Here is a 72089-nt window from a genome sequence, read left to right as displayed (position 1 = left end):
TTCAGGCAGTTTCAGCACTTAGGAAAAGCACAGCATGTGTTGATTAGGCTGTAATAATGCATGATGTGTGAATGGATGAATGAAGTGCAAAAATCTCACCAAACTGCACTGCTTATTATACAACTGAATTGATGAACAATGGTTTGTTCAATCCTGGTAAAATTTTCAATGTTTTCCAGAATTTTAAAAATACAAGTTGAAGGTTAAAAAAATATTAAAGGCCTAGCATTCCTGCAAGAACTGCAGATCACCCGCCACTTCCACGCCAGAGTTTTCGACTAAGATCATCTCATGTTGTAATTGTTCCGGCCAAACCTTGAAAATAACACTATGCTCAGGTTTATGCTCAGAGTATGTGCTGTGAACTACTCTCAGCTACCTCCACACCGAATTTCAGCGCAATATCTGTAACGTTGACTGATTTATAGCATTTTTGTGTTGGTTAATGTTGATCAGTTGTGGCAGATATCTTGAATTAGATTGACTCTAAAAGTTAATTGGTTGCATCTATATAGCCAGTGATTACTTTTTGAATGATTCATGTGGTTTAGGAGATATTTTGCTAACAGAAAAACAGGGCTGACACCAACAGTTAATGGGAAAGGTTTAAAGGAAAGATCTTGTTGATAAGTAGCACTTGGGATATGTGTTGTGGATGACACTCAGCTACAACCACACCATTTAAAAAAAAAAAAAAACATGTCTGCAAATTTAACCAAATTAAAGCTTTTTTTAATGTTTTCCAAGGCCAGTTGGCTGATGTGGCCATTTTAAATATGGTTGGCTCCAAAAGTTAATCAGTTGTAGAGGTATACTCAGTGATCACTTGCTAAGAATTGGATTAAAATCCATCCAGTGGTTCGTGAAACATGTTGCTAACAGACAGGCACACAGACATGGGCAAAAACATTATTATCCACCTTGTCTAAAAAAGCCTCAGAACTACCACAGCAGTTTAATGTCCTCAACTCTTTTTCTCCACGAGCACAGACAAGTGTGTGTGTTGGATGTGTGTGTGTGTGTGGAGGGGGTGGGGGGTGGTTTTGGGTTTAATTTACAAACTGTGGCTGTTTGTGTTCCAGCTCTTTGAGCGTGTGTAAGGTATCTCTGCCATCGACTTTGCTTCAGTGAGCTCCGTTTTGTTGGCCTCCTGAACAAAACGGCCCACACTTCACCCCATGCAGATCACTTCACCCCTTCACCCCAACCTTATCACAGCACAATGTTTACAAAGGTGCAGCTCAGCAGAGACGCTGGATATCTCAGGCTCCTTCCAGGATCTTCCAACTGGGATTTACAATCATGCCTGCTGCATTTCATTTTTGCAAAATCACAGAATCCTTTCCTTCCCGTCTCCACCCTAATTGAGCAATGAAAAATAAGACGAACAAGTTCACTTTTCATATTTTGATTCGTATAACTTTTTCTTTTCCACACTAGGGCAATTTAAAAAATATTTGACTTTAGGCCTACTTTTACTTGCAGAGTTTCTTGTTAAGTTCAGGCAAAGTTGGCACTGTTGTGTGCGTGTTTTAATTCTCTAGTGAAAGGTAAATGGAAACCTTTATGGATTCTGCAGCTTAAATCTAAGTTAAAAAACAAGATAAAACACATGCATGCTCGTTTATAAAGCTGTACATGTTGGTTCAGCAGTCTCACTACTTTCCTGTTTGTTTTTCTGTCATTTTTCTGCTATCTACTACTGCACACTTTGTGCTGTTTTAGCCATTCATACATCAAAACATTCATCCCATTCAGGAGACGAGGGCAATGACTTGGCTTCTGTAACTTTTATACTTTTCAAAATATTTAACTTTATTCACAAACATTCTTCATACAAACACATTGAGATCTCTTCAGTTCCTCAAAAAATATTCTCTTTGGAATCTGCTTCATATGGTTCTATTTTTGTCTTCATGTTCCTTTTTAGTTTTCAGCTAATATTGTGTTTCTAGCTGCTCTGCTACTTTTCACTTTTAGCTAGCCTTTTGCTACATTTAGCTTTTAGCTAGTTGTACTTTTAGCTGGTGCTCTGCTTCTTTTAGCTTTCACAGCTCAGTTTCAGCTTCTTCAGCAAATTTCAGCAAGTCATTCAGAACTGAGCAGTCACACTGTATTTTCACAGAAAATACAACGTCTTATGTTTTACTTAAACTTTATTCTTATTTTCTGGCATTTTAAAAATCGACATCATGTGGATTAAAAGCTTCTTTATCTTGTAGCCACGCTGATAAACCTCAGCCTTCTGCAAACCTCGCTCCTCGTGTGCTCTGACCTTATTTCTCACAGGTGTTTGTTTGGGCCTTTGCGCCACGCAAAGTTGTGCAAAAACATGATGTAGAACCAGCCGGACAGTTGGAATGGTGAGATGCAGGAGGAGGCACTCAGATGGAAAGTTCCTTGAAAGGATTTGGGAATAATCCCCTGAAGTTACCACAGGGTTTCTACCTCGACTCCCCTCTGTGCCCTTGCTAGCGTTCAAATCTTTGCTGAAATCGAAGCATTAAAAAGTGTGTTTCTCTTAGTTTGATCTCTTTTTCACTTTCATTTGAAATGCGTTTTAACACTTTAGGTTATTTCACTTCCTCAGCTGAAGCTCTCCTCTTCCTCGTCCTGGCTTGGAGAAGGTTCTCTTAACTTATTTGCAGGCGACACCAGTGACACAGCAAAGCAAAGATCATTGATTTCAGATCTCATTCCTTTGCTGTGTCGCTGATGCCAGGGGACTTTCAAGAACCTCTTGTCGTCTCTCTCCCCACTATTGCAGCTGCCACTTTGATTTCATCATGTAAGACCTTTGCCGAGTTCTCAGCCCTTTGAAATGAGAAAAAGGCCTTTAATCCAGTTACTCAGGCTGCAGCACGACTTCTCAGGTCCTGAGAGAAAACCAGCAACACTAATCCCACTGTCACCGAGAGAACGCCCTGCTACCTGACTGTTTGTGGCAGCCATTTGATTTATTCGCTGTTTAAAATGTTGCTGTTGAGCATCTCATAAAGGGGGTCACAAAGTGTTGCACACTGTTTTTTTTTAGTGGGGCTGGAGCGCTTATGTAGCCTGGGTTGTGTTGGTCAAATCAGCTGCAGAGGAATATTAAGTATTGGCACCTAAGCATAGAAGGTGTATAAAACAACGGTCCTGAGAAGCTGCTGAATGTCCACCTGATCAGCATGTCTTGTCAGTCCAAAGGTTTACTCAACTCCTGGCAAACTGATACATTCAGCAGCTTCAGCACCATCGGCATATGATGGGCTGTTACTCACAAAGGTAACACAAACATTCTTTGGTTGAGACAACAGAGACAAACTTGTCATGCAAATGTGTAGAAGTTTAATATTAGCTCATGTAACATTCTTTCACACTTTTAAGAAACAATTGTTTTATATGCCTGATAAATGATATAAATCAGCCCTCGCCATTAGCCTATCCTGGACAAATACTTCTGCCTTTTCTCTAAGCTCTTTGACTGATGTCACAGCTGATAAGGTACTAACTATTTGATAAGACAATCTCTTACCAAACTATCTCTTTGAAGCAATGATAATGTGTTTAATTCCAAAGAACAGCAATACTAACAAAATACGTTTGTTTTCTGGAATGTTTATTACAAAAAAAACACTAATTACATATTGGTAAGTGGTCTCAGAGTATTGTATTTATTTCTGTTATGCTTTTATATTTGGTTATTTAAAAGATAAATAAGCTTTGAATGTAAATGACTAACTTTGAAGTGTCAGTGATTGGAATTTTGTGAAATAAATCACAAAATTAAGGGTCTTAAATTATAGCATGCAATAATTAGTTGTTCTTTGTTTGCATGTGGCTCTTTACTCCCCTTCAGTTTGTAACAGCTAGTGGGTCCAGCTGCTCTGTTTGCCTTCAGGAGGGGGACATTGTCAGCATGTTAGCACACCACTGGAAGAGCTGGAGTGTTTGTCTTTCACTTCGACCACAACACAAACAACTTCACCCACAAATAAACAAAACACAGAACTGGGGCCACAAGTGCAGCAGGACGCTGTCCAGGAAGCACTGAGACGAGTAAACTGGGCTGCTTCTGTTTGTGTTTTTGAATGTGTAGAAGTGATGCGTGTGCATTCATTTGCAACAGGAAGTGTGTTTCTTTGTGTAGGAATGCAGGTTGGGTTCAGACCAAGCTAACTAATCAGAATTTTCCTGGCATGATTACCCACACCTCCTAAAGCCTCACTATATGTGCACCTTTGTAGGGCCTCAACTATTTAAGAAAGAGGAGGATGTTGGCAAAGGGAAGGGGGGATGGGCAGAGAAAATACAAAACTTGCTGACACGGGGCATAACTTAATTTCCACGGTAGGGGGACAGCTGTGCAGAGTAATCTGCCGTGGCAGCCTATTCAGACTTCAATGGCTGGGCTTGACCCGCCAAGGAAAACTCAAACTGGAGCCAGCCCCCTCTGAGTGAAGGAGGTGGTGACCGGGGCCACCATTTATGGGATTGTCTTAAAGAAACATACCCATCAAACTTGTTATTGATAACACCCTCCACAACACATGCACACACAGGCACACACACACCGAGTCAGTGGGACTCTGAGCTGCTGTGACAAGGCTAAAAAACCACATGAATTTTTAAGAAGCTCATGTTGCAGTTTTCCTGTGAACCAGTCAGTTTCCTGCTTGCTGCCACTGCAAACATAGTGTACATAAAAAAGAATGACATGAAAAAAGCTAACAGAAAATGTTGGGTCATTTTTTTAAAGTTAAGTGAAACTTTTATGCAATAGTTTAAGCGGCATTCCACATTGGAAGGGTCATCATGTTTTGTTTTTTTTTAATACAAAAGGCTCAAATACCCATTGAGAAAGCATGTACTTTTTATATAAATTTACGATTTAATATTTTCTTAAGCGTAATCTAGTAATATGTATCACAAATAGTCATGGAAACTAAATTAATTTCAATACGGAATTTTATATGCCACTGGCATGCTGGTTATTATTCTGTCAATCACTCTATTAAAATAAAAAAAAATTGAACAATAATTGAAATATTTAAACCACAATGAAGAACAAATTTAGGCAGCTCATCCGGTTATGACCTCTTACATACACACATTACAATGAAGCACAGTGGTTCCAAACTATTGCTGACTGAAATATCCTCCATCACTGCTAAAAAACCAAACATAACACAACCAGCCTCAACAAGAATGCTGATTTTGATTACTGTTTTTATCTAACGATTGAGAGGACATTATGCTGCCAGAATTACTTTTAAAATTTATATTAATTTCTGGAAATCCTCTAAAGTCCCCAAACTTGGCACCTCCTGACCCATCATGGGGCCACGATCCCCAACTTTGGAAAGCACGTGGAATGGTCTGAAGCTGTAGATGATTGTAGACAACAGTGAATTTGTTGTTCTTGCTTTATTTTAGGCAACAAAACCAGTCAATGGAGTAACAGACTATGATCTACCATTTTTAAAGCACTCAAAGGGATCCAAACATTTCTGCATTTATTGCAATGTTTAGTATGTGTGTGTGTGTGTGTTTAAATGTTAAGAGAAGAATTTCAAAGTGTTTGTATCCAGGAAGCATTTTGTAGAAAATCTAACTGCTTCCTAAGGTGTCAGAACTAAAAGTTGTTTTTCTTTTTAGCTTGGATAGCTTATCTACCCTATAAGTGAATAAAACAACCAAAAAGTGTAATTTGAAACTGTTTGTTACACTTTGACAGAAAAATTAATAATTAACTCCCTCACTTGAAAATTATTTATCTGCTAACACAAACACAATTAAACAACACAAAATATTTAAACAAGAAAAGTGTTTTCAGCCTGAAATGAATAATGACGCCGTAGCTTGGGAATTGTGAGGAGTTAATAGTTCAGCAGTGGAAGTCAATAGGGGACGGGGGTCTCACTCCATTAAACTGACCCCCAGGGCCACGTATTCATCCCTCACGCATTCATTTCCTCCTTTATGCTCCGTCTCTATTCACAGCAGTGAGCGGGGCAGCAGCACGACCCGGAGCAGAACAGGCCCGGTTCAGACTGTAGGTCATAAATATGTTGTTTAGTGCTGGAGCTCAAGTAGCTTTGTTAACCAGAGCACAAATAGGAACCTTCAAAGTAATTATTGAAAAGGCAGGCGTGAGACAAAAAGGTAATAGCTGCCTGTTTTCTCCCTTAACATCCAGTTATTTTACCTCAGACATAAATGTGGAGCTGTGTAGTTTTTTTCTTCTGTATTATTGGAAGTATTTATATCATACTGTTGCTGTAGGTTTTGTTTTGGCCACATTTATGAAACATTTTATATCAATATTACATGAACTATAGTTCCATATCAGTTTAAATTGTCACATTTTCTTGTGATCGTGATTCTTTATGTACTCAGCAGATTAGTAATTGATCCATATAGGCTCAGTGTGCCCTTCCAAACACTGACTTGGATCTTTTTTTGGTGTTGTGCTTCCTGCAGAGTCATTTGTAAACATCTTCAAGTGAAATCCCAAGAGCAAACACTTCCAAAAGCTTTTAGCAGGCTGCTCTTCACCCCTGCTCCTCAGAGCAGCGGCCGTCTCTGTTTGAAGTCCAACAAGTGGCAGTAAAAGAAGTGCTGAGTGTAACTTGGAACAGGAAGCAATTACTTGATTTAAAGGGGTAAATCCAATGTCAACAAAACAAGTTCTTTTTTCCCCCCTTTTGTTCTTCATAAAATAAAACTTTGGATTTCTCCACGCTGATAAAAAACACAAGCATCTTTTCAGCTGGTTAAAAAATCCCCCAACATGACATGCATTCACATTTCCCCCAATATAGCTTATATCAATTTAATTCCACATTGTGCGTTGATGTAAAAAGCACAAAATGAGTTTTGAATATGTAACAAACTGAGCCAAACACACAGTGAATAATCTTTATGGAGCTCCAATAGCTCTGCAGCAAAGAAGGTTTTTGTTTTAGTGACGGAAACTGAATTCCAAAACTAAAATATCCCACAAAACTTTAAACTTTTTTTTCAATGCTTGTTTCTTTTTACTGCAGCATTAAGTTTGTTTGCATAAGAAATAAACCAGATTAAGTGCCAAAATACTGTAATTTGTTGGTGTTAGGATTTATATTTGAAATAAAGATGAATATGTGCCCTACATCTCTACAATAATAGTACCGCTGATTGAGACTGTGATCGTAATAAAGAGCAAAATATCCAGATGTTTTATGTTATGCTTGCAACTCTTCACTTCTCACAGAAAAAATCCATAAAACTGGATTTCCAGCAAAGACAGAAAGCTGAGCGAGTCTTTTCCTGAACTGCTCATATGTCACTTTAAGGACACTGCAGGAACAACAGAGGAGGGTGGGGAGGACAACTGGGAGTTAGTAATGAGTCGAGCAGGAAAAAGAAGTTGTGTGTGTGTGTGTGTGTGTGTTTGGGGGGAGGGTCCAGCTGGAGAGGCATGATCAGGAGTGAAAGTGAACAGGCTGCAGTTTTGGCAGGAAAGTGGGAGTGTTTTTTGTCAGCAAAAACAAGACAGAGACAAACATGGAGACAGAAGTACAAATCCCGAGAAGAAGAACTTGCACAGTACTTTTCTGAATAACATGTTTAATAAATGCATTATCTGACAGTCTGATTTGGATAATAAGAAAGCAGCCAGAATGTTGACTTGTCTTTAAATCTAATTTATTGTGAATTATACAACAGATTTGAAATCTCTACAAGTTCAGTAGGTCCAAATTTATTTAGTGAAAGTTGTCTTTTTGCTAAGCATTAATGCTTTCATTTATCACAGTGCAAACTGGATCGTTTTCTTGTCAGTGTTGAAATTTGTACGGGATCTGAAGCATTTTTCATGACTGATTGAGATTTTGTTGTAGCAAAAACAATAAGTGACCCAACTAGTTAAGTTTGTGAACTCAGACAAATGCAGTTGGCTGTTTTTATGCAGTGCACACACGTCTGGGGAAAAGGAAAGCCAAGCTGTTTCAGATAAAATAACATGTCCCTGAACTGAACCAGAAAAGCATAAACTATTCTGTCTCCATCTTGTTTAAAATGAGCACATCATGTTGTATTTGTTACATTTGTCAGTCTAAACCTAAATGCCTTTTCCTCACGTCTGTTGTTCCTCTCGGAGTCCTGTGGGCCTCTGTGACAAAGACAAAGACAACTTTTGCACTTTAGTTTACTTTAGCTGGTGTAGTCTGAGATTGTGGTGGAGAAAAAACAGTTTAATGATTAATGAATGTGTCTGAGAAAGAAATTATATTATGTTCTGAATATAGATGTCCGTTCATCATCATTTTCATGTTTTTGCATAAATCAACTCTAATCGACTCCCGTCACATCTGTCTGTGGTTTTTATAGAGGACTATTAATGGAAAAGTCTAAAAAAAAAGCTTGTGAGCTTTGGCCACAGAGTTTGTTTTTATTTGTTTAAAAAATGCTTTTTTTTCAGTTCCTGAACAGTTCCTGTTTTGGACATACAAGTTTTTGCTGGACAGTAGACTACAGTATTTCACAATTAGGAGATAAGGTTTTGAGTATATTAGGACCCCTAGCAGCGCAGGCTTGTTGTAACTTCAGAACATGTGAAAAACAGGTCATGTATTGACTAACTGTGTTTTAGAGATGTTGAAAGTTGTGGAGATGCCAGTAATTTGTGTCAGCATGAGCTCTTAAAATAGGGGTTTGTGGAGGAAGAAAAAAAAAAAAAGCAGGAGACGCTCACAACGAAGGACTGGTTCCTTCAAAGTTTTAGAGAAGAAATTATACAGGATGACTGACCTCATCTGCAGATTGAAATCAGAACTTATCAACTGTTGAGCTGATGTTAACGAGGTAAAAAAAAAAAAAAAAAAAAAACTGATAGCTTTCTGAAGATGAGTTGAAAAAGAACAGCAGAGAACAAGGAGTGAAAACTGTCTGCACACGTTTTGGTAGTGCAAGGCAAATAACTGTGGCTTCATACACAGCAGAAATATTTAAACTTGCTTAAATTATTTTGACATTTTCCAATCAGACAGATGACATGCTCCACTTCTGAAATGCTTCAGGTGTGACATAGAGCTGTCACACTCAAACAGCAGCACAATTCATCATTTATAACTTTGTTTTTCTGTGTGGTGATAAAGGTTAAAACACAGCCTAATCAAGAAACCAACACAGCATGCACAGTAGAGGATTTATGAACAGAAGCCATGTGAATATTTACTAATCCAGTCAAACACAAGACCCTAAAACTGGATTTGTAGAGAGAAAGATGTAAATATTTAGATAAGAGTCCAACCTGTGACTGGACCTCCTACAGCAGGCACAAAGATTACATCAACCATGCTACAAAGCTATTTAGTTTAACATTTTGACATTAATATTTAGTTACAAGTTAAGATAATGTTTGTGGAGCAGTATAATATCTTGCACTGAACTTTAAGACAAGTTGAAGTCCTAATTGCAACAATCACTTCCAGATTTTATAACAAAATGCAGAAAATAAGGTTTGATCTTTAAACGAAGGTTGCACAGTGTGGTTTGGAGATACACAACTCCACTCCCTTCAGATTATTATCTGAGAGAAAAACAGCAAGTTGAGGAGGTCTTGTTTGTATCACACTCTCTGTGCTTTTCTTTACTCATTTGTTATGCACCTCCCCGCTGGCAGCAGGGCTGAATAAATTAATCATTCTGTGTGAGACCATACAAGTTTCTTTTACTCTTTTTTTTTATTCTGATTGTTGGAGAACACCAAAAAAAATGTTCCAGTTTTCAGTGCGCATCAGAATATGTTTCCCTGAAGCAACAAATTGTCGTGGCTCAGTGCCCGTTTTATTTTACATCCGTCTCTTAGAGGCGTATCAGCTTCCACTTGGTCCTTGGCCTTTGTTTGGAGTGAAGGAAACAACAGCTGTTGCTTTCACAGGATTTTCTAACCCCAGGTCCTTGGAAAGAAATTAAATCTCTCCCTTCCCCTTTTTGTTCATTTAAAACAAAAAAAACGTATGCCAAGAAGAGGGTTCTCAACTGACACCACCAGTAGACCTTTGCCTCTGACACCTATAGACTTTCTTCTCGGGCAGACACCCAGGACTTTCCTCTCCTCGTTCAAAGGAGGCGGGGGGTGGACCGGGATGAAAACAGACAGAAGCTGACAGGTTCAGCTCCTTCTTTCACCTGTCTCATTATTAGCGGTGATGAAGGACACGGTCAGAATTTCCCCCAATTATTCTGTCTGAGAGCCGCCTCTCTCCCTGCGTCCACCTGTTGACAGAGCAGCTAAACGAGACCCCGGCAGGAATGTTAATCATAGAACCTGACATGTTGCCGGAGCTTTGGCCTTCAGCCTCTTGGTGGGCCTCTCAGACAGGTGGCTTTGTCTCAGTGGAGCAGATCCAATATCATGACTCGGAAAATGTTTTAGATGTAGAACTTTATTGTAGTCAGACTGGCAGTATTTAAAGTGATAGTTTAGATCTTTTGGAGTGTATTTTTGTGGAAAGGTTATAAACAATATTCTAACTGTTGAAGATAGGTATTTGAACAACTTTAGTGTGGAGAAATGAAGCTTAATTTTTATTAAACCAATAAACTGATGTCTATTGTTATTTATACAGAACTTTATGGTTACCTGCAAACACAAATGGCATCATCAAACTGTTTGAGACTGAAGCTGTTTTAGGAAAGCAGCAATCCATTTTTGTGTAGGTGTATATATATAATTTTTTTTTATAAATTTCAGGTTCTTCGTATCTTTTAAAGGTGAAACAAAAACTGCAACAGAAGCCGTTCTTTTCTCTAGAAATCAGCCATGTAAAATATAAGATAGCAGCTCACACATGATCAACAACTTAAAATCCAATTAGTTGGTGTTATGTCTAATTAAAACGATTAGATTGTGCCTACTTAACTCTAATATGCGTCATTCGCCTCATTGTGTGTGTCATTTGATTGTGACTTGGTAAAACTGTGTGAAGATAAGATGCTCCTTTTCCTTTCTGATCCTTCAACTTGTCTCTCAGTTAGATTTTCATGGCAATCTTAGAGAAACACCTTTCCCCCTGTGCCAGTTAATGAAATATTACAGCATGACAGCCAGAGAGCTGCTGTGGGAGGAGGGCATTGTGTGATGAGGTTAGACGGGCAAATTCATCACGTATCTCAAACTGCCTCAGGACAGAAGAGATCATCCCAAACCAAAACACAAACTAATTGCAGAGCATTTTGATGCAGGTTCAGTAGCTAAGCTTTTTGAGCTGAGTATGTACGTGGTTTGTCCTCCTTTTAGGGGGAAACCACAGTGTTTAATCTTGAAATTAGATATAAGCCGAGCTGAGCATGTGTGGTGGTGGTTAACCAGCATCAGAAAAGATACCTGTGTGCACTCATCAGCTGAGCTCAGACAAAACATTAACAACTTAAAACAGGTGTTGGCACAGAAAAATCAACAAACGTCAACTTTTAAAAGACGTGTAAAAAGGAGGAATGCTTATCACCGTTTGCCTTTCATGCAGAGTTGTAGACTAAGATCATTTCATGGCGAGAAATAATGGATTTGTTGCCATTTTGGTCAAATTTTCAAAAACAAAAATCACTATGTGCAGTCTTACATAATAGTGCTAGGTGTATTTGTTATGAATCAACTACTGTAAAATTCACTGAGGTATAGCCATGTCTGGGTTTCCCTTCTGGACGTGTTTCCTCTGCAACCAGACCACAGATAAATGGTAGAAAATGGATGGATATATGGATATATATTTTTCTGAAGCCATTCTCTGTAGTAGTCTGAGTACAAAGACATCTGATTACCAATAGGATTATAGTATACACCAAATTGTTCCTTGTGTACATGAGAAACCTATCTGGTTTGCACCAGATAATGTTGTGTGCCCACAAGAATATTTCCTGTGCTCTCCAGATACTTGCCCATGTGCACGAGAAACTATTTCAAAATATTTCTTTCACCAGCATCTTCTTACTGGCTCTATACCTGAGGGGCGCAAAATCCAACATCTTAAACTTCTCCAAATTTAATTTACAAACCTATCATATTGCAAAATCATCGGGTATTTTTTTGCCAGAGAAGCTTGAAGTGATGAATATGATTGTCTCATGACACTTCATATTTATTCTCCTCTTTGTCTCAAACTAAAATGTTCTTAACAAAAGCTACTGTTTAGTTTTTGGAACTGGAACATCCCCCTGACACCCAGCTTGCCCTCTCTTTTAGGCGCCACAAGAGCTTCTCAGATCTGACACAAACAAAACCTCAAAAGGCGAAGAGCAAAGGGCACAGAGCCACATTTAACTTTCAAATGCTCTGCTTGTATAATCTCAGCCCATTAAATAAAAACCCTTTGTTGCCACATTTATCTTTTCATTCATGTTGTAATTGTTTTGCATGTTTGCTTTGCAGCCATTCAAACACTCGTGAGTATTAGGATGTGTATTTTAGACAAGCCTCAACTTTCAGCAGGTACAAGCAGAGTAATGTGGATTAAACTCTTGTAAAAGCCTTCACTCAGCAGTCACTGTTATCTAATGAGCAGATTTTGTGTGCTTTTTCTCACTGAACAAAGAAAAACGTGTTGGTGACACTCAGAGGCATTAACTGATCAAACAAAGTGACCATAAAGTGAAGCCCTCTGTTTAAAAACTCAAGCCTCACTAAGCTCAATAATGTTCATAGTAAACAGTGTTTCTTGACTATGAGCAGGAAAGAGGTGTTGAACCACAGCAGATCTCTAAAAAGTTCACTATTGGCTTAAAATTATACTTTAGTAATGATTAAAAGCTATCTGAAAAAAGAAAGTTTTATTATATGTAAACACTGAACAACCTTAAGACAGATACTTATTTTATTCCAAGAAGGTGCGTGTTGGAATGCTCTCTGTGGCTCTCTTTTACTGCACATAAAAATCCACTACTGCACACTCACACATTGTAGGTTTCAACAGTAGATTATTAAGGGGTATCACTTAAATCAGAGGGAAAAACCTATTTTAGTATAGTAAAAAACTTTTTTTTTTGCTGATGTTTAAGAATTTCAGTGGTCTTGGCCCTGCTCAGACTAGTTATTAGCTTGTTATTCTGGTCAGAATTAAACTCCATTATTTCTCCAAACTGAGGTTACTCAAGGAGCTATCTAGAACAGATGCAATAATAATTTTTCATAGCCTTTACATAGAATCTCCCTTCAAAAGATCTGAACTATCCCTTTAATTTTGGTGTGATGTCACTCCTAGATCTATGTGTTTGGAAAACAAAGCCGGCATGGTTCTGCAGGACTGCCGTAATATGTGAAAGCAAACACTTTTACTGGGTTTTTCTGCCTCTGGTTGTGCAGGGGTGACTTGCTGGTTTTCAACTAAATTAAGTGCCAAAAATACAGTATAATAATTCAGGAGGCACTACAAAACTTATAATTGCACAATAAAACCAAAAGCACAATAAAAAATAGCTGCTGGTAAGAAACCGAGATAGGTGGGACCCAGTCTTTCTTTGGTGGTGAACCCACAGCCATCATCAGTCTGGGGGTTGTCTTTCCTTCTGGTGTCTTTGGCTGAAAAAGTCTCAGAGCTTTGCCTGTTTCAATATTTGTTTACATAAATGGATTTCGCTGTGGTCTGATTTTCCCACAAAATTAACAGTGGTCACAGAAAAGATAAACCACTGATGAACCGCAGCTTCAAATCCACTTAGAATTCATGTTATGAAACAGAATCATTTAAATGCACCGAGCCAGAGTTAAACAGGAAGTGAAGGCAGCAGGCAGGGAAGAGGTGAAAGAGCACCAAGCAAAGAGCAGATTTAAGTGAAAACAGAGCGCAGGTCTGCAGCAGTGAGCTCATATGAAATGTGATGCAGCGCAGGAATATTCACTGTGCCTTGATGATCAATCCTTGTGCACAGTTCAACGCCAGAGGAAATAGCCGTGGAGCCTCAGTCTGTCTGGAGTATGACTCTATATTCCATCTTCATGTTGGCTGCAGGCCTTCAGCAGAAAGGGGAAACACTGAATCAATTGTGCACTGTACAGTCATAAAAGAGAGAGAGAGAGAGAAAAATACATGCTGGCATCCAGCACTGCTTAAGGATACACACAGATTCACGACACACACACACACACACCAGGCCGAAAAGATTTACACACAGAGTGAAGAGGGAGACGGTACATGTTCTGGCCAAGGCAAACCCACACTCGTGTTTATGGACACTTTTTCTCTCGCAGACCACAAGTTTTCCAGTGGTGGCTTTGGACCGGGCCAAGAAAATGTGTGTGTATGTGTGTGTTGGGGTGAGTGAAGGTTTTGTTTCCTTCCAACCTAATTTTCGCTCTAATCAGTATTTAAATTCTAATTGCACGCTTAGATTTTCAAGGACTGATGTTTAACTATAGAACAATTAAGGGGAGAATAATCTAATTGCAAATTTGCAAATGGTTAGTTAGTAATCAGGGCAGAACTTTTCTTGTGATGCTGTTTTGTGAGCTAGGATGTCACCTGCATGCTTAACATAAAACACAGAACAATCAAAAGCAGTGTTTTGAATAGCAAAATCAGTAAGATGTACTTCTTTAGTTGCTACAGCATTTCCATATGGCCTAGTGCAGAACAGGGGAGCGTTCCTGTTTTTTTAGTGTTTTTTCACTAGAAATTGAAAATAATTATTGTTAATAATGCATTAACATTGCAGGAATCTACAGCATTTTTTTTTAAATCTATCTTTATGTACTTTTGTGGGCATGAGCAACACAGGCAAACAGCAGTTTACACTCACGTCTTTTTAAAACATATCATTTTCTCAGAAAATTCTTTAGATGAGACAATGTGACTCACTTTCTTTTTCCCAAACACTCAAATGTTTAATCTAGAGTTGCTCAACCTGCAATTTTAACAGAAACCAGAACAGAAATCGTGACAAATAATACTACATCCTTTCCTGTGCAGCCCAAGTCACAACTCTATGAAATAAAAACTATTTAGAATTTAGAATTGTGAATCTGATCCTGATAATGGCCTAAGCATGTTGGGAATATCATGTTTTCATGCTTTGTAGTGTTTTTGCAGATGGCCAGCTGCTAGTGGTTTGGTCGGCCATGGGAAATCTCCCGCCCATTAGCTTGTCTCCTGCCCTTAGTCATCTCTCTTATCTTCTGCCTGAGCCTGCTGAGAAAGCAGTCCTCTGCCAAATGGAGAGAAATATTTCTTCATGAATGGAGCTATAGATAAAATCTTCCCCCATGATACCCCAGAGCACAGTCCTCCTCCCTTGGTGCTACCCTGAACTATCAGGCCTTCCAGCTACTAAACCATTTTAATTAAGATACAATTAGAGCAGCCTAGGGTCAACTGAGGCCCAAGGGAGCAGATGCCTTGTAAGACATGCATTTGTCTAGATATCTGACAATTTGGTCTTTGCATTTTTTGTCTCAGTTAGCTGCTCAGGAAGTAAAGTCTGATTACAACATGAGACAAATAGCAGGGAGTTTGAGGGCCATCCACACAGGAACAGTTTTTGTTAATATGCTATATATATAAATATATAAACAGCAGTTTAGGAGTATATATTTTGAAATTTTCTAGAGTAAAACAGTCTTTAAACACCACCCTTGCATTTTAATGTGGACAGCCAAAACGCAACATTATGAAAACAATGATGTCATTGCCCCACCTCTAATCTCACCTGCGATCTGAGAAAGTCCTCTTCTCTGGGTTGTGTTTACATTTTACACCTAGATCACAAGCTTCACACATCTTTCTCTGGTTTTGGTTTACTTCCATGGCAACGTTACAGCACCACATACAGGCCTGGCATAGTTACTACAGCATTTTGGGTTGTTTTCTGTGTTTCAGTGTGGAGACATGTCTCGAAAATGGCGCTGTGTTTACAATTGTATTTTCAGTAACGACAAATAAAATGATTGTTTTGGAAAAACTATGTTTCTGTGTATATATTCTGTATATGTAATGGTTCTTGCAAATGCTTTTTTATTTACACTCGTCAATTTTGCCTTACACAGATACTTCAGCCAGATACTTCAGTCCACTTTGGTCTTGGCCCCACTCGGACCAACTGCTTTCTCTTTAATCTGGTCAGAATTAAACTCTGTGTTTCCAAACTAAGGTTGTTTAAAGAGCTATCTACTACAGATAAAATGATAACTGTTTTTAATCTTTCTACAGAACTCTTTGTCCAAAGATCTGTAGAAGTTCTTAGGTCATCTCATTTTATTGTAAGCTCATTTTCTGCTTGTCTGCTCACAGCCTCCTCCTGCACATGCTGACACAGCAACAGACAGTCATGGCCAAGTGGATGACCACACCATCAAGAAACTGAAAGATTGGACAAAATATTTTATGTATTTTGTCCATTTATATAAAAAAATTGGTCTTTTGAGTAAAAATGAGTTTCAGTGAAAGAATTTTTGTGCTCATACAGCTGAGTTCAGAGCAGACACTAAACTCTGCAGTAATGCTTCAAAAAGTCATCAAATCTTCAAAACTAACATGCAAGTCTCTATTGACCTCATACACCACATCATTGTTAAAACACAGCATGATAAGAAAACAAAATGTGGTTAAACTAATACCCTAAGTAAAGCCTGTTGTCCATTTTAAACATCTTTAGCCTCAGGAACTGTTCACCAGCTGCTCTTCATAAACAATCCTCCAAGCAAAGGCAGAGGTTAATAAAAAATGTCTCAGACCAAACTCGGGTTTTGATTGAAGGCCTTCAAATGCTTGACTTCATTATTTTAATTTCCGCCTGCCCCAACTTGTATGAGTAAGTTTTCAATTTCCTACTGTGAACATTTGTGTGCATTCAGCAAACTGTGGGAGACATGGCATGCCGGTGAGGTTGTCAGAAATAAATGACTTTCACATGCCACATCGTACCTTTAGAGTTTGCTTTTCGTCTGAAAAACTGAAATGAACTAAACAGAATCATTTGGCTTGTGAGTAGTTATCTCACACTATGATACAGAAAGGAGTCTTTAATTATGGTTGGGTGATAAGTCAGTGTTTACTACCTGCAGTCAGGAATGGGTAGAGCTTTTTACTATTTGGAGAATCACAAAGAAAATGTGATACACATTTTACTAACTGAAAGTAAGAATGGTACCAAGAGAAAAGCAAATTTATAATTTTTTGGGCAAGCTGAAACGATGTAAACTTAACAAGATTGTAGAAGTTGAATAAATGCTGTAGTTCAGATTTTTGTACCATTATACTTTTAGATCAGAGGGTTATTTTAACCACAGTTTGGCAAAAGAGTTTAATTTTGACCAGACTAGTGAGCTAACGGCTAATCCAAGTGGGGTGAAGACTTCAGTGGATTGATGTCATTTTAGAACAACTCTAGTTCTACTCTTATACTCCGATCAGAATTAAAATTATATTCTCTCAGGAAGGCTGCACTGAAAGTGCTACATGTAGCTACTGCTGCCACTTTTATACTTGCCAACAACTAAAATTTAATGTAAATGTAAAACTAATGCTGACTTAAAGTTTTATCAAATAGAATTAGTATAAACCGTCAAGAAAGTTTTTAGAATGAAGTTATTTTAAGTCTGTAACATTGCATTTTTGTCTTGGCTCCACTTGAACAAGCCTTTAGCTCATGAATTCAGTCAGAACTAATCTCTAATTCTTCAAACTAACATTGTTCAAAGAGCTACAGCAGGTAAGATATAAACTGTAGACAGGAGAAGCTGAGGATGAAACTAGCAACATAACTACAGGCAACAGCTCTATAATGTCTTACAGCCCATAATCAATGTGTGTTCATTCTTGAATGTTGACACGAGCTGTTTTTCCCACATAACAACTACTTTCTAGGCTTTAAATATGTCCATAAGAGGCGTTGTGCAGTATGTTTTTTTATTTTTTTCGTCTGCTATGTAAATTCCTTTGTTACTATATCATTCCCTGCTGTCAGCTCTTATAATTCAGAGGAGGTAAAGGGCCTGATATCACATGTGAAAACCTGTTGATTTGTTTTTGCTGCACAGCGAAGGAGTTGCTAGGAGCTTTTTTAGTCAGCAATTAATTTCAGCTCCGGCCAAGGGTGGGTGTGACGGTCCAAATGTCTCGGAGGGTTTGACAACCAGCCAAGAGAGTGTAAGAGAGAGCGAGAAGAATGGGAGAGAAGGAATGTGAGCATGAGAGATTTCCTTCAGCTGACTTTATTTTTATGGCTGGCAAACCACAGAAAACAAACAAACAACAACAACAAAAAAATAATCATAAATCTTTCATGGACTATCCTTTAAAACCCTAAAAGTTCTATCGCAAGAAACAAATCTTTTACATAGCAAACATGCAGCCAAATCACTTTGTTTTATCAAACCACAAATAATTGCAGATTATGCAATAAGAGTGTTTATAATATTTGACTTAATGATGTTCAATTTGAAGTGTGATTGTCTTTAAAGACAAAGCAAACTGTAGTTTGGTCTTTGGCTGTATCCAGACCAGTCTTCCCACAGCTTTGGGCGTCGTTGTGCAGCGTGTTTTCATGCTCCATTCCAAGTTACACCGAAAATGTCAAATATAGTGGTAAAAAAATGAAGCGTCAGTTTTATTTTTATGTTAAAAAATGGAAAAGTCTGCTCAAGAGAGGAGAAAGGAAAGCTTTCCGTTTGATTATCATCTGGGTTCACTTGGAAAGTTGTTAGCACGGATGCTCTTCGGGCTCCAGTACAATGCAGACACACATAATCAACTCTCCCTGTAAGATTATTTTCAGTGTTCTGCAGAAACGTGTTGACATAGGCACATTCACAAAACAAACTCCAAATTCCAAAACAAACGGCTGCTGTGAACTGTCAGACTTCTCAGACAAACTTAATCTATTTTTTGCTAGTAAAAGTTGCAATATTTTCCTGCTGTTTGGTTTTCTAATTGTGTACACCATAAAAGTCAGGCTGTAACACAAACCTGCTGATATTTTTATAAAACTTCAATAATGATGAAGTGTATGCATTTCCCCCTTGCTTTAAACTTTAATAATTTAGTGCCTTAATATTTATTTTAAGTGGTCCCGATTCAATCGTAATATACAGGGAAAGGTTTAAAGTTTACTTTTGCTAATATGTTATATAAATAGGAATTTGACTTCACACTATGTAAGTAAGTATTTTAAATCAGAAGGTGCAATGTATTTAGTTCTGTTCTCTCTAAACAATATTTCTTTTTTTTTTCCTTTTTAAAACTCCAAATATTTATTGTTTTGGTCATTTTTTACTGTAACTTTAAAGGAGACCAACAACATCTGGACTCACTAAAGAACTGTTGGCAGTTTGCTTATAATTGGCCGTGACCCCTTATTTTGAGAGGTCATTGGTCAGAAAAGGTTGGGTAGTTTAGGAACAGGAAAATTAACTTCCTGTTATTCAATGATAATGACCACATTAGGTGCAAAGTGAACTAAAGGTCATTAGCAAAAAAATATCATAGACAAACAGATGCTTGAACTGTTTGCAGTTTGGATTTGAGGAACAAAAAAAAATCTTTAATGAGTAAAACTACACGAGCTAATTAAGAATCTAACAACCTCTGCAGGCAAAAGTCAGGTTTAAAGTTGATTTACTGCCCAGTGACTTGTTTTCAAAATTTGTTAAAGTAGAAGAAATGATCTAAAACACAGTTTTGATGTGTTTACATTTTTTTAAAAACATGAATATTCTAATTTTTTTTATCCAGCATTATGGTTCCTCTGAATGGTAAACCTGAAACCTAACCTCTGTCTAACATTCATCAAACCTCTCAGGAGTCCTTTCATCATTATTAGCTGGCAGCTTTTTGTTCTCACGTTCAAAAAAACATAAACGTCGACTGTAATCTTTGAAGCTTTATGCTGCCTGCAGCGATTGGAAAATGTCTCACTGAGGCAACAGCTCATTGCAGGTCTCGTACGGAGACAGAAAAAGCCCAAGGCTCAGAACTAACTAACTCCATATGGTACAGGTCTGGACATCCAACTGACTTCTAAGACTGTTGCAGACGGGTTCAACATAAACTTAGCATCTCATCTGAACAGGGGCCACGGACTAACCCCCTCCCATGCTCTAAAGAGAAGCATCTGTAACCCTGTTGCTCTCAACATCCACCTCACCCTTTACCAAAAGCTCAAACAACGATGTTGCTCACAATATGAAATGTCACAAAGCTTAAAAACCTTAATATCTTATCTGAAATAATTCAGAAAATGAAGACGATTTGAAGTGTTTTTAAATATTCCTAAAATATTTTTTTTTTTTTTAAACTGCAACGAAAAGTTCCTTTATTTACTTTTTGTCAAACTCTAAGAGACTTGAATCTCTGGGAGTGAGAGGAACTTTGGTTGAGAACTTCTCACTAAACAAGACAGTGAAAAGGACTCCTGGCACTGAGAGTGGATCGGTGAATGAGCGGGGTAAGAAAGGGTACCACAGGTAACAAGGACCCACTGCTGAGAGACAGATGGCTAAGCTGCACAATGAGAGGCCTGAAGTTCTCTTCGTGTGTGTGTGTGTGTGTTAAAGTGTGGGTGTTAGACCTTCTTTTATTCGCTTTCAATCAGTTTGTCCAATGAGCAATCAAAGAATGCACCATGAATGACTGTTTTACAAAACAGCTACTGACATTTCTCGAGGGGTTCCTCACTCGCTGCTCTCTAATGAGAGATGTAAATGTGGCTGTGTAAGTTCAAATTGTCAGGACAAATTGCTGAAATGAATCCTGAAACATGTTTTTAATTAAAAAGTAGCATTCGTTGATGCAATACATATAGCCTGCCACATCACACGCCAAAGTTTCAAACAAATATTTTGTGAAATTTGTTAGTTTACAGCTGATTTATACAGCTGATTTAAATCAATGGGTGATTAACAGGCTTCTGCAGTACATGAAGAGGTGATTTAACCACTGAAACAGGTGTGTTGGAGCAGGGAAACAAGTAAAACATGCAGGATAGTGGACCTCGAGGACCAGGATTGGAGACCACTGGTTTGGAGTATGTGGTGGGGTTGAATCTCAGCTACTACCACAGAAAGCTGTAATAATAACTCAATATCTGTAAAATTGACTGAGTTGAGTTGGTCATTCATAAGTTAATCAGTTGTAGATTTACATTCAGTGATCCTTGCTATTATTGTTGTTCTTCTTCTTTTTCTTCTTCTTTTTCCTTTCTCCTCCTCCTTTCATTCATCCTCATCCTTTTGGCTGTTCCTTGACTTTCATTATCAGTCCAGGGGTTCATGGGATATTTTGCTATCAATTAAAAGACAGCATGACCTAACATCAAGCTGTGAACAGATATGTACTATACATGACAATTCTGTACACTGTGAACACTGTGGTCCCTTTAAATGTCTCTTTGGGCTGTTTCGTCAGAAAGCCTTGTAGTGGTGTCACAATTCAACTTACTGAGGCATCTATCCATCCATCCATCCATCCATCCATCCATCCTCCTTTCTGGGTTGCGGGGAAGCTGGTGCCCATCTCCAGCAGTCCCTGTGAGACAGGCGGGGGACACCCTGGACAGGTCTCAAGTCCATCACAGATGACCAACACAAAGAAAATAGTGAGTTTCTTTACAACATTCAAAAATGACTTCTTTTTGACTAAGATAAACTTGACATTTTTACAGATGTTTGAAGTTACTTTAATATGTCGCACATTGAATGCATTAGACACTGACATGTTTTTCACATTACATAACTTCATCTTACTTATCTGTGGAAAAGCATACAGCACTCATTGTACTCCTAAACTGCAAAGTACATCACAAACAGCTGCATTTAACCCTCCTGAAATCCTCAAAAGAGAGAGAGAGATGAAGAGAGGTAGAGAAGCCCTTGTAACTTTGGGTCAATTTTATCCGAAGGCCACGGGAAGGTTAAACATTTGCAGACCGAAAGTGATGCAAGTAAAGAAAAATGGTCAGTTTTTATTTAAAATCATATATTTTTTTTCTATTTTTAACTTAAAATTTTGTGGTTCCTTACAGATGTCATTGTTTCTATATCAAAGTATCATCAGATAGTAAAACATACAATGCACTTCAGACTCCTTTTCCCTCAGGAGAGCACAAATACCAGTCAAGCATCCCAGCATGGCTGAATCACTGAGGAGCTCAGATTGCAGGGCTCATGCCTCTGTAATTGATAGTCAAACCACCATAGCCTCCTTTGGGGGGGAAAAAAACTACTGCTCTGAGTCAAGCTAAATCCAGTTTGGTTCACTGCCAGAGAAATATTCAATGCTTCAGCAATCTGAGTCTGTGCAAAATCATATGGAATACACGCTGACTTACTAACACACACACACACACACACACACACACATGGGTAACTTATCAGCAGCAGGCTGAGCTACTTTCTGGGAATGAAGTTATTGGCTGTGGTGGCTTTCCACACTAAATAGCAAGGCTAACCAGTGTTTGCTTTGTGGAAATCCCTTTAACATTTGCAGAGTGAGATGGGATGAATGGCTCACACACACAGCAGCTGCTTTTCTCTCTTGTGTCTCAGAGGATGTGTGTTTTCAGTAAAATATGTTTTAACTTAGCTGGTGAGGGATAATATATGTGTCACAGAGCAGAAATAAGAAAATTAGTCACGTCGGTGTGAAATAAAGGGTTAAGCAACACAGATTAAATGTGTTGTCATTTTAAGTAAGTTCAAGCTTCTAAACTGAACTTGTTATTTTTGAGTTTAGGAAAAAATACCCCTTAAAATTACAGTTTGTATATGTGAAGCCATGTGTAAACTCAAACGCCATAAAAACTGATTATTTGCTGACAACTAGCTAAAATGTTAAATGTTGAACATGCAGTGTCAGACAAAAACAGCTGCTTCAGAGGTTGTTTTTCTATTTACCTCATGACCCAGGGAGGATGGGGTTCTCCTCCATCCAACAGTCTCCAGGTCTAAAGTGAAAACTCGGCCTGAGTTGGGGCCCAGATCTCATGTCATCTGGATTCTATTCTTTCTGCTCTGTCCAATGAAATCTGAGCTGCTTTAGAAGAGAATTGAATTATGGTTTCATCAATAAATACTATATTCCCCTCTTTGAAGTTTCATACTTGATGCATAGTGGTAAATGTCACGTGTTAAAGTTATTACCCAGTTTCTCAGCGCTAATCTAGTGTGCCTGATGTTCCTGACGTTTAAGGTCTGTTGTGGCTTTATCTATTCTGACAGCAGCCAGACTGATCGTTTTTCTTGTACGTTGCCAAAATGTCAGTAAAATTTCCAATCTCTGTGACTTTTGTAACTCTCTAAAGGTAGCCTAAGAAAAAGAAGGAAGAGGGGGTGCACCGCAGGGGAAGGAGTCCCTTTGAATGTTTCGTGACAAAGGTGGATCATTTTACCAGCTGGTGAATGGTGTGTTCTTGAGTCATTTGGAAATGCCTATAAAACCTGTGTGTAATCTTCCTGCCTTGCACCCTTTAATTGTGCCTCTCATGGAACAAGTTGCTTTTGTTAATAGAACAGATTGCCTGAGGTCCTTCTGATTCAACAAGCAACAAAGTCAAGACATGAAATAAGGATGTAAAGTCACAAGATTTATTGTCGTGCACAATTTTAACTTGTAATTAATGTCTTGATGGTAAATATGGAGAAAGAAATGTAGCTCAACAGAATCTGATTACATCTACACAGGATTTGAATTCAGAATCACCAGCTGCAATCGCACCAGAAGTTTGTGTTAGGTTAGAAAGGTCTAGTTTGTTGAACAATAATTTGAACTTTTCCTACTGGTGGCAGGTTGAAGAAAAAGCTGTGAATGAGCAGATATTGCACATGTTCTGTCAGTCTCCCTTCAGAAACATTTTGTAGGGTTGCACCTGTTTGTACACTCAGGAAGTGATGTCAGACATTGTTAAGGATCCTTCTTACTTGTTTTTTTTCCCACACCATCCACCTGGCATGATGTAAGGGGAAAAAGTAGAGGCTTGAGTGGTCTGATTCGTACAGTTTTACAGAATGTGTCTGCCATGTTGATGTGTTTCACATTCATTTGACAAAAGAAGTGAAAACCTTTGGCGTTTCTTGTTTATGACTTCATGCTTGTTAAAGTTGAAACAACAAAAAAGACATTCAACATAATGATAGTATTTTCATGTTCTTGCAGGTCTGTTTTTATTGTATATTAAAATAAATTGGACAATAATAAATTGTTCTTCAACAGTATCTTTTTCAAAAGCTAAGGTCATACTTATAGTAGTGGAGTAAGGACATTGCACTTCTCATCCCATTAGTTTGTGTCTTAGAAACCACAATAATTGAACTATTTTTATCATTGTTTTCTATGTCTGTTAAGCTTTATTCAGATTCTGTCACCATTTAATGTTAGCTGTGAGCCTAAACTATTCAAAACTAAAAAAGAAATGGCAAACAATGTCAAAGAAAACAACTAGTTGCAATCAGTTTGGAATAATTTTTAGCTAAGTCAAGAATACTCTTTCTCTGCATACTTTGAAATGTGATTAATGTTGACGTTCTCACCACCTCCTGACACTAGCATTTCAGTGCTTTTGTTGGTATTCCCACTTGTCGTCTGAAGGACTTTTTGTTTGTTTGTTTGTTTTTATAAATGCAGAAAAAAATCCATTAAAAAATATTCAGAGTAGTGTAGAAAAGCCTGAAGATGTCCACAGAAGGTCCACACATACTTTTACATAGCGCAACATCACCTGAATCCCTGTGGAGAGATTTAGATGTTTAACTGATCTGAGAAGAACTTTGTAGTCTACTAATGCACTGTATTTATTCATATTTAAAGTAAAAGACAAAAGAAGTGACATAAGGTGTCATTTTCAGTCCTTTTTTTAAGAGCCATAAAGTGTTAGAGGAGGAGAGTGACCTAGCAATGAAGATCTCAAGTAGAGAGGTTAACCTCTGACAGGTCAGTGAGATGTGGGGTTATTCCTGCAGAACAGCTGCTCGGCATATTGAGTAACAGCCCTGCTGTCATTCTGAGTGAGTGAAAGATGACAATCTGTAAGAAGCCTCAAATAAACAGACAGAAATGTGAGGTGATGAATGTGCTGTCAGCTTGATGTAAAGTACAGTGAAATTAATCAAACATCTGTTATCACATCTTTAAAGAAAACCCAGCAGATTTCTTTATGTGTTGACTTTGTCATAAGATGTTTTTATTAGTATATCTATCTTATATCATACATAAATATACACATATATGTAACCTTTGCTTGAGAAAAACTTCTTGATGTGGACCTCGCTGAATTTTTATTGAAGAGCACTGCTGCCAAACAGCTTCCGGGCTGCTTTTAAACTGCAGAACATCTGATAATATTGGCCTGGTGTCATTTAAGTGATGCAACACAAGTGGTGCAGAGATATCGCTCTTGTTCATTACAAGCTCCTGCATCAGTTCATCAAAGCTTTATTTGTCAGAGAGAATCAGACCATGGACAGATAAAGTTTTCCACAAAGAACCCCAGCATCGGCCCCTTTTTCTTCTGCTGTGTCAGTGAGCGTCTCATCAGGAATGCTGCACTTTTTGCTCAACTTCACATTTTCCTTGCAGAAAACCTGGGTTATGTGGCTAAGTTATTGAAGATAAATCAAAACTGAAATTTGAAAACGGCCTTTTCAGATGCAGAAATGGAACTTACACGGTTAAATGAAAAAGGGAAAAGAATGATGGAACTGAGATTGCTGTCAGTCAGAAGCAGAAGATTTTTGCAGCTGAGTGATTAAGAGCCTGCAGGCTTCTTCCTGTCCAGAGCAGGTTGTGACCCCGCAGGAAGGAGCAGCTGCTGCAGAATGATATATCTGTTGAGAGAAACTGCTGAGCCATCAGAGCTGCTGAGGATCACAAGCGACCTTTGACAGGCTGAAGCCTGAAGACCTTTGACAGGCTCAGATCAACCAGCCTCCAGGGCCATCTCCTCTTAGATCTGCCTGTCTCCATCAACAAAGGTCACAATTCAAATCTGAGCATTCCCACAAAACTAAATGTTTTGTCCATCAACAGAGAGGAATTAGTTGGAAAAGTCAAATCCCACTTTGATGGTTTCACTAATAATCTCTGCATTTTGGTGAGTTGGCTGTCGTCCAAAATACAGTTCTTTTCACGCTGGATTACTTTGCTGTCTTAAGCTTCTTTCAGACTTCTTATAATCCGACAGCAACTGACCGTGCTGGTTTTATGAGTGAATGAAAGTTGAAATGACAATCGAAATAACTTTGATATGAAGCTTTGTTGATTACTTGTAATAAAAGCCAGGGCAGCACCACATGCCTTCTCATTACCAGAAAGGAACGCTCAGGTTCGAATGTCTTTTATTTTGTCTCTTCATTAGTTTTTTGAGGAATAACACCATTATAAAACTTTACTGTTATTACAATTACAGTGCTGAAGCTTCTTTTTTACCATGTAGCAGAGCCAGAAAAATGTAAAGAAAAATTTAAACAATCTGTTTTTTTTTTCTTCTTCTTTTTAAAGTACTACCTCTAATCTCTGCCTGGTTCAGACACCTGAACCTCAGGTAGTATTTACAATTTTTTTATGTCTGATCACTTACTGCCATCTCTACTTTTAATTCCTGTGAATTTCACAAAGTTTGGATTGATTCCTTGAGTTTCATATAAATAAATGTAATAAGTTAACATCAGTGTGAATCTTCAGAAGCAGATATATCTATGAAATGTGAGGGCAAATCCCACAATGTAATAATGAATTAATCCAATTCAGCCACTCATCATTTACTCCCCAAACTGCAGCAGTTTGTTGTAATGCTGGTTTTTGTTGACTTGTTGATTTGAGAGAACAATGTTGTCAACATTTCATCACAAACAGACATGGAAGAGAGCAAACTGATGAATCATTACACTGTAGTACTGTAGATGAAGATGTTTTCATAAATCAATTTTCATTCATATCCTTCATGCAAATAAAGCAATGTAAAAAACTGGATTTTTGCAGTAAATAGAACATTTAAATACCACTTAAAAGATAATTCAAGAAATAAAGCAGCATGTCAACACAAGCACAAGAGGTTTAAAGAGGATAAAATACAGGAACAAAGCTGGGAAATCAAATCTATAAATACCACAACATGACTTGACAAGCGAGACAAAAGGGGAGGACGTTTTTTTTTTTCTCCTATGAATATCGAAAACATGCATTTCAAATTGTGGCAATAAGGTTTCATGTTCTGCATATCTGTTGAATTTGTGAACTAAAAGTCATGCATCATTTGTCCAAAAACTTCCTAAGCAATAGGCTGCTGTCTCAGTGTGGATGTGTGACTCCTTTAAAATAAATTAAGCATGTTGTGTGAGTATCAAAACCCCTGTGGCTCCCTAATACTCCCTTCCAGTCCTTTTCCCCTTTTGGTAATCTACTCAAAATTCCCAACTCACCAGGGCTTGATTGTAAAGGAAGGGGGTTCTCTTGTGTTAAACATCTTACTGCAGTTAGAATTTATTTAAAGCTTACAAGCAATCCTTTCACTCTTGAATAAATCAGAAAGAATTCCTTTGACTCTGACGAGATTCTCCCCCCATTGTAATTATCTTGTGCTGAACAAGAGCCGCACTCTTTCCTCCTCCAACCCCCCTGCAACACCTCAAAGCTTCACACTTGTAATTAAATCATAAAGCAAGAACAAACTGCAAATTCCGACTTTTCAAACCGAATTGTGTAACGCTTCCAAAAGAGGAAATTGATGCTTGCCAGTTTGCTTCAATGATGTCAGTTTTTTGGGGCTTGTAAAACACAAACCAGGAATGTCACTGAGTGATGTGACAGACTTCAGGGGATTACAAGTTTCAACAGGTTAACAAAACCTGAATGATTCTTCCAGTGCTGTTTTAAAACTAGCTCGCACGTTGACACTTTTATTGTTACCAAAATTATATGACTTTTTCTATCAGTGCCGACAGTGTTGTCTTTCAGTCGTATGTGTTGTTTAACATTGTGGCTCTGCTCTTTTCTTCCAAAGTGTGGTTTTAATTTTATAATTAGCCCACACATCAACAATAGTTGGAACTAACATCTATGAAAACAAAACGTCATTTGTGCTGAAAGGAATTTTAAACCTGAGCTGCATGACAAATGCAGTTATCTGTATCCTCAGACTTGTGTTTGAAGTTCAGATCAGATTTATTTTGTTTGCTGAGGCAAATAAATGTGTGAATGCTGATTCAGCGCTTCTATAAAAACTACTTTCGTACTCTCTGTGGTAGTTTAATCATTCTTAAATTAAAAGGAGTGACTTGATTAGGATTAAGTATTTGTAACTTTTTAAAAAAAATTTTGTTGTTTTATTTTAGATACAAAAGTTTTAATAAAACACCTGGTACAATACTTGCTCAATTTTTGTCTTATGCTTGTTTTGCTATTTTTACATTTTAGCTACTGTCTTGGTCATTTTAGTTTTTATCAGTCCTGTTGCTCATTTTAGTTTTGTTCTGCTTGTTTTGTTTTGTTTTTAACAAAAGCTTCTTTTTTCAGTTTGAGCTTCTTCAAATATTTAATCTGCCACTCAGCAGTCAGCATTCCCACTACATGTTCACAGAAAATACAAACTTCTGTAGTTGTTTTTAATGTTTTTTTGTTTTTTTTAACACCTTAGTTCTTTGTGTTTTCCTAAATTACAAGAAGTTCCCCATTGTTGGTTTCTGTGAGGCAAAGTTTCTACTTGTCCTCGAAATATGTTTTTCCGATTTCCATCAGATTACTTTGCCCTTGTGACCAAGCGTTGAATTAAATGCCTAATTCAACATGGACTTTTTGCAGGCCCCTTTTTGTTGAAAAGTTCTTTCTAATTGTTCAGCGGGGGCCGCAGTGTTTGTGCAGGCCAGGGGCCACTCAGTCTGCTTCTATTATCCCACAATGACAGCGTGTCCTTGGGCAAGGCAGCAAAGCTGACAGGTCTCTCTGTCACACTTCTCTGCAGGCAGGACATGGCCAACCCATGGCACAGCCAGGGGTCCTAAAGACCCACGTTAGAACTGCTCATCTCCAAGGATGCCTACCTTGGTTGTTTAGCAACCGACTCTGGCTGAAAGTGTTTGGCTGCGGTGTGATGGAGCAGTGGCTGCAGGGGGGTTGCAGCGTAACTAACCAAACAACACGAAAGGCGCTTTTGTTGCTTAAATAAAGAGGAGGAGTTATCAGAAGATCCCATGAATCATTCAAATCCGAAACAAGCACCTGAACTGAAGGGGGAATCAGGGTTATGTGTCAAAAACAAAACAGACAACAGAGAACCAATTATAAATCCAGTCTTTTGTAACTTTTGTAAGTTGCTTTTGTCTTAATCCACCAAGTCCTTTTAAAAAGTCAAGAAATAAAAAAAAGCCTATTGTAATGTTTTTGTACTGTAAAATTTCTGCAGTCACCATATTGTCCTTGTACCTCTCAGTGGGGCCATCAGCTTCTCTCTGCAGAGAGAAACTTTGAAGCAGAAGTGGGAATTACTTTAAATTTTATATAAGCTGCACTGCCTAAAATGAAATAAATGCAGGAAAAGTTTGGCTGCCTAAATTATATGACTGTAAATTGTACAAAAAGCGGTGTTATCGAAAATCAATTACTCAAAATGTGGGAAAAGCTGCACTGCCTAAAATGAACTGCCATAAATACAGGAAAATGTGTGAGTAGAAAAATATACATATATATGCTCATATTAAAAATATATATTATTATTTCATTCCCTGGAAATGGAACAACCTATCAGGGTCCAGATCTGGACTGCAGCCATTTTGAGAGCCCAAATATAGTCCCACAAGCCTCTGTTAGAAGGCTATTCATACAGTAAAGGTTTTATCTGAATGTCAGGATCAATGAAATAGTGTCCAATTAAAAATAAAATCTGGTATTTTCTACCCATTTTGCAAAATTTGGGGTCAAAATCATTAGCAGGACAAAGATTTTGATAATTAGGTTCATTTGATAGCACAACAAGTGATGTGTCATGTATGTAGGAAAAAAAAGTTCCTGTTTATGTTATTGACAGCCATCTTGTTTTCTGTCATAATAGTAAACACTGTAATGTCTGTTGTGGCATGATTATTTTAGGGGGAATTGCCAGTTGACCTAAATTATAGCCCTATGTGAGTTTTTTAAATTTATCATAAGATAGAATTCAACATAAACATCTCAACATTCCTTTCCAGTTTCATTTTAGTTGAAAAATAAGAAAGCCTGACCTTTCCTTAAACTCTCCTTAAACAGAACTTGAGTATAATCAGCCCACATCATAACAGATTGATCTGCAGCAGCTTTGAGAGCTCAAAGGATTTTCTCCTGCTGATATACGCATCATATCACATCTCAGATCTTACATCATCAAAAGATGAGTCATGCCAGAGGTTGGAGAGAAACATTCTTTGTTGTTTAGTTTGTGTTTTACTGAATATTTAAATGGTAAATTTAATCAAAAAATGCAAAATCCTGCCCTGTCCTTAAAATAAAAAGAAGGTGAACTCAACAACGTGCCTCAATAATACAGAAAGCTTTAGGGATTCAATTTCAGTTTCCAGATTCTCTTAACTCTAATTTGTAATCTCTACAGGAAACAGTAATCAAAAAAGCCACAGACTTCTGGCAAAAGCTGACTGAACCAGCTTCCACTTTCTTTCATCTCCCCCCTAATCTTCTGTTTGCAGAGCTCTTCATCTTGTCAGCGGAGTTTGTTTAGGTTTTATGCCCGTTAGGACAGCTGTATTTCTTTTTCTCAAGGTATCGTGCGCATCTGAAAAGATCATTGATGATAGATTTGCAGGCAGAACATTTCCTTAGACGCAATCCCAGGCTTTGTCTGGAAAATCATTAAGGTTAGCAGCGTGCTTCATCCAAAAGAGCTGTAAGAAAACATTCTTGTCCTAAAGTCTGCAGATTCCCTTTTCAACAGAAGATTACCCAGAGGTGTTCAGGATCACATGAGATGAGTACAGCTGAAATGGATTCCTGATCCTTCAATTTACTAGTTATTGTGCACATAAAGGGACAACTTTTGTGAATAATGATATAAAATAATAATAATATGGGCTAATTTGTTCCCCTGCAAGAATTAAAATGGAAAAAATAACAGATATTTTATATTTGTACAGTAAAACCAACTTAAACAAGAACACGTCACCAAAGAAACTGGTTGCTAATGTGCAGTTTTAAAAACATCTTCCACCTTATCACATAATGAAAACTTCATGAGGAATCTCTAGGGTTTTGATTGGTTGTATTTTTTACATCTATGAATAATTTGATAATTATTATAGCACAGTGATATAATTTTATAATTTTGGTATTTTTCCTCAAATTTACCTTTGGAATCTCATACCTGCTCATGCCAAAAATTTTACAGATTTGGTATGCATATTCATACAAAAGAAAAGATCTTAAAAAAAAAGAAAAATGCATGCATTTTATTAAATAAGTAATACAAATTAGCTAGTAAATGTTAGCTAATTTAGTATTTATTAATATTTATTATTGGCTAATGTTTATTAATTAGCTAATATATTTTGGCTAATGTTGCATTCTTTCACACTGGCCATTAGCTTAGACTGGTCGAAGACTTGTGCCTCTTTCTTCATACGCTGTGCTCTATGACTGATGTCACGGCTGTTAAAGTACTAACTACTGATCGCTATTTGACAGAACATCTCCTCAAAAATGACCAAACTATCCATTTAACCATCCATCCATCAACCTATCCATTTTCTTAACCTGGTTTTCCACGCAGAGTCACGAGGGAGTTGGTATCTATCTCCAGAGGTTGTTGTGCAAGAAGCAGAGTACATCCTGGTCCATCTCAGGGCCTCATAAAGATGAGACAGACACCCAATGTACATAGTGCTGGTGAATTTTGTGACTTGTGAAAAAGCGACGGTACGTTCTTCAACACATACTGTAAGATTGTTGGCTCGATCACATATAACCAAACTGACATTAGAACGTCATCAGCAATCAGTATTTCATTTAAAACAGGTTGTTGGTGGAAAAAACCACCTGTTCCATTTAGTTAGAGGGGAACTCATTTGAGCCATGACAAAAAAACATGAGCAAACATATAAACATGTAAAAGATGATGCTCTGACAGGTGCGGGGAACAGGGAATGTTAAGGTGTTTTCTTTGCTCCTTTTACTAGTCTGCCCTGCTAAACAAAAAGAGGCTTGTTTTCCTTCGACCTCAACAGTGACTCACGCAGGAACGTGTTGCCAACAGACAGAGTTTGACAGTTTCATATTTATGCTGTCAATTCCAGAGACTAAGCTTGGTAATTAGGGGAGGTGATTTTGGACAGATGTGGACAGAGGGACAAAGGGCTCTTTTATTTGCCTCTCGCGAATGCAGTCACCTTCTGCCATGACAGCATTAAAAAATAGACCCTCGGCTGTTGGCAGCCTGTTAGCTTTAATGCTCAGTGAGTTAAGTCATATTTCTTCATGGCATGATATCAGTTTTGGGTGGGACATCACGTCAAACAGAATTAAAGTGAAATGTCTTGTTGACTACAAAAACTGAATGGCATTTCATTAATTTTAAAGGTTATGCAACAAAAGTAAATAGAAGCTCAATATTTACTTGTACGTGAAAGCAGCTTTCCACTTCAAGGGTTAATCATCCAGACAGTGTAGTCTGTGAGATTCTAGTAACTGGAGCATTAAACAAGATAAATGACTCCCTAAAGCAAATCACACTTACAGTTTTGTTTTGTATTAAGTTTTATTATTTAATATCTTGAGAACTGTGCACTAATAATTGATTTCTTTGTATTTCCATGTTACAGATATCAAAATATTCTCCATTTTTCTTGTAAACATGGATATGATGTACACGATTTTATGTCTGTGTGACAGGTGAAAAGAGCTTGCAATATGTTTCAAGTAAAAATACATTAAATAAAGACTTGATTTGAGGTTTATTACATTCCCAGAAATGATAACAAATGGCACTTTGTTTTATTCTCCCACGCACAGCTCCCCACCCCCACCACTGCTTCTGGTTCTGCTTTCAAAAGACAAGTAAGCATTAATTGCTTTATTATATGATGGCATTAATGAGTAATGCAAAGTTCATAGCAAACTTAACCTCCTAAAACATTGCAAATACCAACATCGTTTATTTTCTTGTCCCTGCGTCGGCCCACCTGGACAGGCAGTGAGAGTGAAGACAGGTACCTGCCATAAAAAGTCAGCCTTTATCGTCCAGAGCAAACACAGCCCAGACACATTTTGTGGCACACTTTAATTTAATGACAGATGACCTTAAGCCATTTCCAGGCTGTAAAGGACACCCTGTAGCAGCTTAAGTGCAGCAAAGCCAGAGATTCTGAGCTGCGGCTGAAATCTGTGTCACTAATGGACATTTACCATCAGTCGTTAATGTTTCAGAGTGAGAAGCTCCCAGTTTTTTTTTTTGTGTGTTTTTTTTTCTTCTTCTTTTTTGGCCATTAATGTTGATAATGGTTAAAAAAATCAATCAAATAAAAAACAAAACAATTCATATCATTGACTGAATTCTATAAAATCTTAAAGCACTAGAGAACATTTAAAACTCCTGAAGTTGACCCAAGTGCTCTACAATAAGATCATAAAACAATTAAAAGCCTAGAGTTCCTTGAAGGAATACATATCACCCACCACCCTTTATGCCAGACTTTTAGACTGAGATCATCTTATGTTGAAAAATGATGGAGTTGTGGCTGTTTTCATTAAACCTCAGAAATAAAAATATGCACAATTTGATATCTCACATGATGCTGCATGATCTGTTAGCACTTGAAGTATGTTAGTTGTAAATGAATATCAGCTACTTGTGGACTGCACTCAGCTCAATAAGTAGCTCAAAACCTGTAAAACTGATCAACTTTTACCCATTTTGTGTTTTCTAAGATTTCTTTGCTCTTGATTAATATAGGAAGTTTGTTCCACAGCATTTTGAGCTACTACAGCAAGAGAATGATTGTCCTTACTGACCAATTTAGAACATGGGCCATCCAAAAGGAGTTGTTCAGAAGCTCTAAGACATCTAGATTTTGAATAAGGGCAGAAAAGTTCAGATAAACAGCCAGGTGCCCGGCCATGCAAAACTATAAAAACAAGCAAAATAATATCTAAGACTAATTGGAGTTAAGAAGTTCAGATATTCTAGAAATCCTTGAGTTTTGTGGGTCTGCAGTAAAGTTTCGTCATGCTGGATCCAAGGACCCATGCCTTTTTTGACCATGCTCTGCTTTGTTGGGTGAGGGGCCACCCCTTCTTGTGTTTTGCTTGCGTTTATCTCCCATTTCACAAAGAGAGAGGCCTTACAAACAAGCCCCTTTCACACCTCTCTTAGCAGCTCTTCTCAGTGAGCTCAAGCACTTCTCCATTCATACAAAGAAAATATAAAAAGAAAGAAAAATTCTGGGTAGTGGTAAATGTGTGCCTTTTTTCTTTTCACTGCGAAGAATGAGTGAACGCATCGGGTGATGTACTGAGATCTTTATATGAGAGAGGAAAAAAGCACAGGCTCCTGTTCATTGATTGGCCCTGAAAACGTTTATAGGTTTTTCCAAAAAGAGCCAATTGAGAGTGAAACGTTTGACAAAGGGCTCGAAAAACTCCAGCAGCTCGGAACCTTTATGAAAGTGCCAAATATGAATCACTGCAATGTGGATGCCAGACGGGCCTTTCCTGTGTTGCTTAGAGAGCCCATTGGATCAGAGCGGCCTGAACAAGCAAGGGGGGGTTTAAGTGTTGCAGATTGCTGCACTGTACCGCACCGTAGATATGACTTGATGCTCCTGCTCCTTCTCTGCAGCATGGGTGGTCTCTGTTTGATTTTATAGTGCCACCTATTAGCACCACAAGCCGGTGATTTATGCTGCTGTCAGCTTCAACTTTATCGGCTCCGTCAACCACTGGTGAATTGTGGGTAAGCTGGCAAAACCTACACTTTAGCACCTCCTACTCTGGGGCTAAAGAAAACTACCCCTGAGAGCAGAAAGCAAGAAAAAAGAACTGTTAAAAAAGGAAAATAGAATTTAGATAAATAACAACCTTGCCGACTACTGAGGCCTCTTCTGTGGAAAGCTTCCAGCCTAAACATCTGGCTGGCTGCATATAAGGAAGAGCCCATTTCTAGTTTAAAGCAAGGTGAGAACAGAGGAATTCATGCTGAAACAGAAACAAATTATTGTAGACAAGTCTTAGCAGAAAAATATCATTAATTAAAGGCCTTGCATTCCTTGAAGGAATGCATATTGCACACCACCTTTCATGCCAGAGTTTTACACTAAAATCATCTTATACTGAGAAGTGACAGAGTTATAGTCTGTTTGGTTGAACCTTATAAATGCCGTTACGCATGATCTCATGCAGTATTTTGAGATCCTACTAAATGTAATAGCACTCATTATATGTGTTGAGGATGACTCAGCAACATCAAATTTGAACTTAATATCTGTAAAATTAACCGAGTTATAACCATTTTTGTCTCTGCTAATGTTGATTAGTTGTGGAGGCCATATTAAAGTGGTGTGACTCCAAAAGTTAAGCAGTTATAAATGTTCATCCAGTTCTTATTTTATAGGAGTTTCAATCAAATCTGGCCAGTGGTTCATGAGATAGTTTGCTAACAGACAGACTCAGCTGTTTGCAATAGTTAGTGGGAAAGTTTTAAAAACATATTCCATGCATTCTGTGGTTGCTCAACGTATCTTTTTTGGAGGACTCTCAGCTACAACCACACCAAAATTTAGCACAACATCTGTAAAATTGACCAAGTTGTTGCTATTTTTGTGTTTGCTTAGCTGTGATGGCCATCTTCATTAGGATTGGCTCCAATCATTAATCAGTTGTAGATGTACATCCAATGATCACTTTCTGAGAGTTTCATTAAAATCTGCCGTGTGGTTGATGAGATATTTTGCTAACTCTACAGACAAACAAACACACAGTCACAGGAAAAACCTCATCTCCTTTCGCCTTAGGTGGCAGGCCATAATTAGCCTGATTCTCAATAAATACATATATAATGGAAAAATGCACTAAGCACTTAATTTAATGTTCTCATGCTCAGTGGAAAAGCTGTTGAAAACTAAGCCAATTATTTGATGGGCAGTTGTTCTGCGTCAGGTTGTGTGGTAAAAAGTCATGGAAACTGTGGGTAACAGCACTTATTCGATGGAGAAAAAGGTGTTATTCCCCGTGGGCAGAACAAGGAATGGGTTTTTTTGCTTGCTTTTAATGAGGTTGTTGGATTTATCTTGGACCACTGGTCTGGGCCAATTTCAACAAACACAGAAATTAAAGGAAGGTGGACTTTGCATGGGGGTGATTTATAGGATTTTATACAATAAGGAGCATATTAAGGAAGAAAAAAACCCCACTGCTGCTACTGTGATCCTGAGAGTGCTGCAATGAAAATTAACATTCTGATTTGTGAAAAAGAGGCAGGAAATGCCTGGAATAATTGTCCTCACTGCAGTTCCAGATTGGGAATCCTTTAACTTCATTAAATACTTGTTAAAATAAAGGCTTAGGATTCCTCGAAGGAATGCATATCGCCTGCTACCGTTCATGCCAGAGTTTTAGACTCAGATCAGTCTATGTTGAGAAATAAGTTGTAGCTGTTTCGGTTGTGGTTTGGTTGGTTTGTGGAGTGAATCACTCTTGGCTTCGACCACATCAATTTTTAGCTCAGTATCTGTAAAACTGACTCAGTTTTAGCCATTTTTGTGTTGGTTAATGTGGATTAGCTGTGGTGACCATATTGAATTGGAAGGAGCCCAAAGTTAATCATTTGTAGAAGTATTTTCAGTGATCACATTCTGAAAGATTCATTAAAATCTGTCCAGATATTTTGCTAACAGACCAACAGGGTTGATTCCAACAGGTAATGCTAAAGTTTTAAGTAATTATTTCCCACAATAAGCAGAACTTGTATGTGTTGTTACTGACTCTTCCCTTCTACCACACCAAATTTAAGCACAATGTATGTCAAATTTACTGAAATATGGTCATGTTTGTGTTTTTCAAAGTTATTTGGCTGTGGCCACCATCTTAAATTGAGTTGGCTCCAAAAGTTTTTTGTAGATGTACATCCAAAGATTACTTCCTGAAAGTTTCATTAAAATCCTTTCACTGGTTCACGAGATATTGTGCTAACAGACAGACAAAGTTGACTCCAAGTAGTGGTATTAAATAATGGCAAAATCTTAGACACCAAAACTTTTCCCCATAACTGTAACCCAGCATGCACATCCCAAATTTGATTTGTAAGAGTTTCAAATGCAACAAACATAATAACACAAACCTGTCAGCTTACAGGGTGTGGCTGACTTTTCAGAACCGGAGCTCAGCGACAATTTTAATCTAATTTTAGCCATGTGTGATGTGGACGGCTGTGAATGTGCATCTCTGCGCTCAGAAAAATGTGACGTTTTTTTTTCCCCCGCAGCACATGGAGAGCCAGCAGAACATTCTGCAGGAGTGAGTTTCTCACCGCAACATGACTGCGCGTGTTGATGGGGAAAAAACAAACTGAGTGGAGCTGAGCGCTGGATGCAAGCACAGCAAAAACATGGAGAGCTGAAGCTAGTGGAGCTGACAAAATGACAACTCATCACATTCCTGTGCATGAAAGGTTCTCAACAAGCTGTTTAGTTTTTGTTTATTAAGCCATGAAACATAATTTTATGTCCAAACTGATCAAAATTACAACTGGAGAACACAGTTTGGAAACAACAATTCACAAACCAGTGGTGTCACAGTTAAGATGTCCGCCTCCGGAATAAAATAGGATCTAAGTGGATCAGCCAGGTCTGAACGGGACCAAAGCTTGTGGTAAATATCAGAAGCTGGACAAAACCTTCAACCTACTTTAGTTTGAATTTCTTAAAGATACTTCAGCTCTACTGAAGTGGGGTTTGATGATAAGATTATTAACAATAAAGATCTAACCTGTTGCAGATAGCTCTTTGAACGACCAGAGGGTCCAGTTTACAGCTAGTCCAAGTTCAGAAAGGATTACTGTTGTTTTTGTAAACCAGTCTCAACACTTTCATAGCAGTTCATGCAAAAGCTACTTTATAGGCATTTTATACAATGTGATTTTTGGTTATTATTTAAATGCTGACTCAGCAATCTCAACTGAGAAAATACAGAGCAGCATGGCAAAGAATAAAATAAAATTAAAAAGAATAAAATAGAATACCACCTGACTCTCAGCTGAACAGTCAGGTGGTAGAGGAGGAGCAATGTCTGCCATGTGGGGGTAGATTTATTTTATTTTATTTGAATTTAAGTTGGCTGTCCTGGCACACACTCCTTACCAGCTGGTGGCAGTAATGCACCATAAAGTTGTTTGCTAATTGCCAATAAACACCACCAAGAAGAAGAAGAAGACACGTGAAAGTATTCCAAAGTGAGCAATGGTTACCAAAATAAAGCAAACAGCAAATTCTGCTCAGCAACGTTGTCAAGAGGAAAAACAAAACATCTGACATCTCTGTCCTGGCTTCGCTTGACGAGTCAACCCAAAGTAAGCTCATCTGATCTTCAAACACACTTTCAAAGTAACTGTAAGAAGTGTAATGGCATTTATTAGTACTCATAGCAGTACTCTATGGTGGCAGTACATGCAGCTGCCTCGTGTTTGCATATCCTTCAGCCCATCACACACATCCCCGGTGAATTGTTGCTGCTGGCTACAAGCAGGGTGTGACTGGTGGCGAAGGCCTCTCCGTGGTGTAAAGCGGTTTCCTTAATTTATGCTGGGTCAGAACCAGAGGTCATATTTTTGAGATGAGAAAAAAAAAAGCCCAGCAAGGTCACACGCTAGCTTTCCAGCTGCCAAAAAAGTGTGATCAAACAGTTCCTAATTAGAACCATATAATTTGGTAACGTTATGATATTAAAGCTGGCAGAGTCGGTTTTCCCAAGCAAAACTGACTTCATGAGTGGCTGACCATAATTTGGGGGTTTGTTGCGTATATGCAGAGGGGTTATGGTGCAGGAGGAGGTTGTGTGCGTGCGTCTGNGGGTGGGGGTGGGGGGTGGGGGGGGAGCAGGAATGATGGGCGTTCCTCCAGAGACAGAGGTGTTTTGGAGGGAAAAAAATGGTTGGTAACAAGTCAAGTGTGCGTTTGTTTGGCCCAGAAGCGAGACAGCTCCGGGATGAAAGGCCAGGGAGTCGGCAGGAACATCACCGTGTCACAGGCGAGGCTCTTCAGCTTTCAACTGTCACTGTCAAGGAAAAAAAAAAACTTTACTAACATCTCACAGGCGGAGGCCACGACTGCAGTGACTGCTGTCAGTTGTCATGGTGACGAGGAAAAACAAACAGACTAACAAAGACAACAACTTGTTAGTGCAGAGAGAAAAAAAAAAAAAGACAGATGGGGAAGCAAAAATCTTAACATTTATGATGTGGTTTACCAGAGCAGCTTCACATTTATGGGAATATACTTAATTTGTTTTCTTGCTTCCTAATGGGAAAATTTATATTGATTATATTTGAAGCAGCGTCTACAAAGCCAAGATCAGCTCAGGTTAATGACGGGAAACAGATGGAAACAAACCGCAGAATAAAACTGGACTGACAATGTTATAAACAAAAAAAAAAAAATACACCAAATACCGTACTTAATTAAATACATATTTTATTTAGCTAGATTTCAAAGGTTTATATGCCAAAGTATTTTATGACATGGCAGACATGGAGGGGCTACTGTAGCCAATTACATGGTTCCCTGAAGGGGTCAAATTTCTGCTTTTTGTAGTTAAAAACTAAAAACTGGTGAACTTTAGTGGTTGTAGATTTTAAGTGACTTCTTAGGTTTTAATCTTCATGCTAAAGTAATTTAGGTTATATACCTCGAGAGGCATTGTTCATGTTTTAGAAACATGTTGCTTTTTAACAAGTTATTGGTTCTTAAATTGATTGATTAGTTTGGTTTTATGTTAAAGTTATGAACAATTGTTTTCTAACCTGATGTAAAAAGCTTCTTAAATAAAGTTTAATTCTGACCAGATTGATGAGCTAAAGGCTAGTCTGAGTGAGTGCTTTATATCAGTTCATATAAACTCTATTTCATCAATCTTTACATCAGTGTCAGTTTTGTACTTCATGGTTATTCCAGCAGAAATGTTATGATATTTCTGCAGGAAGTGTCCTGATCTGCACCTGAAGTGCTACTGCTAGCTGCTGCTGTTGGTATTTGCACTTGCACATTTTTCTAAATATCAATGTAATGCAAAATTGGCAGCAGCAGTTTAGAAAATAGTGTTCACATAAACCACTATAAAATGTTTGAACTTGTTTTGAGGCAGGAATACTTCAGACTAGCTGTTGGCTTGTCAGTCAGGTGAGAATTAAGCTGTTTCTCTAAAAGGAAATCATTCAAAGACCCATCTACAACAGGTAAGATTTCTATTGTTCTGAACCGTTCCATACAACCCCACTTCATCATTTCTGAATTATTCTTTTAATGTGATGTTTTAAACAAAGTATTTAGAAAAAAAACAATTAAACAAAACACTGATGTGGAAATGGAAAGACTTAAAAATGTTCGAATTTACTGACATAAAACAACAGACTGTGTATCAAGTTTTCATGTCATGACTTATCCCCAGCATCTCAGAGAGTTCCCGTTGGAAAATGTGTGAATTGATTCTTTAAACACATGTGTTGCTTGGGAGAGAAGTTTGCTCAGCTCAGTGAAGCATTGTGACCCCTCATGGCCAGGTCGTCAGTCAGGCATGCCGGAGAGATTCAACGGAACAAGAGGAGGCGAGGATTCGTGAAGAGTCGGAGACCACGGAGCCGTGTCCCCAGAGACTTCGAGCTGTCTCACTCCGTCTGTTGACACTCTCCTACTCCATTGACTTTTTCATTAACCCCTTATCAAAATGTTTTTCTCTCCCACACTCCACTGACATTAACACAATTCCCTTTTCCCCTCACAGCCGATCCTGTTTCAGCTGTTCCCCCTTGTGGTCAGATTTGGTAGGAGGGGGGTTTACAGTCTGCTTTAACAACACAAGGATAAATTTGTTTTATCTTGTTTATTCTAGACGTCTGACCTTTACTCTTCTATTATGTTAAAAAGTAAAATTAGAGGCTTAAATATTTTTCCTTTAATGAACCAAGTCAGTAAATGCGTGATCCAGCATTCACGCTTCTGCTTTCCCGTTTCTAGTTTTGTATTTTTTTCAAACTGCTTTTGTAAACTTTGAGCTATTTTAACCTTTTACAAAGGAAAAACATTGGACTCTATTGGAAATATGGTGCTTTGACTTTTAATAATTGTAACTTTGGTGATTATAGTTTTTAACTTTAGTTTTGCTAAATGTAGCTCATATCTGTAATTTTGCTCATTTTTGCTACTGCTTTTCTAATTTTGGCAACTATTTTGATATTTCTAGCTACATTATTACTAATTTTAGCTTCTTTTCTGCTGATTCTCACCTTTAAAATACTTGCTGACATTATTTCTAGTGGCCTTTGTGTCTCTTTACAAGAAGCAGGTGAGCATCATTTATTAGGTGCTGAAGAGCACAAATTAGCCAAAATAACCGTTGACCTCTCTCACATTATAATTCCTTGCATTTTGCAGAGTTGCCAAAATAAATGTTTTCTTTGACTTTTATTAAGAGTTAGGCGTTTACTGCCTCTTCTGCACCGTTTTTCACTCTCCAACTTTAACCTCAGCTCCGCTCTGCCGTTCGTAAATTAATGGGACTTGTTTGCAGTGACTGAACAATTTATTTTGTTTATTCCTAACAAAGCAGAATTACTCTCTGACCGCTTTGCAGGAAGAAGAACAAGAGTTTCTGAAACTTTTAAACTTGTGAGAATTGTGAATTATTGAGAACATTGTTTTTGTTTTCTTCTTAAAGACCACTTTTCTCAGCTGCTTAACTACTTAGACATAAGAAAATGTTTGTCTTTGTGGTTTAATCTCTTATTAAATCACAGCAACAGCGCCTACTAGTGGTTGGAATAATGAGTAGGTGAACAATCCTGTAACAGTGGTTCCTATTTATGACAGCTCATGTTTTTTTCTTTAACATAATCACTTGAACATGATCAAACTCTTTTTATTGTAGCTTAAATCATAAAAAACCCTCAGTTTACATTGTTTCATTTAAGCTGTAGCATTCCCTTTGGAGACAATAAATGTCTAATAATGAAGATTCTTATAAGTACCCCACTTTTTTCCAGCACAAACGATGATGCATGGAAGGAAAGTGAGAAAAATCCACTTTAGCACAAAGTTACAACTCTTTCCTCATCATCTTTGTGATTCCATTATTTGCTCCCTGTATGACGGTCACAACGTATCTAAAATCTGAATTTTGGACTTAAAAGGAAGTGGAGACGGTCAGAATGTATTTTTTTTTGTACTTTTTTTAATTTAGATATCTTGTTTTATTAGGAAAAACCTCTCAAGTTTTCCCTTTAAGAGAAAAAGATGAGTACATGGAGGTCGAAGAGCCCTGCTTTGTCCAATAATCTGATATTTCTCACCATGTTCCAGATTTGAACTGTCGTCAGCCACATGCATAATTTTTTTATCCAGAATCATGCTTCCTCTGGCTCCACACTAAAGAGCAATTTGTTTTTATCACTCCTCCAGACTCCCTGGGATCACACTTTCACTCAGCCCCCTCTGCCTTATCTTGTTTCTTACAAAAAGGCGAACAAAAGAAATCAAGAATAGACTTTTTAATTAACAAAATTGTATTTCATATACAATTCCCTGAAGAAATGAGTGACAAAAAACAACAACGTAAGACAGCAGTACAAGCCATTTTCCCTGTTTTGATCAGTTTGTTCAGTATGGAAAATGTTTGGAGGAAGGCTGTGTGATGTAGTTTATTAGTTGATCCGTAGAGCTGTTCAAAGACTTCATCAGATTACAGTCAGAGACATTTATACTTCATTGCATGGACTTCAGCTCCCACGTCAGTTGAGAACCAAAAATGAAAAACAGATATCTTTGCATTGCATCAGAAAAAAAAGGTTTTCTGGAAATAAAAGTAAAGACAACAACATTTGTAGACATTTATACCCCTCGTCAAAAGTTGATCTCAACCGCGTGGTATTTTTAAGTCAAACGCGGCTTTTGTTGAAAGAAGCTGTTCGAGGAACGCTCAGAACGCCTCCTCTGCGTTTCGGCTCCTGGAAGCCTTGAGCTGTTTGAGGCGCTCGATGCACTCCTCCACACTGCGCTCGCCGTGGACTATGTTGTCCCGGGTGCGGACGTTCACAGTGCTGCTCTTCTTCTCCTTCTCTCCCACCACTTTTCCCATCAGGGCAACATGCAAAGACAAGAAACAGAAAAAAAAAAAAAATCAATATCTATATAGGCAGCGTTGGAGATGAGGAGAAAAAGGACAGGACTGAAAGAAATGAATGTTGCCACTGACCCAGAATGAAGTTGTACTGAGCTATTTGAGCATTTCTGATCTTTTTGTTCAGAGTGCAGCTGGCGTCCAGATCCACGTCAGCCATGAAGCCGCTGTTATGGAAGTCCTGCTTGATCTACAAACCACAGAAAGATCATCATTCACGTTTTCAACATGTTTTTAGTTGTAATAATTACAAGTATTGCCTTTAAAAAGGTGCTCATTGTAAACTATAAAGTCAAACATCAAAAAGTTACCCTGAATTATATCAAATGGTTCAGTTTGAAAGAGTTTACTCCAGTAGTTTTTCCAGATATATTAATGTACAATTTGAAAATGTGGGTACACGCTCAATGTAAACAATTTGCCAAAAGCAATGTGGACTTGAGGCACATGTTTGACCTGCATTAGGCTGGCTGTAGACTGTAGGTAGATAAATACGTCAGAATTGGACAAGAAAGAACAAATAAGACAAGTGTTCAGACTAAACGTATCGGATCAAGCAGGGCTGTGGAACACCACAAACACAGCTCGACTTTTATGAAACTTCTGCTAAACCGGTAAGTTTACAGCTCCAGTGGGTTTTTAACTCTATCCCAAACGACTCCTATATGGACTTATTCTTTGTCACTTTGGCTGTTTCTGTAGGTAAACCAACACATGTGGCTGTTAGGAGCCATTCTCAAATTTTGTCTGTATTTTTTGTAATTTAAGGACAGATTAACCATCGATATGAAAAAAATGTGTGGATTTTATTTCTTACTTTATAATTTTGACTGTTCTTCATGACATTGGAGTGCGTTCTTTAAATTAACAAGTTTATTTTATAATTGGCCTTCTGAGCAGAAGTCACTGTTTAATTCAAACATCTTATTTAGAACAGGCATTAGCACGTGTCTGAGGTGATCCTCCCAAAAATAGACAACTCCAGCATTTCAATGCATCTCTGGTGACCCCTTGTGACTTTAATAATGTCCCATCCAGATCCACTGTCCTAAACTGTGACTTGCATGACAATATGTTGACAAACCTTTCAGGACACATCAGTCTGTGAGAAGTAAAATACATGCAGATATTTAAAGACAATCATTAGGTTCAGTATGAACCAGTTTGAATTTCTGGACAGAAATGAGAAAAATGAGCCTGAAATTTTGGAAACTGATGCCTTCACCGCTTTAAAATACTTTATATAAACATGCTTTTCAGTGTTTTTTTTTTTTATCTTTAGAACTTTATATGATATCTGATTATTTACGTATTTAGTCCCATGTAATCTTTATTTTTGGACATTTGTCACAGTTTCTTTAATTAGTTAAAACACTTAAATAACTGCATTTGTCTCAAGGAGAAAAATAAAATCAATAAAACTAATTTGTGTTTTTTCTTTGACAAGCATCAGTCTGACCTAGAATCAACTGCAGTCCAACACCTTCAGCTTAGTGTCGGACATAAAACCTTTACTTCACAACTTCCAGACCATCCCAGAAATATATATTTGTACTCAGGTAGCTGAGGCCGGTGACTGCTTACTTTCTCAGCGTACTCCTCGCAGGTTTGTCCCACGGGGATGACCATCACTTGACGGGGAGAAATCCACAGTGGCCTGAAAAAGAACAAGATGTCTGCATTTATCTGAGGCCATACACAACCTGAAAAGGAAACTTCTGAAAATATTTGTAGCTGTAGAAAACTGAAGTGTTTCTACTTCTGCCCAAACAACCTGGAAATCATGATCACGGGATAAACTACTACAAGAATTTATTTTTTACATATATATATAAAATAACATCTTTGTTTACAAACCATTTGCCTCCATAGTTTTCAGTCAGAATAGCGATCATCCTCTCGACTGATCCCAGGATGGCTCTGTGGATGATCACTGGTCTCTTTTGGTCATCACCATCATGACTACAAACAAACAAACAAAAACAAAAATCTAAATCCAGCATAAAATACAAGATCTTTAACAAATTTAATACCTGCAGTTACACACCTGTTGAAAGTAGCAAGTAAAAGTCACGGTACCTCAGTTTGAAAGGAATTGAAATTTTGCAGCAATCATTATAAACCTTACACAGTTCTGGAATGATTAAAAGTTGAACCTGATTATAAGACTTTGTTGGGGCCAGGCAGGACTATCTTAATGAAATCTAAAAAAAAAAAAGAAGCTATTTATTATATTCATTTTCCTTTTCATTTATCGTATTTGCTCTTTATTTAATCAGGAAAGTCTCATTGAGATGCAACATCATCTTCCAGGCAGTCTGGGTAAAAGTAATGGCAAGATTAAAAAAAAAAAAATCTATTTTAGATAAAAGTTTCACAGACAAACAATTTCAAAAGCTAATACAATATGAAATTGCACCTAACAGATCATGAAATAATAAAGTTGCATCTGTAAGTAGGTTACACTTTTATATTCTTTCTTGGTAAAAATGGGGAAATTAGAGGATTTTGAATCTTTCCTGAGAATTCATGTCAGTTTCTTTCCTTCTATTGTTGCTCATTTACTTACAGCTTTTGTTGCCATTTTTTCCCCTCCCGATTGTTTTAGTAAAGAAAACATCCCATATTAAATGATGACATCTTCTAACATGTATGCAAGCAAAGAAAATTAATATGATGTGGGGTTCTTACCATCCAGCTCTGGTTCATCATATATTAACATATTTGATGCTTTGAAATTGGTGCTTTTTTAATTCCAATAAAACAGTTTAACTCTGAACAGATCAGGAGATTTTGTAGCATCAAACATATATATTTTTTTCACTTCAACATCAAGTAAAAAGAATTGAACCGTTACCCGACAAAGTTGAGATTAAAGCGGATGGGCAGCTGGAAATCAAGCTGTATGGTGGCACACTGATGGTATCGACCGATGGCGTCCTTGATTTGAATATCAATCTGCAGACAGAAGACACGTGTGGTCAGCAGCACCCCTCCTGCTGATTTACAGTTAAAGCTGCATCAACGAGGCGTCGCACAGCTCACCTTGGGTCCGTAGAACGCTCCGTCACCCGGGTTCAGAACCCATTTCTCTCCAAACTCATTCAAACTGTTCTCCAGTTGCTGTGGATTAAAAAAAAATAAAAAGAATTATATGTTGTTCTACTGTGGATATTGTAACAAAGCAATGACCTTTTCTTTATCTGGATCTAATCACTGAGCTGACAAATGTTGACTTTTTACAATGTTTTATGGCCGTGCCTAAAGATTAATAACAGGAGAGAAATGCATAGAAAGCTTTTTTGTTTGTTTGTTTACTGCTTGTGACAAGTTTATCAAGTTTCTGTTACAAACACTAAAACACACAGAAAAAAAATAAAATAAAATTGAAGGAGAAAAGCAAATACAATTTAAAGGACAACAAAAACTGTTTATTATGTGAGACAAAAACCTTCAACACACAAAATTTCAAAATATAAAACAACCAAATATAAAATCTTTTTGTGTCAGAAATGTGATCTGCAGACTGCTGCTGAAAAAGCAGGTCTGTTTAAATTTATTTCAGGCTTTGTAGCAGCCAACTAACACCTTTTCACCCATTCAGAGCCCGCCAGAAAAGCCCTTCATTGTAAAGTGACGCCCAGAATGAAACACAGACACACACGTTTATTATCAGCTGTCATTTAACACCGATTCCATAAATTTATCACTGAGTTCAAGTGGTCCCAGGATGGCTCCGTGCTGCGTTTCATCTGATGCTATAAGCAGAAACCATTAAATACTCATTATCACCCAGTGCAGCTCGCTCTCCTGTTTTTGCTTAAGCATGCTTGATTTAAATACAAGCTGAGCCGATTAGAGCTGACGAACTGATGTATACAAATAAATAAACAATATAACTGAGATGATCTTAAGGAAACCAATTTGAGCACAGGCAGGCAGAGGCAGCGCCAATGTCAGGATCTAATGTCTGGTCAAGAAAAATGCATTCTTTTTGAACAAATGGCAGTTCTACAGAAAATGCTAATTTATTTTTAAACACTAAATCTCACTCTGCCGTTTGCTTTCTGTGAAGAGTTGCTACAGAACATATAATCCAGCTTGGTTCATTGGGGAGACTGTGTGAGTGGGGTTTATGTTTTGTAATAAAAAGGACAAAAACAAAAGGCTTTCTAATTACCTTCTCAGCTTGGACCCACATCTCTGGATCTCCCAGGAACTTCTCTGGTCTTGTGGAAAGGTTGAGTTTGAAAGTGAAGCCAAACACTTCATACACGGTTCGCAGGAAGTCCAGGCAGCCCTTAATCTCCTCTTCTATCTGGGATTATTGACAACAGAAACACCGTTTTAAAAGATAATTTGACAAAATCCTAAATCCATTGTTGTTATCTGGCAGCCCCCGGACATGAAGTGGCCCAAGAATCAGTTGTAACCCAGCTCAGAAAAGTGAGTGGCAGCAGTTCTTCAGCTCATCAGACACTTGTTCACAGTACATGATCCTGTTTATGAAATAATAATTATAGATGTAATGGGTTAGCTTAGTGGCTAACCCGACACTAAGCTCAACTCCTAAATAGATCATGCTTGTGTGTTTTAACTGTTTAACATCCATAACTAGATTAAGAACTCTACAAAAACTACAATTATTTTAGACAAAGTTTGGTTAGATTTCAGCTTAGTCTTCTATGGACAGTTTATGAATGTTGTTTAAAAGTCTTCAATATAAAAATGCTCCTGTAGTCATTTAATATATTAATTGTCCCCATTATCTTATTTAGTAATAATCAATTTTAACATCTGTATTTGACATTTATGTACAGTAATTCAAAAAACTACTTTTTTGTCACCTTTGGAAATTAAAAGTGTAGCAAATGCCAGAAAAAATTTGGAAAAAAACAAAAGTAAATGAAAAACTGCCCTCCACACTGCCTGCTTGGAAAAATACCGGCCCTTGGTCAAATTTCACTGATCACTGATTTATATACGTCTATATTCTGAAACACGTCAACTTACATACGTTTAGCAACCAGTTGGGCTGCAAAGGACAGTAAAATTAAATAAAAGCCAAAAACAAACTGACTAGCTTGGTTTAACTCGGTGAACATGCATCACCTTCTGTGCAGAAAGGTTTCACCTTGGTTTGATTTTTTTTTTTTAAGCAGTAAAGACAGTGAGAGAACAAGCAGCTGCTGCAAATAAAGAGACAAATTAAAAGTGTAATTACCGCTGAACCAAGTGCAATTGAATAATGACCCATCTGGTCCACTGCCAAAAGTGGTAAATAAAAACAAAATCTGTCTAAAGCTGACTGCAAATTGCTGGATCACATTTGAACCCACTAAGAGGGAAATCACTTAGGTTTTCTAAATTTCTGTCGAGTTTAATCGTTCCTGGCAGTGATTCAGGTCAAAGAACTTACAAATTGATAATCAGGGAGCAGTTGCATGTGGACTTTTCATCTGCAAATGACAAACTATTCATCACAAACAACATAACCACAATGCAAGCAAGACAGTGATGTATTGAGAACTTTTAGACCTTGAAATCTTGCAAATAAGAATTGTGTTTAACGTTTTTCCTTTAACACTGCTTAAGTTTTTATTTCCCCCCAAAAAAGTAATGAATATTATTTTAACAAATGTAACAAATAAACAGTGTTTGTATCAATACGCATTAACAAATGTGAGGTGAAATGCAGCAGTTTTATGACTAAAATCTGTTCCCCAATAGAACTGTACACATTCAGCATTGTAATTTCATATTTTTGAACAGAAAATAAAAACTGGTTATAAGGTCATGTAGAAAAATAAAGATTGTCTTTTATTTTCACATTTCTCCTTTTTAAACTTAGAACTTACATTATTCAAGATACATAACAACTAAACCTGAGAAATTTAAATGGCTGATTTTATTCATTTTTTTTTTTTAATTTTCAGACTCAGCCTCAACAAACACTGCCTCAGGCTTTGCCACTAGAGGCAAATTATCAGCCACATAGTGCTTCAGGCCTTTTTTTATTTTTTAAACAAGGCTTTCACCTGAAAAGTGCCTTTTATGAGAGGCGTTTGGTGCAGGTCTCACCTGCTCCATGGAGCAGAAGATATGCGCATCATCCTGCTGGAAGCGGCGGACTCTGGTGAGGCCAGTCAGAGCTCCTGACAGCTCGTTTCTGTGCAGGACACCAAAGTCGGCCATGCGGAGGGGCAGCTCTCTCCAGGAACGGGGACGGTGATCAAACATCAGACTGGCGCCAAGCAGCACAGCGAGCAGAGAGTAAAAATGCAACTGTCAGCTTCAATCTGGAGTTCTCACAATGCTGGAAAATTGCTCCTCTGATTCGGTGCTCCTCTGAAAGCCTGAGTTTAATGTTTGATGTAGCTGATAATCATCACAACAAAACATGTTGGCGAGCTCAATTTGGATTCAAATGTGATGTACAGAGGAGAGCAGACTCAGTAAGGCAGGTAAAAAAAAAAAAAAAAAAAAGAATGGAGACAAAGGATTTGAACACAAAGACTCACAGATTGGCACTACGTTCTGCAATGCAGCATTCAGCAGTAAATGGAACTGGGTCATTTTACCACTGAAAACACTGCAACTGTATCCATCTTTTATGTGCAGAGCTGAACTTGTTTAAAAAAAAAACCTACTTCTGGAGCAGAGAAATGTAAAGGTATTTCAAAAAGACTGAGTCAACAACTGATAACAAGCTTCTGTGTACAGTCTCATAAAGCTGGGCAATTATGGGTCTTATTTTTACTTACAAAGTTAAATATTGCATCAAAGCCAAACATTTTGCACTGAAAAAGTATTCATTTATTTATACTAAAATACATTAAATGTTGATGTAAAACAAGCTCTCCTGCCTCCTACACAGTGATTCCTTTGATTACAGGCTATGTTTTCAGTTCTCTTTTTATTTTTGTATTCTCCAAGTACCAGCAAAACCATACTTCATTTGAAAACATACTAAAAATCTATGAAAAAGACAAGAAAGAGAAAGCTCACCAATGTCCAGGGCAGTTCATTGGTTTGAGTGCAAAGGTTTCCTTCTCTGCTTGAAAGGAGAACATGTTCTCGCTGTAGTGCTGCCAGTGTCCGGAGGTCACCCAGAGCTGGCTGTTGTAGATGTTGGGGGTCACCACCTCCTGGAAACCCCTCTTTCTGTACTCACTCTGTCAAATAAAGACCACAATGTTCCTCATTAGACCTACAGAGCCTTTATGTCGTTCAAGAGACAGTTTACGGTTACAAACAGCTGCCTAAACTGAATCCTGTCAGAGCCTTTATAGTTCTGCACACTTCCATCTGCTTTTGTTTTTACATTGTAAAGGATTTGAGGAAAACTGAAATGAAAATACTTTTATTTTTTAAATGCAAGTGGGACTACATCTTACCATTTAATTAGCTTGCTCTGTCTCATTTGATTTCACTTTAACAAATCAAAAATGTGAGAACAAAAGAATTAATAAAATGAAACCCTGTGCAACAGATTGTAAATTTTCAGTTAGAGTATCAGAGTTACAGAGTGGAAATGTTTTTTTTTTCTTCTTCTCATGCAGGCAGAGAGTCTTTTAAAACCCATCCTCATTCTTCAAAATCTTCTCAGTTAGAAATCCATTTATCCACATTAAAGTGAAATTGCTTCCGATGCGTTTTCCACTATGACTGCACACACTGAAAACCAAGATTTGAGAAGCAATTTTTTGCTTTGTGTAATTGAGCAACAGAGCCTTTCTTCAACGCTGTCACATGTATTCGATTTACACATTTTAAAAGCATTTGTTCCCTTCCAGAACTAGAATAGTCAGCAGACAGGACTTTGATCAAAGGTTGTGTCAAGGTGAAAGACACGGATTACATCTTAGCCAAGATGGGATAACAGGGAGCTTAAAGGGACGGTTCAGATATTTGGAAGTGGAGTTCTGTGGAAAGGTTATGAACAATTAGCATCTTACCTGTTGTAGATAGTTGGAGAGATACAGTTCAGTTCTGACTGGATTAATGAGCTAACAGCTAATCCAAGCAGGGACCATCTTAAAATAATTAGGGCTTAAAAAATTTCATAGCCGTTCCTGCAAACGCTATTTTATAAACCTAAAATATTCTAACATTTCATAAATATTATTGTGAAGTTCTTGCAAAAAGTTTAATCCAGGCTGCACATATAAATAACTACGCAATTCAAAACTGATGGCATTGTAAAACTTTATAAAAATACTATGAAATGCTATAAAACTTGACATTGGAGTTGTTTTAAGATAAACACAGTACAATCCACTTTGGTCTTGGCCCCGCCTGAATTAAATGTTAGCTCGTAAGTTCAATCAGTCCTCGTAAGCTTTTAACTGTTCATAAGTTTTTCACAGAACCCCACTTGAAAAGATCTGAACTATAATCTTAAAACCAAGCTTCAACAGCTTACTACTACTCCATTTTTTTTTTTGGCATAATGTAAAACAGTTGGACCATGAAGAATGTATTAATCACTGAGGATTCTGCAGCTCTGCTCAGTATCGCAGCAAAGGATAATGTGCAAGAAGTCAGCTTAATAAAGAGGTACTGAGGAACATGAAGTCATGGAGCTGTTGGAGCTGGACATCCAACATATGACTGAGCAGGTCCAGAATATTTAAGCTAAAGTGAGTCGATGCAGGATCCCCAGACTTCAATTTACTGACTATACATATACAAGGTTTTTTTTTATTGTTTTGCTGCCAAATTCAGTCAGTGAGTTTAGGTGTGGAGCTAAAAAACCTCCAGTGTCTCACAGATGAATATCTGTTTATTGCCTGCACACCTTTATGTATACCTGTTTTAGCTGCACAGTTTAGTTTTACTCTTTAAACTTAAATAATGTGTCTGTTAAAAGACCCAAGCAGTTTTTTTTTTATCCAGCAGCACATCACACATTTGACATCCATACACCTAAGAACTTCAAGAACTCTTAACTTCACCAATACTGGAAGGCTGTAATTAAACTTGTATGTACCATCTGAGCACAACAGCTATGCAGTTTCTGCCATGAACACTTTGTTCATTTTACTGTTTGTTGTGACGAACATTTGCATAATTGTATTCAAATGAAGTGCTTCTTTTGTTTCTGTATATTGTAATTTATGTGAGTAGCTGCACTCTTTTTGCTGATCATTATGCAAGGAAACACATTCAGACTTTTGTATATGACTTCCATAACTGATAAATGCTTTGGTAATGGATAAATAAATGTACATAAATACCTAATGGTTGTTTTATCAGAAAGGAAGGCATAACGATTATGAATTTTCCTTGCTATCTATGTTTTTAAAACAATTTTTTCCCCCTTTAATTTTCTACTTTTTCCCCCATTTAAAATAAAAACAGAAGTTTGACACCTCTGTAAATTATCTGTTTCTTACCAAACCGTTTATCAACTATATATATATATATATATATATATATATATATATATATATATATATATATATATATATATATAAAAAAGATTGGAAAAAAATATGACTGTGTTGCGTTGAATGCTGATGGAAATGGTAATCATAAAATGTTCAGTTAGGAGCAACTAAATGTGAAATCTGTTCATTTTATTTTCTTCAGGTCTGCTCGCAAAACTAAAGTTTCTGCCTTATAACCTCGACTTTTTCTTGCCCCTGAGAGCTTGGAGTGAGATCAAAGCAATTATCCTCTGTGGGGCTGACAGCTCTTACTCACTCTGATGAACTCAATCAGCGTGTTGTAGATGAATGCCCCTTTAGGAAGGAAGAAGCAGCTCCCTGGACTCAGTTCATGGAAGAAGAACAGATCCTGCTCCTGAATTTAAAAGATAAAAGAACGTAAGAAGTCTGTTAGTGTTTCAGAAAATTAAAAACAAGTAACACATAGGTCAAACTGGGTTTTGTTTATGATAATGCAAAACCTAATTACGTCTTAATTCCTGCTCGTGTTCCTGCATAGCTTGCTTTTCCACAAGCATAAATACAATGACTCAACAGCTACAGGAGCACACACCCTGGACCACAGACTTAAAAAAGTCAAGTCCAACTGCATGCCAGTGCCATCACTAATAACTACAAATGCATCAACAAACAGGTCATGGGCACATTTCTCTAATTATTTACAAATATTTAACTGAACATCTGTTGTAACACAAATGCATGTTACAATCCTGCTTGAAATTCACCACAAAAACTATATTTATAATTAGAAATACCTTTAAACATTCTTAAAGTATGACCAGGTAACATCTTGCATAATCTTAGCTGTTATATGTTTTTTATTTATTCAATTTGTATTTTATATACGTGTCCTCTGAAGCTCAGAAAGTACCAACACACCATAAATAACCCATCTTTATAACCATAAATCCTGCAGGTAATGACTTTAAACCTTTCCTTACTAACAACTTCTTTATATTATTGCTCATACCCGGCCCAGTTTGCGGTGATCTCTGTTCTTGGCCTCCTCCTGAAACTTCTCCCAGTCTTTGAGCATTTTGGGGTCAGGAAAGGAGATTCCATAGATCCTCTGGAGGGTTTCCATGTCTGCTTTTCCCTCCCAGTAAGTAGAAGAATTCTAGCACAGCACAAACAGAGACAGAGAAAGAGAGAGAGAAATAAAAAAACTTTCATCCTTCTTTAAAGTCCATCAAATCCCCAGAGAGTAAAACACAGGGTAACTCTGCTCCAGAAGTGGGAACAAACTAAATATATACAATAACAACATGCAGCTGTTAACAAAGACCAACCTTGTGGATTTTAAGAGCCTTGATCTTTCCGGTGTGTCTCACATGAGGCCCTCGACACAAATCAATTAGAGGACCGCATCTGAAATGACAAAGGTTTGATTGTTGTTTCACTCTTTGTTGTTTTGTTGAAGACAAAAACAAGCACTGAATATAACCCATATGTATGTTTACTTCAGTTTTTTTGTTTGTAAATGCACCCCAATAAAAACCAAACAGACAAACAAGTTTTTTCTTATACATTTCCCCATGAGTCTTCTATACAGAAAGTAGCAAACAAAATAAATGTAAAGTTATAGATGCAGTAAATGAATTGTTTTATGCTGTTCATAGAATATGTAGACGATAAAAAAAAACAAATATTTCACCAAATGACTCAGCTCTGGACTCACCTGTACACTGTGGTAGTAGGGGTGGTGACCTTCTCATTCAGAATGCGGCACTTAAACTTATTGTACTGTAAAAGACAAAAAACGCCTTCAGAATATTTACATATTTTGTCCTTCTTTCCCACGTATGTGTGTTTGCGTTTTATAATACCTTAAACATTTCCAAAAGAGTTTCCTTCTTTATTTCCAGCCTTTCAAACGGCTGCTTCTCTTTGATGATTTTCTTGCACAGGGTCTCCAGACAGGGAAAGTCATTACTCGATACGCCCCTGTTTGAAAGGAGAAAAAAGGTAAAAATAGCAGCAACAATGCATCTACCAGAGCTCTTTCAATAACACTGTATATTGCTTTGCACATTGTCTCCACTGCTTAATAAAATCTCCTACAGTTTCAAAAGGGCAGCATGGATGTAACCTTACATTTACCTGACTCTGTCCGCCCAGAAATTGAGCAAAGAAAATACTTTAAGTCGTTGGCTTTAGGGCTTAAGCAATGTCAAAATAACCTTGTAACAACCTTTTCTAAGAAGATCATTAGCAAAAACTGACTTCATTAGAGAGGTTGTAAAATTAATTACAGAAAGCTCTCCTGCAACCTAAAGCAGACAGAAAAGCACTTGGGTGCAGAGAAAATTTAAAAGAAAAATTATTTATAAGAAAAACAAAATGAACAAAATGTCTAAGTTCCAATCACTTTTGTGCTTATTAAGCCGGTTCTACAGGATAGATATATATTTAAAAAAGTCAAACGAACACCCAAGAAGATCCAGCTAGACAGCATTTCTTCAATGACAAGCAGACAGTACTTTACACTGTTGACCAGCAACCTCAAAAAAACCTGTTAGACACCTGCTACACCCTAAGTACACACAAGGAACGACAATTAGTGCCGTCAGAGATGAAGCTGAACCCAAAACAAGCAACTCACTCGTGCTCCAAAAACATATCGTAGTAGAAGCCATTCTCAATTGGGGGTCCGTAACAGAGGCAGCCGCCGTACACCTTCTCCATCGCTTCACCGAGAATATGAGCACTGGAGTGCCAGTAAACCTACAGAATACACACAAACGTATCATCCAGTTAGAAACATTTAGGCTCGATGAATTAGTGTTGCTTCTTTATTCTCAGGAGACACAAACAACAAGAACTTATAATAAAAGCTTAACCACTAAAATATCTTTATTTATTTATAGTTTCCTCAGTGTCTGAAAAATAAAAATCAATTACGGTAGTTGACAATTTTCCAAAAGTTCACATTAGAATTCTATGGCTATAAATTTAATAACTTAAAACTTATACCAAATTTCCAAGTACTGTATTACCAAGACTGGATAATTATACTTTCTAAAAATTCCCAACAAATGACACAAAGCATGACTAACATCTTTTCAAACGCGGCTCAGACAGATAAAAGAAAATCTGCAAAATATGAAGAATTTTGTTCCACTCAGTAAGATGATATTTAGGTTAAATTCACTACATGATATTTCCTCAATTCCATCCAAAAAATGAGATCAGAGGTGATGCAAACTTACAGCTTGAGCTTCTTCATCGTCAAACTTGAGCAACTGGAGGCTGCAGTCGTCTTCCAAAGGTCTGTCCAGGTCCCACACGCTGCCGTTTACTTTGGCGATCACCGTGTTATCCGCAAGGCCTTGACTGCACCATAAAATATGACACATTAAAAATAATGTGGCAGATAGCATCGAAATACAACAAACACATTATGTCAAATTACAGCGTTATCATTCTAATGGTAAAACATTGTTTAAGAATTGTTTTAAATACTAATTAATCTTCCTTATAGACATTTAGACCAGGTTAACATCAAAAACTCTTCATGTGACACAATTATGCAAAGAGAGCAAAGCTGTCACAGGAACATTAGCATAAAAAGGCCAGGACTAAACCAACATGGAGGACTGCTGGCCCTGACTTTTATAAGGATGCTCCTATTGACAATTCTGCCTGCTTTGATGCCTGAACACAATTCTGTCACTTAAAGTTATCTTGGACTATACTGATTAGAACAAATTGTCAGATGTTACCCATGTAATGTTTCCACAGGATTTTTTAGTCTAATGAGTTTTTTTTTTTCCTTTGTGCCAGATGATTTAATTGATTTTTTTCCTTTAATGAACCGTCAAAGGTTGCCCGGTGACATTTGCAGTAACTGGTTTTAATAACATCGTTTCTGTGAACCCTTTTGAAAAGAGTAACAATAATGGCAGGCTGCATAAATAAACCTGACACTTCATCTCCGGCAATCAAGTTTGAGTTTTGGGGCTTTTTAAATTCTACATTACAACAAGGTGTCATATCACGATAATTACGGCAGACCTATAATTACACTGACCTGATTCCACACGCCACTTGGTACGGAGTGGTCTTCCAGGACTCCGCCTCTACCACCTTCCCATCAGGCAGGGTCACCTTGATTGGTTTGCTGTCCTTTGCAGCTCTCTCCGCCATCAGAGCGTCGTGCTCAGCTTTCAGCTTTGCATACAAAGTAAGACGCTCCTCGATGTACTGAGGTGGTGGAGACAACTGGAGGAAAATAAAAGCTGCGCATAAATGGATTGGTAGCAGATAATGCTCTCCCTGTGTATGATGTTCATCGTGCGTTAATCTGCACAAATTACACATTTCTTTCCAACAGAAAAACAGTAACAGGTTCACTGTTTATTGGTTTGGTAAACTGAAACCAAACTAACCATCACAGCATTAGAGCTAGTTGAGATAAAATGCTGTCAGTGAATGGATTTGAACTACTATCTTCATGCTTGACCAAAAATGAAATGCCAGTGCAAAAAAAAAAAAGGAATAAATAATTACTGTAGCACCATTCAAACTTGGTAATGGTCTTTTATATGACAGATAAGCTGTTGTGACCTTGCATGTACAGTTTTTCATTTTAAATCATCTTTCACTCCTAATATCTGGTTTCAAAACTAATGAAATAAAAGCATTCAAACACAAGACATGAAGAGGATGTTCAAAATCTGTCTCAATTTTGAAAAGTTGTATTCTGAATATACTTGTAATATAATATGCTTATTTGTTAAAGAGTGGGTCTTCTGATCATCTAGTATGAAGAATTGCTTTGTAAGACATTTACACATTTAAATGTTATGTTTGGTGTACTGCGTGACAGGCATGGAGGACACAGGACAAAAAAATTATATACATATATAAATTGCTCAATAACTGTAATAATGTCCAATAGTGTGGAAAAACAGAAAATTTACTTTATTGTTGTGTTCATTTAATTTTCCTTTGATTATTCCTATTATTCTTTCTTTTTTTGTAATTTTTGTATTTAAATGATGATTTGTCTTTATCTGTGCATTCTATTTTTTGCATTTTCTCCCTGTTATCATTTCTATATTTCTTTGGCATACAGAAATAAATATGCTTTGGGTCTAAAAAAAATAACATTTTTTTTTTTTTACACATAATTTTTGCATTTTCTGTTCCTTGCAAATATAAACAAAAGCAAAATGCAGTTGTTTTATTTCTGCAATAAAAAATTCAAATAACACTTCAAAGAGGCTTTTGAAAAGACAAATTTTGTGCGCTTTCAAGAAATAAAAATATGTTAATGTCTATAATTTCCAGAGCAGGGAACCTGTTTTTGTCAGAAAATGGATTATTTATTAATAAAATTTCTTCCAGATTAAATGGTAAACACATTTTTCTGCAGCTTTATTATCATACAGTTATATAAGATAAAAAAGATCTACACCAATTTACATTATGATTACATTACTTGTATAAAAGAAAATAAAAACTTGTGTTTGCCAGAGCAGTAATGTTTTTGATAACTCACCTCAGATCTCACTGAAGAGTCGCCAGCAGCAGCTTTAGTTTTAGTTTTCTTTTTTCCTCCATCTTTACCACTTTCAGCTGACCCCTGTCCAAAAGTCATACCACTAAGTTACAAAAGTTGAATGAATGAATGAATGACATGTTTGGTTTGACATTTAATTGATTATTTTTCTATCTACATTTTAAACCTTCGGTTCATTCTGGAGATAGTTACAGCCTATTTAGCAAGACAGAAACGAGTCAAAAGTAGTTTTCTAAAGATATTACGTTGAATCCAGCAAAAATGGTGAGGAAATAAGACATTTACAGTACTCCAATCACTGCCTACACTTAAATCTGTGGAGATATAAATAGTGGGTTTTAAATGAAACCTAGCTAATTGACGGATCAAATGTATGCCGATTCACAGAGACAGACCTAATAGTTGATAAAATGCCTTAGGATATATTCTCACAAGTGTAAAATTAACTTTAGACAAAGAAATACTGAAATGCAAAAAAAATTATACAGAGTTTGGCGTAAGGCTAAGTTAGCTAACCCAAATAAACCGAAGATCCTCACGTAAATGAAACACGGTGTGAGCAATGCGCCCCATCAACATATTCATACAAAAAACTAAACTTCCGCATGTTAGCTTTATTAAAACAAAAGTCAGCATAAAAATGATACCAGGTGCCAGCTAGCCGAAGCGTTAGCGCCGCGTTGTTGGCAGAAGCTAATGACAGCATGAACCACCTTACAGGCAAGGCTTAAATGAGTTCAATTTATCCGCTCAAATCATTTTATTATTACCTTTTTGCCTTCCTCCACACTCAGTTCACTCATTTTCTCCACGACAGTTTGTTCGGCCATAACAAGTACAGAACTTGCCTAGTTTCAGAGCTAACTTGTGCTCTTAGAAGTATGTGGACTAAAGGCACAAGTACCGGGTTAGGGGTGATGACGTCACCCGGATATTCTGATGCAACATTGCCTCGTGGGCGGAGCTTTGTACGACAAAAATCTGACAATAAACTGTAGTTGGTGCTTTCTTTTTGTCATTTTTTCAAATAGTTAAATGAAAAAATACAATTGAACTGAATTAACTCATATTTTTATGATAATCAACAACTTGTTGCGGTGGACATTTCTTGTGCTGATAAATCAGTTTAGCAATCAATTTGACATTAAAAAATCAGTTGGCAAACTAAAAGCCATAGAAAAGAGAAGTGCCAAAACCAAAACTTTTTTTTTTTTTTTTTTTTTTTTGTCATATAAATCTGACTGTTTACAAATGGGTGTACTCAATTGGAATTAACTGATTGATTTAAATGTAACTCAATTAATGAGGAGTGAATTGGACTTCACTCAAAATGTATGTATGTATGTATGTATGTATGTATGTATCTATCTATCTATCTATCTATCTATCTATCTAAATTTTCAGTTTAAAACTTAACAGTAATGGACCTTTACAGGATGGATGTTGCTAATAAAAAGTTTTATATATTAATGTAAATCTAAAAGCTCTTAAGCTGATTAATGTTATTGTGAAGCAAAGCACACCTCATCCATTGATGATGCTGTTTTCGAATGGGATGGTTGTACAATCAATTTTCCTTCCAGCTATTTTTCTTACAAACACCAGATGGATACTCTCTGGTATTTTTATTTATTTATTTTTTTACAGTGAAAGTCTTCATTTTTGACCAACCGCTGTGTTTATTTTCATTTAAGTAGGGTAGCTTCCATGTGGGCGTTTTTATCATCTTAGTTTTGTTTCTAAAGAATAGTGCACAAAGTAAAACACCCATAGGACTGTGATGCTGATGTTGATACTAACTGCTTTTGATGGATTTTTATTTTTCAATTGACTAGATATTAAAAATAAAGTAATTTAAATTATTTGATTTACACTATGAATCGTTACAGGTTTTAGAAAGTAACATTTCTGAAGTATTACCAAAAGCTAAACTACGTTTTGCAACATATTTTGACAAGTAACGATCAAACAACAAAATACACGTCAGTGTTGCAAAAAAAGATTGGCTTTTATATACAAGTGACATAAAAATTTTATTGTATTAATTTTCTACTGAAGATATTCCTCTTTGCATCTTATTGTTATCTTTTTTCTGTATGCCTAAACACAACTCTTGCAGTCAATTTATTTTAATATGCATTTTTAAAATGATGGATACCTAATTATAAAAACCGTAATCATCCTGTTTTGCATTCTTGAGCAGCTAAAACATTATTGAGTGCAGGAAGATGTTTAAATAATTAAACAGATGAATCCGCACACATAATACACACAATTTATCTGTATAACAAAAGACATCCTTTATTTCTGGGTGATTAGAATCGTGCCCCTGATTGCTCTGCATAGTAAGGAGGGTATCTGAGGCCACGTTTTCCGTCTGCCGTGCTTGAAGGCACCAAACTTCAGACAATTTGTGCATCTCAATTATAAGCAGAATACGGAGTTTAAACTTGTGGCACTCTCCAAGGGAATAAAGAAGAAGCTGCTGCTCACTGCGCAATTGTTGTTGGCTTGTTGTGAGACGAGGAAAGTCTTGAATAATTAACCTTCAAGAGCTTGAAAAGTAAGACACCATCTTTTATTTCTTGTCTCAGATTTAGGCTTTGAACACTGTTCCTGTTGCTGCTCAAAATTACAAAGCAGTTTGTCTGATGTACGATTAAACCAAGCCATGACAGAATATTTAATTTCATATATTTTATTATGAACATGTAATACATAAAATACTATAAAACCCACCACATAAAATATATAACAATGCTAATTTAATTTGGATAATAACAATTCAATAAATAGCATTTTCTGCAAAAAATACTGAGTTCAACTTGGTGAAGAAGCTAAAACTGAAGTAATTGTTGTTAAAGTAAAACAATCAGAACAAAGGCTTAATGAACAGAACACAGTTTGAGATGGGCAGAGCACAAGCTACAAGCAGCAGAAAACTGGTTAAATACTAGAAGCTGCAGAACAGTAGCTAAAATCTAAAAGGAGCAGAACAGGAGCTAAACGAATGCTGAAGCTGAAATTAGCGAAACAGATGTTGCAATTAGCAAAACTCCATCTAAAATTAGCAAAGCTCTAGATTAAATGAACAAAACATGCCCAAGATAATTTAGTAAATAATAGCTAAAAGCTGATGCTAGCAGAACAGTTGCTAAAAGTAACAAAACAAGACCTAAACCCTTAAGGGGGTAAAACAGTAGCTAGAAGCTAAAAACAGCAAAACAGAAGCTAAAAGCTTAAAGTACCATAAGACAAAAATAGAGAATTTTTGCTCAGCTTTCAACAAGAATTATTATTTTTTTGAGTGAATTGAACAGCTCACTGTATTTCTAAGGGGAAATATACACATTTATATAATTATAAATGTTTTTTAAAGTATAAAAGTTACAAAAAAACTAAAGTTATAGAACACCATTCCCATTTAAGAAGGACATTTCAATTTACAAATGCTTAAACTAACAGAAAATGTGCAGAAGTAGTTACAGTCCAAAAAATGCACAGAAGAGACAAAAAATGTGAAAACAGTAGTGTGACTGCTGACTCAGCATTCACACAATAACAACACACACATACTGTATTTAAATAGCCTTTAATGTTTATTCTTAAATTTTAAGAGTAAAAAGAAGCTCAAGAGAAAAAAGGTAGATATAAGACATTACTAGTTTAATCATTTATACACTAAGTCAATAAATAAAGCAGAGCCTAGAGAGAAAAAAAAGGGTGTGAGGAAAAAGTAAAATGGTTTATTTACAGTGAGAAAGTGGAAGAAAGCGTGAAACATAAAAAAAAAAGAAAAAAACCCTTTAAAGGGAAGTTATTCGGGTAGTCTGTGCTTGAGTGAGGATAAGATTTATGTGCTGTGTCCAGAGCAATCCTCTCATTTCTAGTGGATATTTTAATATGTTCTACCTCTGGCCATTGGGTGTCAGTAGAGAAACCTTGCCAGGGACAAACATAATAGCAGCAGGTCTGAGATTCTGTTTTTCAGCCTTCAATTTGCACTCCCCCACAATGCAACACCTGACACTGTCACCTCTCTCGCTGAAGTTTTGATACAGGCAGAATTTGTCAACAGTTATCTCTGGAGATTGCAGCCAGGAGCTCCTGCCTGAGCCTCACTCAATATGTGACACAGTCAAAGGAAATTCCAGAGGCAAATATATGGTGGGATTGAGTCCAAATGCATTATAAATATTTTATGCTATGATCATACTCTCTTCAAACAGAGCCTTTGAAGGCATTGTTTGCAGCTATTATGTGTACAATAGTGATACACATAAATGTTAAGAAATCCCAGCTGAAACACTATTTTTTACCCAAGGCCAGAATCTGCAAACCAAAGCTCTGAATTTGTGATGTAACACAGATGTAAAGCTTAAATCTGGTAAGAATAAATCAAGATTAGTTGTTGAAGATGGAAGATATTTTTAAGTTCATGTCGACTATTCGTACCTCACGAGGGCCACCCAGCACCTCAGATATTAATAATAGTCAGTAAGAGAAAGTTTTCTTATCACTCAGTAAGGACATGTCACTGTATTTGTCTTCCAAGGGCAAATTCCAGTCTGAAAAATCTCTGGTCTTTAACTGGTCTCTGTGTTGGAAAGTGATGACACCAGGTCAGAGACAAGGGCACATTGTTCACCCCCAACCAGGCAGAGAACCATCTGCTGCAAAATCTGCTCTGAGATGGTGCAATCCTCCCCAGGATCTTTGTCAGAGCTGCCACACTACTCCCAACAATAGTCCTGACAGTGATGCATGTTGTTAAATTAAGCTTTTTCATTCAATCCTTTGGGGCTTAGATAGTTTACTTACTTACTTTTTTGCCTCTGAACTTCTTTGGTTAAATTTTGGCTTTAATAATGTTTTAGCCAAATACAATTGTAATTGTAATAATTAAAGAAATAGACTCTGTGAATACTTCATGCTAGAAAACTCCTTTTTGAGCTTAAAAAGTCAAGAGTCACATCTCTTCTGCAAAAATCAAAACAAAAAACACAATCTTTAAAAAAAAAGATTAAACAGACAAAGATAGGAAACAAATATTTTAAACTATGTGCTAGAAAGTAATAATTTTTGTGTTAACTTGTTTTAATTTAGGCTCTTTACTTTAATGAAATGTATTTTTCTTTTATTTTGAAAATAATATTTTATCACCTCAGTTAACTTTTTTGTGATGCTTGTTTACTTTGGGTCTTTTTTTTCTTTTTTTTCTAACCTCAAATGATCTGTTGTAATTCTTGTCTTATTTTGAAAATACTTTATATATCCTCTCTGGCATGGGAACACATTGGGATCCCCCAGGAGGAGCTGGAGAGTGTTGCTGTGGAGAGGCATTTCTGGGTTTCCATCCAGGACTTGTTGTCTCTGCGACCCAATCATGAATAACTGGCAGAAAATGAATAGATGGGCTTCACCTGCCTTTATTCTGCTGGTTTCCTGTGATCGTCTTCATTGTGTCTCGTCACCTGTGTGTATATATGGTCTAGTATATCTTTTTTTGTTGTTGGTCTCTTTGTATGCCCTAACTATCACCAGTCTCTCCTCAACAAGCTTATTGTGGTCTTTGGAAATCTTTTATCTAGCCTAATGTTTGAAACTTAGCCAACTTTTCTGTGCTTTTACTTTTTGTAACCTTTTCATAAAAGTATTTTTTTTTACCTCCTGCTTCCAGTGTCTGCATTTCGGTTTCCACATAACCTCTCAGGATTAACAGTTATACGGTACAAAATGTCTGCATGGCACAGAAATGTCTCTGCACAGGTAAACTCCAAGCTGCTGCATCTGGTACAATGTGCTATGAGGGGGATGGGGGCACTGAAAATTCCTCCCTCCAGGACATTTATGTGCAGTCTGTACTCATGCAGGCACAGAAAGTTTTGTTGGACCTGTCACACATCCTGTTTTGGAGTATGAGCTCCTGCCTTCTGGCAGAAAGTACATCAGGGTCCCTAAATGCAGAGTGAATCATTTGTCTCCACTTCAATTAAATTTTCCAAACATTGTCTCTAAAGTCTGAATGCAATGTCTCTTGGTGCTGCAGAAGGAGTTCCACAAAACTGTCTGTTTTTCCATCTTTGCACATAACCTTGTACATTTTAAAAATTGTATTGGTGCAATGTGTCTTACTGATGGATTACATTAGTTAAATGCTTTAAATGTTAATTTGTGGAGACAAATTATGAGACAGCAACAAGTCCAGAACAAATTTCCCCAAAGGGACATTAAGGTGCATCCTATTGCTATGCTGTGGCAAAAATTACAACAAAAACAATGCATGAGCATCTGTACAAATAAAACAGATTGATAGTTAGTTTGTGGCTATTTATTGTGAAACTGGCTGGTTTCCTGAAACATTTTGTCACAATGCAAACATTTATAGAACATTATCCATTGCTGTTGTTAATGTTTTGGCTGCACATTATGGCTTTAATATTTATTGAACTCCTGTGACTCATTCAACTGTTTTTGGATGCAACATGATTTTATTTGTTCTCTTTATAGTCTGTATAGCTACAGAAATATCATAAAAAATTTCTGTGCACCAAGTGAGTCACTTATTTTATGGTTGTTAATAAAAATTCAAATAGTGTTTAGGTAGGCAGAAAATAATGGATTTTACTCCATTTTTCCCTCACAGCATTTGTATTCACATTTGTGAACTGCAGAGAAAGGCATTAATTTATTTCTTTATTGAATTTTAGAATTGCTCTCTTTACATTGTAAACCTGACAAGGCATGAATTAAATTATCAAAGCACAACCACAGGAATTAACAGTTTCACTAACTGTATTTAAGAAAATGTCCTTTGCTTTTAGGTATCGACTTGTAAGCCATCTTATAGTTTGATGTACTGAAATTCTAATTCAGAAGAAATCTAAGATGTAATTAAAGGCCTAGTATTCCTTGAAGGAATGCATGTTGCCCACTGCATTTATGTCAGAGTCGTAGCAGTTTTGAGCAAACCTTGAAAATAAAATTATGCGCAATCTCATGCAATATATAAAAATGTCATGCTCACAGTATGTGTTCACTCTCATCTACTATCAAACCAAATTTAAGGTCAATTTGTGGAATTTCTGAAATAATAAGGACTCTAATAAGGACTCGGTTTGGTGATTTATTACAAAATTGCTAGAAATGGACACAGACTCATACAAAGTGAAAAAATCTGATAAAGTTGTGACACATTATGAACAAAACGGGAGACATTCATTCATTCTACAGCCCAGGATCAGTAAACAGTAACCCTCATAACCCAATCAGCTTCAACATCAGCACATCAAATTTCCATTGATGTGCTCTATTATCCTAAAATACAAGGGCAGTTTGAGAAGCTTAATGTAAACTGAGCTCAAAGACTCAAACTAATGCAGATCAAATATTAACTGGTAACCTGCCAAATTTCTACATATTTCAAAATACCTCATTACATTAACTGATGATCTGTATTTCAGATATCTGAAGGTACCAACGGTCTATTACCTTCAAAAGATAAGACAAGTTATATCTATTCTCTGTTTTAATTTCCGTCTGAATAATTCTATGCTTGCATCTCTTCATTTCTTATGAATGCAAGTAGCATATTAAAAATGGCTCCTCTGATCTGCATCAACATATTACCTGCTCCTCTTCAAAACACACGCTGCTGACACTTGCAGACACGCACGCACACACACACACACACGCACACACACACACACACACGGGTCTGTTTCTGGGTCGCTTCCCTGCGCTGAGCTTCCTGCAGAGCTCCTGGTTCAGTCAGAGGTTCTTCCTTTGAGTTGAAATTCAAATGCTGATGCACATGAAACGGCTCTGACAGCAGTCAAATAAAGCACAATAAACAAAGTGGGTTTTTTCAGTGGAAAAAAGGAAAAAAATACTCTCGGAAGGGTTCAAGTATAGAGCTTGAATGAAGATGTTGAAATGCAGCCTACCCATTTCTTTGCATGTTTATCAGTAGCTGCACCTTAAAATAAGGTTTGCAAGTAACTGCAAATGGTTGCACATGATGAAAAACAATAATCATACAAAATATTCTTAAAAATAGAGACACTTTACCATGTGCATCATTTTTTTTTTCAAAGGGTGAAGATTGGTCACATTTGAGGAACACAGGGGGTCCGGATTATAAAGCTTAGACTGACATCACTGCATCACCACAAAATGTCAAATGCACCAAAAGAGGACTGACTTTTCCTAACTCTGTGTGGTGCCAGACAAATGGTAAAAGCAGAAGCAAAGTGAATAATAAAAAAGACAAGGCTCAAAGCTGCTTTGTTTTCCTGTTTACATTCTAGTGAGAAATGAGTCAACGTGGAAAACAACAAAACATGCATCACATTACATCTGGAGGAATGTTTTACTGGCATCCTTCTATAGCCAGGGGCGATGGCAAATCAACTGGTAGTGGTTTGTTTGAGAGGGGTGTGTGGTATGTGTGTGTGTGTGTGTTGGAGAACAGAGACGTAGCGTGATAGAAGGATTAGGTTTGAATCTGGTCTCTTATCATTCAGTTCAGTCTGCTGGCTCAGCAGCAGTGAGCAAATTGAAGTTAACGGGATCCGCTGTAGCTACCTCCACAGCAATATGCGAGCCAAGCCAGGCCTGACTGTCATTAGAGGATTAAACTTTATGTCCTCTGTCTTCTGCCAAAAGAACGCTGATGTTCCCACAGAGGAGCAGCTCTCTCTGAAACAAGAATTTCATTAAGCATTTGTTAATATGAGAACGTCTGCTCTGATTGCAGATGAGAATCTTGATTGGGATATTTTTCAGAAGCTTTACCTGTTGTTTATTATAGCATTTAGGTTTGATTCCTGAAAATACACCCATTAAAAGACTTAAAGCCGAGATCTCGCCACGATGGAGCCCTGCACATAATTTAGGGTATTTTGTGCATTGGTTAAGAAAAATTGCATTTTCTGTGAAAATGCAGTCTGAATGCTGAGTGATGAATCACTTTGTTGAAAAAGGTGAAACTGTGTAGTTAAAGCTAAAAAAAAGCAGAACACTAGCTAAAAGCTTAAAGTACAATTTTCTATTGGAATACATTTTTTGACTACTTATCCTTATTTTAAATCATCAGCATTTTAAATATGTATTAATTTTATATGCTTTCTGTTCATTTGCATGTGTTTTGCGTTGAAAAAATTGCATGTTTGAACAAAAACATTTGCTTCGCACTTATTTTTCTGAATGTATTGTCTCCTCGATAAAGAAAAAGAAAGAGAAGAAGTTAAGTCAAGTCAACATTTAATACACCAAGTTTAATCACTTCAGCAGCAGGAACAGCCTCTCGAGATCAAACAGGTCACTGGAAGACACGAAATAAAAGAAAATAAAATTGAGCAAGGCCTCACCTTGTTAGATGTGTTGGCACTCATGTGTTGCTTTCTCTGCTCAACGTAAAATAATCTTAATTTAAAACTCTGCAATGATAGACAGCAGGCAATATGCATTCCTTTAAGGAATGCCAGGCCTTTAATTTAGTGTCACATCTTAGTCCCCACTGGTTTTTCAAATCTGAGGCAGTTTTAAAAGAAAAATGAGAATGCATCAACAAAGACATCAATTTGTCTGGATTTGTCAGATCCAACAAGTTTAACATTTTCTTTCAGCAAAATGCGGTTACATTTATTTTTATTCCTCCCAAATTTGACAACACAGACTTTAACAGTCCCTCATTAATGTTGGTTGAAATCGAACACAAAACATGTTCCCACTTCTTATGGGAACGGTTAAGGTTACCCTGTCCTTTTTCCTCATGCAGAATGTGGCCTTAAACTATCAAAAGCATTCACCCTGAGATTGAATCCAGTAAAAACAATCTGAGTGTGTGTTCAAAGGACCGTCCCCTCAGAGTGATGATTTGTAAAGCAACTATCAGCACAGTGCATACTTCAAGCTGTAGACTGTCAGTCCCAAATGTGACTAAATGTACTTCCAGTAGACCAACTCACAGATGATGTATCAATGCGAAAAGCTGCCTGTCATGGCTGCCAGCAGCTCATATCTGTAATGAAAAGCTTTGTCCACTGTCCCACCTCCAGAAGCTGAGAAAACAGTTGCTTTTCATTGTGTCGACAAACAGAGAGAAGTCCCTGTTTTCACATCTTAATGAAAGCTTTTGACCATGTTTAGCATTGAACATAAACATTATGTTTGTGTGAGTCAGAGAAAAAAAAACACAAAAAGGACAAGGGATTGTTAGAAAAACTAAAAACAATGTGATATTTTTAGGAACCAGTGTCTTTTATTATTACAGTAAAGCTCATTTGACAAATCAGTTAAAGATAGATTAATTTTACAAAGCTAGCTGCTTTAATGTAACTCTCTGTTTAGCCATCAAGTCACACTTCTCTTAAAAATCCCATCGTATTCAGTCTGCATGCTGCACTGCAGATCCTGATGGGTAACCAAATCACATCATTCTAATTCAGTCATTTCCTCGTGGATTTACCATTTGGAATTGATTTTTAAATTGACTGATTACTTTTAATGCATGGTTAAATCTAGACTTGGAGCTTATAGTAAACATTTTTCCTCTCGAAGCCTCTATTTGAACTCTGCTGGGTCTCTGAATCTGCACTCAAATCTGAAGACAGCAAATTTTTGTACAAGGACACAACATTTTAACTTAAAAAAATAAAGATGAAACTATTAAAATGAACTAAATAAGTGACAAACAAATTTTTACTCTTTACTCACCAAGATATGCAGTGCATTGCAAAAACATTAATGAATCTTGGTAACTGTTTATGCTATTGTTTTGGAGCCTGGAATTTATTTAGGTTTTTAATTTATTAAAAGCATTAATTCTCAAAAAATACTCCTGATTACAGAACAGCTCTAAGTAGTAAGGTCTACCACTAAGCAAGAATCAGTATGAAGACCAAGGAACTTTCCGCACAGGTCTGAGACACAGTTGTGGATAAGTACAGACCATGGTTGGGTAAAACCAACCCAACTAAAAACTTCTGACAGAAACAGAACCCATCCTGCCTTAAAAATCTGGAGCAGTTTGGTCATGAAGAATGGATGAAAACTCCAGTGGTTAGATGGACTAAGACCATGAAGACAGAGCTAAAAAGATTTGCTGCAAAAAATGTCTCTCCTTGTTGGGGGCTGAATACACACGCAAGAACCATTTTTTAGTTTTATCCATTTCTTTTTTTTAGAATTATTGAAAGCAAGTTTTTTTTTTTTCAAATGAAACTTCATTACTCTGAAACATTTTTGCAGACTAGATTTTATCAAATTAAAAATCCAAATAATTTCAGGTTGCACGACATAAAAATAGAAAGATTACCAAGAGGAATATTCACTTTTGCAAGGCACTATAAATGAGAATCTAAGTCTTCATTTTTAGATATACAGTGACAGAATGAAATAAATGAACAAATTCTTATGAGTGAAAGATTTAGATGGGACTTCACTGTTTTCTGGATGGATATTTACAAGCCAGTCAAGTAATTAGTGTGACCTTTACCTGCAGCAACATTCAAGTGATGCTCCCTTTAATGCAGCAATTATTGTTTTATCTGACAAAAGCACACAATATGGTGGGTATATAGGGGTGGGATGGAGATCTTTTTCTGCATTCAAAAATAGCAAAAGGGATAAATTTAATTATTTAACAAATACCTTTAACAGCATTGACACCAGGTTGAAATTAATCCATTTAAATTATTGTACAGAGGCTTTAAAAAGAGCCTACATATATCTCCCATGAATGCTTCTAACAAACATTTTATCACCTTTCAGTGATGGTTCTTTGCTTTCACCAGTTGAATTTTTTTTTTTTTTTTTCAGTAATCACTGCAAAACTAATAGCAGCAGCCATATTAGTGTTATTTCTAAAAGGTTGTAAAAAATAAAAAATAAATAAATTCTGTCATTAATTCTATTCCTGTTCCATGAAAAGGTAGATCTTTTGAATAGATGATAGGAAATAATCGCTCCAGGCACACTTATCCGTACACAAAAGAGCCGAGAAGAAGCCATTGTGGATCGTATAATGAGACATGCACAATTCACCAGCACCTGCTGTAGAATTCAAGTAATGGAGAGGGAACACGATGCAAAAGCCAGTGAAGCAGATAGCACATGAATAAAGCAGTAGGGAGATGGATGGAGAGGAGTCGCGAGCCCTCCCTCCCCTCTCATTTCCTTCAGAGCAGGTCGGGAGGCATCCTTGGCTTTAATCAGGCTCACCTAAGCATACCTCAGCACTGCTGTGCCGTGATGATGGATGGCCTGGAGCAACACCTGTAATGGCAAACTCCACGCTATCCTTTTTTGTCTGGCAAAGAAGATGCTCACCTTCAAAAGTATGGCGGTGAACACAGAAAAGGATCTGGACAAACTGTGGCACGTTCTTTGAGAATGTTTCCAACACTTTTACTTTATTTAGTGCAACAAAAAAATCATCATGTATTTGTAACAGAGGAAGATGATCAGATTCAGTGTTCCCTTGAAATGGATACTTTTAGGTGGGGTTCTGTGGAATGATAAATGTAGTATCTTACTGGGCTGCAACTACTGGGCAACTAGATGTCAAATGACATCAGCGAGGGAATCTCCAAAATGTCATAAAACGTTGGCAGGCCATCTTAATTTACTCATGTGGCTCGCAGCCTCATGAGTTTGGAACGTAAAAACTATGTTAATGTTAACTGATAATATATATCAGGGGCAGGCAGTCCTGGTCCTCGAGGGCCACTATCCTGCATGTTTTACTTGTTTCCCTGCTCCAACACACCTGATTCAGTGGTTAAATTACATCTTCATGTTCTGCAGAAGCCTGTTAATCACCCATTGATTCAAATGTAGATAACTTCTTGAATGACCTCAGTTTGGAGAAATCAAGTTTAAATCTGAGTGGACAGCCATCTTACAAAACTCTGATCTCTAAAATTTCATAGAAGTTCATTCAAATACATTTTTAAGAACTTTGTAATGTTGTCAATTTCACATTGCACAGTAAATCCAGCAAAAATATTATGAAATACCTGATGCTGCACTGGAAGTGGTACAGCTACCCACTGCTGCTATTTGCACTTGCAAATAGCTAAGGAATTTTCTGAATATAACCATGCAATACAAATTTGACAGCGATGTAAAAGGTATATAAATCAGTATTCACATGAATCACTATAAAAAAAAGTTTTTAAAATGAAGGTGTTTAAAGACAGCAGAAATCTAGTTTGGCCTGTTTGACTAGCCGTTTCTCATAAACTATTTCTAAACTACCAACAACAGGTAAGTTACTAATTATTTGTAACCTTTTCACCAAATTCCACTTTAAAAGAGCTTAACTATCACTTTAAGTACAGACAGCAGATAAGTGCAAGCTTTCAAAGCATTTCTGACATTTTGGGTGATTTACCACAAAGACCTAAAGTGTGTTTAATTTGTTTCTGCCTGTGGAATGACATTATGTAAGGCTGATTTAAAGCTGTCTTCCAACTCAGCCTTCTACAGTATATTTTACAACACATTTGCTGAGAAGTGCCAAAGGGCCAGTTTAATCTATTCACACACCCTTTTTTCATGCTGCATGTCTTCAAGGGCCATTGCCCTGGAGAGCTGCTTTTGTAATAGTAATAAATAATGTATGATTAATATGCCTGATTAAACAGTCGGGGAATCGTCTCTCTGTGGGCAACACTACTTCTAGCAGAATAACAAAGATTACCTTGGAGCTTTCCGCTCTTGTCACACCATTGTCTGACAAAGAGTTCGACAGCCACTCCAGATCAAAGAGTGCTTTCATGAAACGCATCTTTGTAAGTTTAGTTTTATTCA

The 72089-nt window shown here is 37.1% G+C and overlaps 1 protein-coding gene and 2 long non-coding RNA genes across 3 annotated transcripts in view; 1 reads left to right on the top strand and 2 right to left on the bottom strand.

Moving 5' to 3' along the window:
• Nucleotides 1-14035, bottom strand: part of LOC112450393 — a 14755-nt gene extending 720 nt beyond the window's left edge. Inside the window, exons 1-2 of the long non-coding RNA XR_003038997.2 lie at nt 13864-14035; nt 1-17 (exon numbers count right to left, since the gene is read on the bottom strand). The exon at nt 1-17 is cut by the window's left edge and continues 129 nt beyond it. This is a non-coding gene — a long non-coding RNA (uncharacterized LOC112450393). The remainder of the gene's footprint in view (nt 18-13863) is intronic.
• Nucleotides 14036-38337: 24302 nt separating this feature from the next.
• Nucleotides 38338-42943, top strand: LOC119617151. The gene is made up of 2 exons (XR_005233338.1): nt 38338-38478; nt 40684-42943. It is a non-coding gene; the product is annotated as an uncharacterized LOC119617151 (long non-coding RNA).
• On the bottom strand, nt 42652-59191 carry tars1 (threonyl-tRNA synthetase 1). Its single transcript, XM_017412223.3, has 19 exons — nt 59042-59191; nt 58251-58334; nt 56778-56968; nt 55957-56080; nt 55350-55471; nt 54574-54691; nt 54426-54490; nt 54037-54115; nt 53718-53864; nt 53004-53102; nt 50304-50470; nt 49377-49539; nt 47476-47613; nt 46341-46418; nt 46153-46253; nt 45153-45257; nt 44880-44952; nt 43371-43485; nt 42652-43243 (listed from the first exon to the last, which is right to left on the bottom strand). Exons 1-19 carry the CDS (start codon nt 59099-59101, stop codon nt 43095-43097), a joined length of 2178 nt encoding a protein of 725 aa, XP_017267712.1. The 5' UTR covers nt 59102-59191; the 3' UTR covers nt 42652-43094.
• Between the last annotated feature and the right edge of the window lie 12898 nt (nt 59192-72089).

Source organism: Kryptolebias marmoratus, linkage group LG1 (assembly GCF_001649575.2).
Source record: "Kryptolebias marmoratus isolate JLee-2015 linkage group LG1, ASM164957v2, whole genome shotgun sequence".
Classification (NCBI taxonomy): Eukaryota; Metazoa; Chordata; class Actinopteri; order Cyprinodontiformes; family Rivulidae; genus Kryptolebias; species Kryptolebias marmoratus.
Note: the sequence above shows the minus strand (reverse complement) of the source record. Positions and strands in the feature narration are given on the sequence as shown.

Coding starts and splice junctions, on each gene's coding strand:
- tars1 (XM_017412223.3), bottom strand. CDS start 59,101: ATGGCCGAACAAACTGTCGTGGAGAAAATGAGTGAACTGAGTGTGGAG. Junction 54,692..55,349: donor GATATGTTTTTGGAGCACGA/GTGAGTTGCTTG, acceptor CCTTTCAAACAG/GGGCGTATCGAGTAATGACT. Junction 54,116..54,425: donor CCTACTACCACAGTGTACAG/GTGAGTCCAGAG, acceptor TTGTCATTTCAG/ATGCGGTCCTCTAATTGATT.